Source organism: Ornithorhynchus anatinus, chromosome 4 (assembly GCF_004115215.2).
Source record: "Ornithorhynchus anatinus isolate Pmale09 chromosome 4, mOrnAna1.pri.v4, whole genome shotgun sequence".
Lineage (NCBI taxonomy): Eukaryota > Metazoa > Chordata > Mammalia > Monotremata > Ornithorhynchidae > Ornithorhynchus > Ornithorhynchus anatinus.
This window is the reverse complement of record NC_041731.1, coordinates 134243390-134314041: the sequence shown is the minus strand read 5'-3', so window position 1 is coordinate 134314041 and position 70652 is coordinate 134243390. Positions and strand designations below refer to the sequence as shown.

The 70652-nt window shown below is 55.7% G+C and overlaps 1 protein-coding gene across 2 annotated transcripts; it reads right to left on the bottom strand.

Annotated features, from left to right (window-relative positions):
* Nucleotides 1-14350: 14350 nt before the first annotated feature.
* On the bottom strand, nt 14351-42493 carry TNIP2 (TNFAIP3 interacting protein 2). Of its 2 annotated transcripts, none has more exons than XM_029062018.2 (6): nt 42392-42493; nt 33678-33980; nt 20753-20845; nt 19672-19938; nt 18061-18180; nt 14351-15225 (listed from the first exon to the last, which is right to left on the bottom strand). In XM_029062018.2, the coding sequence occupies exons 1-6, from the start codon at nt 42485-42487 to the stop codon at nt 14947-14949; spliced, it is 1158 nt and encodes a 385-aa protein (XP_028917851.1). In that variant the 5' UTR covers nt 42488-42493; the 3' UTR covers nt 14351-14946. The 2 variants fall into 2 exon arrangements, with proteins under 2 accessions (XP_028917851.1, XP_028917853.1); XM_029062020.2 differs by lacking the exon at nt 42392-42493 and adding an exon at nt 34751-34851.
* Between the last annotated feature and the right edge of the window lie 28159 nt (nt 42494-70652).

The window sequence follows — 70652 nt, the reverse complement described above, 5'->3', positions numbered from 1 at the left end:
GATTCCCTTGTGTCTACCCCAGCGCTTAGAACAGTGCTCTGCACATAGTAAGCGCTTAACAAATACCAACATTATTATTATTATTATTCCTCCGGGCAATATGGCCGAGGAGTAGAGGGTTGCCAGGTGAGAAATTCGTGCATTCCAAGATGCTTACGAATTTCGGGCCCACGCTTGGTGTTGAACTCCAACAGACCCTTCTTACTCTTGGTTCATTTGTGACAATAAAAATAATAATAGTAGTTGTGGTATTTGTTAAATGCTTTCTTATGTGCCAAGCACTGTCTAAGCGCTGGGGTGGATACAAGGTAATCAGGTCGGACACAGTCTTTGTCCCTCACGGGGCTCGGAGTCTCGATCCCCATTTTACAGATGAGGGAACTGAGGCGTAGAAACGTTAAGTGACTTGTCCAAGGTCACACAGCAGTCACGTGGCAGAGTCGGGATTAGAACCCACGACCTCTGACTCCCGGGGCCTGGGCTCTTTCCACCGGGCCGTGGTCCACCTTGACCTTTAGGTGGCCCGGTGGAAAGAGCGCAGCACTGGGAGTCCCCAATCCCAATTTGGTCCGTGGCCTGCTGCGTGATTTTTCTCTTCCTCAGTTTCCTCATCTGCAAAACGATGGGGTTTGTATATCTGTTCTCCCTCATTCATTCAGTCAAATTTATTAAGCGCTTACTGAGTGCAGAGCACTGTACTAAGCACTTGGAAAGTACAATTCGTCAACTAATAGAGACAATCCCTCCAAAGTGGACTGTGAGTCCCATTTGGGATCGGAATTGTGTCCAACCTGACTACCTCGCTTTGCCCCAGCGCTCAGTACAGTGCTTGGCACATGGCAAGCACTTAACAAATATAACAATAATAATAATGAAAATAATAGCAATATGAGCAGCGTGGCCTACTGGAAAGAGCACAGGCCTGGGAATCAGAGGACCTGAGTTCTAATCCCAGGTCCACCGTTTTCCTGCTGTGTGACTTTGGCAGGTCACTTCACTTCTCTGTGCCTTAAATGGGGAATATGGGGATTAAATACTTCTTCTCCCTCCTCCTTAGACTGGGAGCCCCATGCAGGACGGGGACTGTGTCTGACTTAATTAACTGTAATAATAATGTTGGTATTTGTTAAGCGCTTACTATGTGCAGAGCACTGTTCTAAGCGCTGGGGTAGACACAAGGGAATCAGGTTGTCCCACGTGGGGCTCACGGTCTTCATCCCCATTTTACAGATGAGGTAACTGAGGCCCAGAGAAGTGAAGTGACTCGCCCACAGTCACACAGCTGACAAGTGGCGGAGCAGGGATTCGAACCCATGACCTCTGACTCCAAAGCCCGGGCTCTTTCTGTACCTTCTCCAGCCCTTAGAAGACTTTTTGGCACATAATAAGTGCTTAAAAAAATACCATGAAAGAAAAAATAAAGGAAAAGTGAAGCGACTTGCCCAAGATCATGCAGCAGACAAGTGGAGGGGACGGGATTAGAACCCATGACCTTCTGACTTCCCCTGCTCTATCCACTAGGCCATGCTGCTAATAATCAGTCAATTAATCGTATTTATTGAGCACCTACTGTGTGTAGAACCCTGCTCTAAGGGCTTGGAAGAATAAAAAATGAAGGTGGGTAGACACATTCCTGATGTAATTGCGCTTAATAAATTCTTATTAGGTCTAGGGAACAGGCAAAGGGAAGCAGCGTGGCGTAGTGGATAGAGCCCGGGCCCGGGAGTCAGAAGGTCATGGGTTCTAATCCCGGCTCTGCCACTTGTCTGCTGCGTGTCTTTGGGCAAGTCACTTCACGTCTCTGGGCCTCAGTTACCTCAACTGTAAAATGGGGATTGAGACTGTGAGCCCCACGTGGGACAAGGGATTGTGTCCAACCTGATTTGCTTGTATCTACCCTAGCGTTTAATACGGTACCTGGCAAACAGTAAGCACTAAACAGATATCATAATTGATTAATTAAGTGATAAGGATGTTTGAGGGGGTGGGGGCTGGCTTTCCCTCACCTATTCCCCCAAATCCTCAATCTCCAGGAGCGGTTACCATGTCCCTTTTGTATTGATAGGGGATAAGGTATTTTTTAAAATGGTATTTGGTAGGTGGTTACTATGTGCCAGGGACTGTGCTAAGTACTGGGGTAGATACAAGGTCATCAGATTGGACCCAGTCCCTGTCCCACATGGGGCTCACAGTCATAATCCCCGTTTTACAGATGAAGTAACTGAGGTCCAGAGAAGTGAAGTGACTTGTCCAAGGTCACAGAGTAGACAGGTGGTGGAGCCGGGACTAGGACCCAGGCCCTTCTTACTCCCGAGCCCGGGCTCTATTTTAGAGCTTAGAACAGTGCTTGGCACACAGTAAGCACTTAACAAACATAGTAAGCTGCTTAACGGGAGCAGTGTGGCCTAGTGGCAAGAGCACAGGCTTGGGAGTCAGAGGTCGTGGGTTCTAATCCCGCCTCTGCCACTTGTCAGCTGTGTGACTTTGGGCAAGTTACTTCACTTCTCGGTGCCTCAGTTGCCTCATCTATAAAATGGGGATGAAGACCCTGAGCCCCACGTGGGACAACCTGATGACCCTGTATCTCCCCCAGCGCTTAGAACAGTGCTCGGCACGTAGTAAGCGCTTAACAAATACCAAATACCAACATTATTATTATTATTATTCTTGTTATAAACAAACACCATCAGTATTACCTATATAGTCTGTGAGACTGTTTACTTGGGCAAGGGAAATTCATCCTCATCCTTTCAAATGCTCCAAAAACTGAAATGATGTATTTCTATAAGAGTTTACTTTGTGCCAGTTAGTCAGTCGCATTTATTGAGCGCTTACTATGTGCAGAGCACTGTACTAAATGTTTGGGAGAGTACAGTGTACTCCCAGACATACGCCCTGCCCACAACAAGCTTCTAGCCTAGAGGGGGACACAGACATTAATAGAAATTAGTGCAAATTACCGATGTAGCCATAAGTGCCTTGGGGTTGAGGGGGGAGTGGGGCAATTAAAGGGAGCAAATCAGGGCGACGCAGAAGGGAGAGGAAGAAAAGGAAAAGAGGGGATAGTCAGGGAAGGCCTCTCGGAGGAGATGGGCCTTCAATAAGGCTGTGAAACAGGGGAGAGCCGTTGTCTGCCGGATAGGAAGAGGGAGGGCGTTCCAGGCCAGAGGCAGGATGTGAGCAAGAGGTCGGTGGCGAGACAGATGAGATCGAGGTACAGAGTGAAGGTTTGTTTTAAATGGTATCTGTTGAGTGCTTACTACGTGCCAGACACTATTCTATTGTACTGGAGAAGACATAAGGTAATTTAGGTTGGACACAGTCCATGTCCCGTGACACGGTTTTAATCCTCATTTTAATAATATTGATGTTGGTATTTGTTAAGCGCTTACTATGTGCCGAGCACTGTTCTAAGCGCTGGGGTAGACACAGGGGAATCAGGTCGTCCCACGTGGGGCTCACGGTCTTCATCCCCATTTTACAGATGAGGGAACTCAAGCACGGACAAGTGAAGCGACTTGCCCACAGTCACACAGCTGACAAGTGGCGGAGCCGGGATTCGAACCCATGATCTCTGACTCCAAAGCCCGGGCTCTTTCCACTGAGCCACGCCGCTTCTCCGCAGGGAATACCGATGAGGTAACTGAGACCCAGAGAATTTAAGTGACTTGCCCAAGGTCACACAGCTAGACGAGCAGCCCAGCAGACAAGCGGCAGAGCCGGCAGTAGACCCCAGGTCCTTTGGTTTCCCAGGCCTGTGCTCTACCAACTAAGCCACGCGTTAGGTTGGCATTAGAAGAGCAAAGTGGGTCGGATGGGTTGTAGGAGGAGAGTAGCGAGGCGAGGTAGGAGGGGGCGAGGGGATGGACGGCTTTAAAGCCGGTGGTGAGGAGTTTCTGTTTGATGAGGAGGGGGAGAAACAAGGCCTGCACTTTTTTGTAGAAAAATAATCGGTGTAGCAGAGTGAAGTATGGACTGGAGTGGGGAGAGACGGGAGGCAGGGAGGTCAGCGAGGAGGCTGATGCAGCCATCCACGCGGGATAGGGTGAGTGACTGTATTAATGTTATAATAGACGGAGAGGAAAGAGTGGATTTTAGCGATGTCGTGAAGGTGGGACCCACAGGATTTGCTGACGGATTGAGTATGTGGATGGAAGAGAGAGAGAAGTCAAGGATAACGCCAAGGTTACAGGTTACGGACGGGGGTGATGGTGACGCCGGGCCCCGTACTAAGAGCTGGGGTAGATACAGGCTAATCGGGTTGGACGCAGTCTTTGTCCCTCATGGGACTCAAAGTCTTAATCCCCATTTTACAGATGAGGGAACCGAGGCAAGAAACGTGACGTGTGTTGCCCAAGGTCAACACAGCAGACAAGTGGCAGAATCAGGATTGGAACCCAGATCCTTCTGACTCCAGGCCCATGCTCTATCCAATTCATTCATTCATTCATTCAATAGTAGTTCCCCCGATTAGACTGTGAGCCCGTCATTGGGCAGGGATTGTCTCTATCCGTTGCCGAACTGTCCATTCCGAGCGCTTAGTACAGGGCTCTGCTCGTGGTAAGTACTCAATAAATGCTATTAAATGAATGAATAGCATTTATTGAGTTCTTACTATGTGCAGAGCCCTGTACTAAGCGCTTGGAATGGACAATTCAGCAACAGTTACCCAATGACTGTGAGCTCACTGTGGGCAGGGAATATCACCGTTTATTGTCGTATTGTACTTTCCCAATCGCTTAGTACAGTGCTCTGCACACAGTAAGCACTTGATATGCTTGAATGAATGAATGAATGAATGAATGGATGAATGAAAGTTGCTTCTCGGTATCTGTTAAGAGCTCATTACGTGCTAAGCACCGTACTAAGCACTGGGGTAGATACAAGAACACCAGATCGGAAACAGCTCCACAATGCTGTCCCCGTTCTTGGAAAACCTTTTAAGAACTAAACTCGGCAGGCTCAAGTTGGAACGGAAGAAATCCACCCGGTTTTACAAAAAAGGATATCACACTTCCTCCTTTTGCAGAGAACTACTGCTGTATGACTATAACTTGGGAATCTTTTTGGCTTTCTTCAAGTCTCTGTGTCCAAGAAAAGAGAAGCCAAGCAACTGGTAGTATTTCCTGGTGGCAGGGATGATGTTCATTTATTCATTCATTCAATCGTATTTATCAAGCGCTTACTGTGTGCAGAGCACTGAACTAAGTGTTTGGGCGAGTACAACATGACAGTGAAACACACACATTCCCTGCCCACAGTGAGCTCACAGTCTAGAGGGGGGAGAGAGAGACATCAGTACAAGTAAAAAGACGCCAATAAAAATAAATGAAATGACGGATATATATATATAAGTGCCGTGGGGCAGGGAAGGGGGAAGAGCAAAGGGAGCGAGTCAGGGCGACGCAGAAGGGAGTGGGAGATGAGGAAAAGTGGGGCTTAGGTTGGGAAGGCCTCTCGGAGGAGACGGGCCTTCAGGAAAGGCTTTGAAGAGGGGGAGAGTCACTATCTGGTGGATGTGAGGAGGGAGGGCGTTCCAGGCCTGAGGCAGAACGTGGGTGAGAGGTTGGTAGTGAGATAGATCATCTCTACGCCGCCGATGACCCCCAAATCTCCATCTCCTCTCCTGTTCTCTCCCCCTCCCTGCAGGCTCACATCTCCTCCTGCCTCCGGGACGTCTCCACCTGGATGTTCGCCCGCCACCTCAAACTCAACACGACCAAGACCGAGCTCCTCATCTTCCCACCCAAACCCTGCCGTCTCCCTGACTTTCCCGTCACCGTGGACGGCACCACCGTCCTTCCCGTCTCACAGGCCCGCGACCTCGCTGTCATCCTTGACTCCGCCCTCTCGTTCACCCCACACATGGGATCCATCCCCAACGCCTCACCTTCACAACATCACCAAGATCCGCCCTTTCCTCTCCAACCGAACTGCTACCTTGCTGGTACGGGCTCTCATAATATTCCGGCTGGATTATTGTGTCGGCCTTCTCTCAGATCTCCCTTCCTCCTGCCTCTCCCCACTCCAGTCTAATTCTTCATCCCGCTGCCCGGATCATCTTTCTACAGAAAGGCTCTGGGCCTGTCACTCCCCTCCTCAAAAACCTCCAGTGGTTGCCTATCAACTTTCGCACGAAACAAAAACTCCTCACTCTCGGTTTCCGAGCCGTCCATCCCCTCGCCCCCTCCTCCCTCCCCTCCCTCCTCTCCTTCTCCATCGCGGCCCGCCCGCTCCGCTCCTCTGCCGCCGCTCACCTCCTCCCTGGGCCTCGTTCCCTCCTGTCCCGCCATTGACCCCTGGCCCCCGTTTCACCTCTGGCCTGGAACGCCCTCCCTCCTCACCTCCGCCGAACTCCCTCTCTTCCCTTCTTCAAAGCCCTACTGAGAGCTCACCTCCTCCAGGAGGTCTTCCCAGACTGAACCCTCCCTTTCCCTCTGCCCCTCCTCCCCTCCCCATTCCCCCTACTCCCGCCCTCCGCTCTACCCCCTTCCCCTCCTCACAGCACTTGTGCATATTTGTATATATTATGACTCTATTTTATTAATGCTGTGTATATATCTGTGATTGTATTTATCTTGATGGTATCGATGCCTGACTACTTGTTTTGTTGTCCGTCTCCCCCTTTTAGTCCACGAGCCCGTTGTTGGTCTCTATCTGTTGCCCAGTTGTCCATTCCAAGCACTTAGTACAGTGCTCTGCACACAGTAAGCGCTCAATAGATGCGATTGAATGAATGAATGAGATCAAGGTATAGTGAGAAGAGGAGCAAAGTGTGCAGACTGGGTTGTAATGGTAGAGTAGTGAGGTGAGGTAGGATTATACTCTCGCAAGCACCTAGTACAGTGCTCTGCACACTGTAAGTGCTCAATAAATATGAATGAATGAATGAGGCCAAGGAGATTGAGTGCTTTAAAGTCAATGACGAGGAGTTTTTGTTTAACGCGGAGGTGGATGGGCAACTACTGGAGTTTCTTGAAGAGGGGGGAAACACGGCCCAAATGTTTAAGTAGAAAAATGATCCAGGCAGCGGAGTGAAATATGGACTGGAGTGAGGAGAGGCAGGAGGCAGGGAGGTCAGCGAGGAGGCTGATGCGGTCGTCCGGGCGGGAGAGGATGAGGGGCTGCATTGGCCCGGCGGCCGTCTGGACGGAGAGGAAAGGGTGGATTTTAGCGATGTGGTGAAGGTGGGGCCGGCAGACTCTAGCGATGGATTGCATGTGTCGGTTGCATGAGAGGGCGGAGTCGAGGATAACGCCAAGGCTAGGGGCTTGTCAGACAGAAAGGATGTTGGCGCCGTCTACAGTGGTGGGACGGGCAGGGGAAGGACAGGGCTTGGGTGGGAAGATAAGACGTTATGTTTTAGACCTATTAAACTCGAGGTGATGAGGGTGTAAGCCCGTGATTAGACTGTGAGCCCGTCATTGGGCAGGGATCGTCTCTATCTGTTGCCTAATTGTCCACTCCAAGCGCTTAGTCCAGTGCTCTGCACATAGTAAGCGCTCAATAAATACTACTGAATGAATGAGAGGACGTCTTGAAGGCAGGAGGAAATTGGAGACTGCAGAGAGGGAGAATGATCAGGGCTGGAGAGGTAGATTTGGGAATCGGCCGCGTAAAGGTGGTCACTGAGGCCGTGGGAGGGGATGGGTCCTCCAAGGGAGTGGGTGGAGATGGAGAAGAGAAGGGGATCCAGAATTGAACCTTGAGGGGCCCCCACAGTTAATAATAATAATAAGAATAATAATAATGTTGGTATTTGTTAAGCGCTTACTAGGTGCAGAGCACCGTTCTAAGCGCTGGGGGAGATACAGGGTCATCAGGTCGTCCCACGTGAGGCTCACAGTTTTCATCCCCATTTTACAGATGAGGGAACTGAGGCCCAGAGAATAATAATAAGAATGTTGGGATTTGTTAAGCGCCTACTAGGTGCCGAGCACCATTCTAAGCGCTGGGGGAGATACAGGGTCATCAGGTCGTCCCACGTGAGGCTCACAGTTAATCCCCATTTTACAGATGAGGGAACCGAGGCCCAGAGAAGTGAAGTGACTCGTCCACAGTCACCCAGCTGACAAGCGGCAGAGCCGGGAGTCGAACCCATGACTTCTGACTCCGAAGCCCGGGCTCTTTCCACTGAGCCGCGCTGGTGACTTGCCCACAGTCCCCCAGCTGACAAGTGGCAGAGATGGGATTCGAACCCATGACCTCTGGCTCCCAAGCCCGGCTTCTTGCCACTAAGCCACGCAGCTTCTCTAGTTAGGGGGTGGGAGGCGGTGGGGGAGCCCACTAAGGCAGAGCACTGTACTAAGCACTTGGGAGAGTACAGTACAAGAAAATTGGCAGACATATTCCCTGCCCTTAACGAGATTATCTGCCCCAGTGTTTTTAATAAAGTCTCTGAACTGTAAGCTCGTTGTGAGCAGGGAATGTGCCTATTATATCGTTATACTGTCCTCTCCCAAGTGCTTAGTACAGTGCTCTGCACATAGTAAGTGCTCAATAAATACAATTGACTGATTTGATATAGAAGCAGCGTGGCTCAGTGGAAAGAGCCCAGGCTTGGGAGTCAGAGGTCATGGGTTCGAATCCCAGCTCTGCCACTTGTCAGCTGTGTGACTGTGGGCAAGTCACTTCACTCTCTGGGCCTCAGTTCCCTCGTCTGTAAAATGGGGATGAAGACCGTGAGCCTCATGTGGGACAACCTGATTACCCTATATCTACCCTAGCGCTTAGAACAGCGTTCTGCACATAGTAAGGGCATAATAAATGCCAACATTATTATTATTATATAGTGCTTGGCATGTAATAAGAATTTAGCCAAACCCACAATAATTATTCTTACTAGTGAACAATTTCAGTCTGGTCCTCTAGCCCAGCCTGATCCCAGAGCTAAGACCTGAGATGGCAACGCCGTTCGATTCGACTAGCACCGATGAAGAATAATTATTGGGCTATTCGTTAAGTGCTTGCTACATTCATTCATTCGATCGTATTTATTGAGCGCTTACTATGTGCAGAGCACTGTGCTAAGCGCTTGGAATGGACAACTGGGCAACAGATAGAGGCAATCCCTGCCCAATGACGGGCTCACGGTCTCAACGGGGGAGACAGACGGCAAAGCGAAACAGAACAAAACCAAACAAGTAGATGTCATCGAGATGAATGGAATCAGAGAATAATGCCAGGCACTGTATTAATCGCTGGGGGAGATAAGAGATAATTGGGTTGGACCCAATCCATGCCCCACATGGGGCTCACAGACTGGATCCCCATTTTACAGATGAGGCGACTGAGGCCCAGAGAAGTGAAGTGACTTGCCCAAGGTCACACAGCAGACAAGTGGCAGAGCCAGGATAGAGATGAACCGGCACCTTGAAATCCAATTGTTGCTTTTTGTTTTGGTCTGAGATGTAAGTCTTGAATCCGCTGTGCGTTTTAGTATTTCCAGATGTCCTAAGTATGTCTCTCACTTGCCTTTCATTCAGCTTTCCAAAAGCGCTAGCTTAGCCAGGAGTTTTTTTGTTTTTGTTCTTTCTGATTTTAGCTATGATTTAAAATGAAGTCCAAGAAAACTAATAATTTTGGAATTGAGGTACAGCGTGTTTATAATCTTTTTGAAGAGAGGAGAAGCATTTTCCTAAAGTTGATCTCTATTGCTGGCACCCTACCAGTGGCCCTAGGACAGCATGGCTCAGTGGAAAGAGCCCGGGCTTGGGAGTCGGAGGTTAGGAGTTCGAATCCCGGCTCTGCCACTTGTCAGCTGTGTGACTCGGGGCAAGTCACGACTTCTCTGTGCCTCAGTGCCTCAGTTACCTCATCTGTAAAATGGGGATTGACTGTGAGCCTCACATGGGACAACCCGATTACCCTGTATCTACCCCAGCGCGTAGAACAGTGCTCTGCACATAGTAAGCGCTTAACAAATACCAACATTATTATTATTATTATTATTGTTATATTGTCCTCTCCCAGGCGCTTAGTGCTCTGCCCACTGTGAGCGCTCAATAAATGCGATGGAAGGAATGAGCGCTACTTTACTATTCATAAATATCTTCACAAGAAATGAATTAAGCTGCCGTCTTTGGGATTTAATCTCAGAATTGGAGGCTCACACTGATGTTTCAGGGGACTTGCCAAAGAGGAAATTCTATTGGTGTCTTAGCCAGGTTATAGGTTTCTCCTTTTAATTTCGATCTCATTTTAGTATCTGTAATGGACTGAATTTAGTGGAAAGATAAAAGATTAGATTTGGAGGCAATGGGGAAATGGGATGCCAAGTTTACTCAAGATTGTGTGCGATGGGGCAATTTTCTATTTACTTTTTAACCTCTGAGGAATAGAGCAAATGAAACGGCGATTAATTCCTTAATGAGTAACCCGCCAGTGAAACGATAACCGCAGTCTCTTTTTGGATGGCAAAAAGAACACCTTCTCAGGTCCAGGAACTAACTTTTCAACTTTGACGGCTAGTAACTTGGTCATCTTCCGCCCCAATCCCCTCGACGATGGACCGGATCTACCTTGGTTTTATTTTTAAGGTACTTTAACCCCTAGACCCCATCGAATACACGAATATGAAATATTTAGTGTAAACGTAACGATAGCGTGGAAATGAGGAAAGAGAGAAATTGTTTGGGCCTTAATTAACTACTCCAAAATTGATTTCTCTCGCCAGTGTAGACGGCCTGAAAATGTTCATGGAACTTCCTACCGGGTAGGACCGATGAAGAGTTAGTGAATGATGATTGCGGTGATCAATCAAGACTATTTATTGAGTGCTTCCGGGGTGCAGAACACTGTACTGCGCGCTTGGGAGAGTACAATATAACGGAATGGATAGACGGCTCCCTGCCTACAATGAGCTTACAGTCCAGAGAAGCGGCGTGGCTCAGTGGAAAGAGCCCGCCTTGGGAGTCAGAGGTCATGGGTTCGAATCCCCGCTCTGCCGCTTGGCAGCTGTGTGACTGTGGGCAAGTCACTTCACTTCTCTGGGCCTCAGTTACCTCATCTGTAAAACGGGGATTAACTGTGAGCGTCACGTGGGACGACCTGATGACCCTCTACCTGCCCCAGCGCTTAGAACAGTGCGCTACACGTAGTGAGCGCTTAACAAATACCAACCTCATCAGAGGGGGAGACGGACATTAATAGGAGGTCCCGCAGACCGTTCCACTATTATCCGGTGAGCGGCGTGATGCAGAAAGAGGAGATCTGAATTGCAATCAATCACTTTAAAGCACTCAATCAGCTCTCCCCCTCCGATCTGACCTCCCCGATTTCCTACTTCAACCCACACCGCCCGCTTCGCTCCTCTAACCCCGACCTACTCGCCGCACCTCAGTCTCATCTACGTCGCCGCCGACCCCTGGCCCACATCCTGCCTCGGGCCTGGAACGCCCTCCCTCCTCAAATCCCACAGACAACCGCTCTCCCCCGGCTTCAAGGCCTTCCTGAAGGCCCGTCTCCTCCGCGAGGCTTTCCCTGACTAAACCCTCATTTCCTCTGTGCCTTCTCCCTCCCGCCTCACCCTTGCACTTAAGATTTGCTCCCCTTATTCACCCCTCCCTCAGCCCCACGGCACTTAGGTCCACATCCATAATTTCTTTCTATTCATGTCGGCCTCCCCCTTTAGACGGGAAGCTCGTTTTGGGCAGGGAACGGATCTACCAACTTTCTTAGATTGTACTCTGCCAACTTGTCAGCTGGGTGACTGTGGGCAAGTCACTTCACTGTTACCTCATCTGTCAAATGGGGATCAACTGTGAGCCTCACGAGGGACAACCCGATGACCCCGTATCTCCCCCGGCGCTTAGAACAGTGCTCGGCCCATAGTAAGCGCTTAACAGATAGCAACATTATTATTACTCTCCCAAGAGCATAGTAAGCGCTCCATTGATTGATCGATAAATCAGGCTGGGTTGGCTGTGCCCCCTGGGGCCAAACAATTAATACTGATAAAATGATAATGCTACTAAAAATTGTGGTATTAAGCACCTGCTCTGGGCCAGGCACTGTATTAAGCGCCGGGGTGGATACAAGCAAATCAGGTTGGACACGGTCCCTGTCCCACGTGGGGCTCACAGTCTCAATCCCCCTTTTATTCATTCATTCAATAGTATTTATTGAGCGCTTACTATGTGCGGAGCACTGGACTGAGCGCTTGGAATGGACAAATCGGTAACAGATAGAGACAGTCCCTGCCCTTTGACGGGCTTACGGTCTAATCGGGGGAGACGGGCGGACAAGACAGTGACAGTAAATAGAATCGAGATAGCAATAAATAGACGGGCCCAGAGAAGTGAAGTGACTTCCCCAAAGTCAAACGGCAGACAAGTGGCGGAGCCGGGATTCGAGCCGGTGACCTTCTTGCCTCCCTGGGCCGTGCTTCTGCGTCCCACCGCTTCCACGGGAGGAAGGTTTTTCAACTCTTAGCCTCCCCTCCCCTTTCTTACTTAGGCTCCCGGAGAAGAGAGGCTGATTTTCGCTTTTCTAAATCCGGGTGCGGCCGGGGGACAGTGGGGAGCTCGACGGGTTCCGGGCCTTCCCGGGCAGGGAGGGGACGGGTTCAGGTGAAGTCAGGGTCCCCTGGTCCCCTTCTTCCCGATCAGCCACCCCCAGACCCGAGCAGAGTCTCCTAGGATCCCGAAGCGCCGTTCGGGATGTTGGAATCCTCAGGAATCCCCGTTCCCCGTTGGGGGCCGGGGTGGAGCCGGTGCAGGTGGAGGAACGAGAGTCCCGGGCCTCGCGTCGATGGCATCCTGGGCCCCGGGCGCTGGTGTGAGACCATCTCCTTCCCGCGCTCCCGCTGAGATTGGGAGGGGAAGCAGCAGGTCCTAGTGATTTGAGGAGCCGCCGTGGCTCAGTGGGAAGAGCCTGGGCTTAGGGGTCAGAGGTCATGGGTTCGAATCCCGGCTCGTCAGCTGCGTGACTTTGGGTAAGTCGCTTCACTTCTCGGTGCCTCCGTTCCCTCATCTGGAAAATGGGGATGAAGACCGGGAGCCCCACGTGGGACACCCCGATCACCTTGTATCCCCCCCAGAACAGTGCTTGGCACACAGTAAGCGCTTAACAAATACCACCATCATTATTATTATTGCTGAGCCCGGGCCCGGGTGGCCGAAGGAGCAGAGTTCTAATCCCGGCTCCGCCACCTGGCTGCTGTGTGACTCCGGGCAAGTCACTTCGCGTCTCTGGGCCTCAGTCACCGCACCTCTAAAAGGGGGATTCAGACCGCGAACCCCACGTGGGGCAGGGATTGTGTCCGACCTGAATACTCCTACTATTTTAGTCCAACCCAGCCCGCGCGCCTCGCTCCTCTGATGCTGACCCTCTCACTCCACCTTGATCTCGTCTAGCTCTCCGCCGACCTCTCGTCCCCGTCCTGCCTCTGGCCCGGAACACCCTCCCACCTCATGTCCGACGGGTGATTTCTCTCCCCCCCGGATCCTTCAAAGCCTTGTTGAAGGCCCGTCTCCTCCAAGAGGCCTTCCCCGACTACGCCTTCCTCTCCTCTTCTCCCACACCTTTCTACACTGCCCCGACTCCCTCCCTTTTTTCATTCCCCTCTCCCAGCCCCACGGCATCTACGTCCCTCCGTATGTGTCCTTTATTTATTTACATTACCGCCCGCCTCCCCCTCTAGCTCACTGTGGGTAGGGAATGGGTCTTTCTATTGTTCTTTCGTACTCTCCCAAACGCTCTGCCCCAGGTAAGCGCTCGGTAAATACAGTCGACCGACTGCCTCACGGAGTAGCCCGTACCTTCCCCGGCGCTCAGTAACGATCATAATATTGTTGCTATTTGTTAAGCGCTTACTGTGTGCCAAGCACTGTTCTGAGTGCTGGGGTAACACAAGGTAATCAGATTGTCCCACACAGGGCTCGCAGTCCTACACCCCGTTTTACAGATGAGGTAACTGAGGCCCAGAGAGGTGAGGTGACTTGCCCAAAGTCACACAGCTGACAAGCGGCGGAGCCGGGACTAGAACTCATGACCTCTGACTCCCCAGCCCGGGCTCTTCCCACTGAGCCAAGCACAGGGCTTCGCACGCAGTAAGAGCTCAATAAATACGACTGAATGAACAGGGTGAGCATTTAACAAACGCCATTTGAAAAGAGTAAAAAAAAAAAAGAAAAGAGAGAAAAAGAAAATCCCTGCCCCCCCCCCCCCCCCCCGACCCGCCCTAAGACAATGACGGCCGTGCTAAGCACTGTACCGAATGCCGGGACCCATACGAGACGATCCGGTCGGACGGTCCCCGCCCCCCTAAGGGACCGGGTCGCGCCCGGCCGAGACGGACTGCCGCTCTATACCCCCTAATTGAAGGAGAGAGTATTATCGGGCCGCGTACGACTTGGTATTAATCCATTTTATTATAAAAATAATATAATATAAAATAAGTTTATAGGACTCGACTTTCCACAATTATCTGGACACCTGGGGAAAGACGGCATCGCACTTCCCGGTGCGATATATTTCAGCGCGGAGACGGAGGGGCTCTTCGGCCAGCCAGCCCCTCTCTCCACCGGGGACTCTCAAGTGTCGACGGGCGTCTGACACGAGCGTTCCTCCCGTCACCGCGCCTTCCTTCGTACAGTCAGACCGCCTCCGTCCGTCCGACTCGGTCCTAAAGAGTCTCTGAGGATGGAGCGGCCCCCTCCTCCCCGACTCTGGGGGTCCCGGGGAAGACAGACCCCGCCGGCGGACGCTCGCCGTCGACGTGGGTTAAAATTCCTCCTCCGGGTCCCCCCGGGGTCACCGTCTCCAGGCGGATCCCGGGACGCGGGAGCCTCGGCTCGCGGACGAACCTTCCCGCGGGGCGGCCGGGGGAGATCTCCGGCCCCTCGCCGCGCGGGACCGGAGAGGCCCCGGCCCCCGGGGGGCGCGGGCGAGGGACCCGAGGGCGGGGGGGCCGTCCCGGCCGACCGTCCGTCTATCCGGGTGGGGTCACTGACAGCACTCCATCATGTGTCTCATCACCTCTTCGCCCTGCTCGTCGTCGAAGAGCCTCATACAGTAGGGACACTGGAGGTCCCCCTGGTCCCGGCGGGCCGAGCCGGGGGCGTCCGCCTGCGAGGCCGACTGTTCGGGCCGGGGCTGGGCCCGACGGGAGCCCCCCTGCTCCGCGCCGGCCCCCAGCAGGGGCTCCGCCACGCTGGCCCCTACGTACATGTGGCTCTTGTTACTGACGTGAATCCGACAGTGACCGCTGCCTTCTCTTCCTTCCTACACCCGGACAGAAAATACAACAAGGCTCCCGTTATTCGCTGGAGCGATAATCGAAAAGCGAGCATTCGATAACCATCGCCGCGGTATTTGTTAAGCGCTTCCTCCGTGTTAGGCGGATCGGGGCGGACACGGTCCCTGTCCCACATGGGGCCGACGGGCTCGATCGCCATTCTAGAGACGAGGTAGGTGAGGCCCGGAGAAGTGAAGGGGCTTCCCCGAGGTCACGCAGCAGATAAGCGGCGGAGCCGGGATCAGAGCCCGTGGCCTTCCGACTCCCAGGCCCGGGCTCTATCCGCTGACCCCGTTAAATAAAAATAATGGCACTTGTTAAGCGCTTACTACGAGCCAAGCGCTGTTCTAATGTTGGTATTTGTTAAGCGCTTACTGTGTGCAGAGCACTGTTAATAATGTTAATGTTGGTATCTGTTAAGCGCTTACTCTGTGCCGAGCACTGTTCTGAGCGCTGGGGTAGACACAGGGGAATCAGGTTGTCCCCCGTGGGGCTCCCGGTCTTCATCCCCATTTTCCAGATGAGGTCACTGAGGCCCAGAGAAGTGAAGTGACTCGCCCACGGTCCCACAGCTGACAAGTGGCGGAGCCGGGATTCGAACCCATGACCTCTGACTCCACTGAGCCACGCTGCTTCTCTAGCTCCAGAGGAGTTACCCAACTCCTGGGGAAGTTTTTCATTCGTTCAATCGTATTTAGCGAGCGCTTACTATGTGCAGAGCACTGTACTGAGCGCTTGGGATGAACAAGTCGGCCTCAGATAGAGACGGACCCCCGCCGTTTGACGGGCTTACGGTCTAATCACGGGCTTACAGTCTACGAAGTTATCAGTCGTCTTCAGCGGGCGTGTGCGGAGCACTGTCCTAAGCACTTGGGAGAGCAGCGGACCGCGCAGTTTTCAGACACGTTCCCCGCCCGTGACAAGTTTACAGTCTGGAGAGGTGTCCGTGGGGCTGACGGAGGGGTGAATCAAACTACAGTCGATCAGACTGTGAGCCCGTCGTCGGGCAGGGATTGTCTCTATCTGTCGCCGAATTGTCCATTCCAAGCGCTCAGCACAGTGCTCTGCACAGACCAGGCGCTCAATAAACAGGATTGAATGAATGAATGAATAAAAGGGACAGATCCACATGTAAGGGTGAGGCAGAAGGGCGTGAGAAAAGAGGAAATGAGACTTCGTCAGGGAAGGCTCCGAAGTGGGGGGAGTCACCGTCCATCGGCTAGTAGACGACCGGGCCACGCCCGGCCGACCCGATCATCTTCTATTCACGCCAGCGCTCAGTACGGTGCCTGACGCTTGGGAAGCGCTTGGCAAGTGCCAGAAAAACAGAGCCAAACGGAAAAATCCACGTGGGGGAAGCGTCGGCAGCCCAGGGAGGGCAGCCGGTCCGCGCGGCGAGTAGTGAAGCGGCGTGGCTCGGCGGAGAGAGCCCGGGCTTGGGACTCTGAGGTCGTGGGTCCTCGTCCCGCCTCCGCCACGCGTCTGCTGTGTGACCTTGGGCAAGTCACTTCACTTCTCGGTGCCTCAGTGACCTCATCTGGAAAATGGGGATGAAGACCGTGAGCCTCAGGGGGGGGGACAACCTGATGACCCTGGATCCACCCCAGCGCTTAGAACGGTGCTCCGCACACGGTGAGCGCTCGACCAGACGACGACTGATGGAGCGAATGAGTGTCGTCCATCTGGGCTGTGGGTCCCGTGCTGGCCTTTCCGGCCCAGCCGACCCCCATCCCCAACAGGTCAAGGCCGGGGGAGGGAGGCTCCCGAAAACGCCTCCACAGCGGCCGAGATGAAGTAACGTCTCGGGTCCCGAGGGTGGGGATGTCCCCGGAGAGATGATGACGACGGGATTTGTTAAGCGCTTACTATGTGCCGAGCGCTGTTCTAAGTGCTGGGGGGGATACAAGGTCATCGGGTCGTCCCCCGTGAGGCTCACAGTCTTCATCCCCATTTTCCAGAGGAGGGAAGTGAGGCACCGAGAAGTGAAGCGACTCGCCCACGGTCACCCAGCTGACGAATGGCGGAGCCGGGATTCGAACCCATGACTTCTGACTCCCAGGCCCGGGCTCTTGCCACTGAGCCACGCTGCGAGAGACGGGGAAGGACGCCTGCGGCTTCCTCCTCCTCCTCCTCTCCACAATCAGGGCGGCCGGGACTGCCCAGTCAATAATCTCCTCAGTTCCCCCCCCCCCCCCCCCCCCCCGAGGAGAAGGGAGGGCAGGGAGAGGCAGTCGGGGGGGAGTCTCATTTTGGGCCGGGTTGAAACTTTAACACCTGCACTGCGAGACTCCCCGTGGCGGACCGGAATTGCAAACGGATTGGGGTTGGACGATGGAACCACCCTCGGTCTAATCCGAGCGGCACGGCGGCCTAGTGGACCGAGCCCGGCCCCGGGAGACAGAGGGACCTGGGTTCGGATCCCTGCTCCGCCTCAGTTCCCTCCTCTGTGAAATGGGGATTAAGACCGTGGGCCCCGTGTGGTACGCGAAGCAGCGTGGCTCAGTGGAAAGAGCCCGGGCGCGGGAGTCAGAGGTCACGGGTTCGAATCCCGCCTCTGCCGCTTGTCAGCTGGGTGACTGTGGGCGAGTCGCTTCACTTCTCTGGGCCTCGGTTTCCTCGTCTGTCAAATGGGGATTACCTGTGAGCCTCCCGTGGGACAACCCGATGCCCCTGTATCTCCCCCAGCGCTTAGAACGGCGCTCTGCACGTAGTAAGCGCTTAACAAATACCAACGTTATTATTACTGTTAATCAGACTCCGGGCCTCTTCTGGTCCACGACGCGGTTTCGAGGGACGCGTGTGGCCGCCGGGCCAGCTCTTACCTGCCTGCCGGACAGCTGCTGCTGCAGAGCAGCGACCTGTTCCTGAAGTTCTTGGATCTTACTCTGGGCCCGCTCCCTGTCTGCCCTTTCCGACGTGAAATCATCTCTGTACACCAGAACCTGCGAAGAGAAGAACCCGTCAGTTTTCCAAACGAGGCCGTGAAAAACGTTTCAAGTCTCCTCAAGGAAAATACTAATTCTGGTGCTCGGTAAGCGCCGACAGAGGAGGGAAAGACGAGATAATGGGGGTAGAGAAGCAGCGGGGCTCAGTGGAAAGAGCCCGGGTTTGGGTGTCGGAGGTCATGGGTTCAAATCCCGGATCCGCCACTTGTCAGCGGGCAATCATTACCCTATTTATTTTGTTAATGAGATGTAAATCGCCTTGGTTCTATTTATCTGCTTTTGTTTTAACGAGAGGTTCATCCCCTTGATTCTATTTATCGCCATTGTTCTCGTCTGTCCATCTCCCCCGATTAGACCGTGAGCCCGTCAAAGGACTGTCTCTATCTGTTACCGATTTGTCCATTCCAAGCGCTCAATAAATGCTATTGAATGAAAGTCACTTCACTTCTCTGGGCCTCAGGTCCCCTCATCTGTAAAAGGGGGATGAAGACTGTGAGCCTCACGGGGGACCACCCGATGACCCTGGATCTCCCCCAGCGCTTAGAACAGTGCTCTGCACATAGTAAGCGCTGAACAAATAGCAACATTATTATTACACTATGGTGTACGCGATAGATACACCTGAATGAATGCAAAGGGGCGCTGACCCTGACAGCGAGGGGTCTCCATAGCATCAGATAATAATAATAATCATAATAATTATGGTAATCTGTGAAGGGTTTAATACGTGCAAGCCACTGTCCCAAGTGGTGGGGTGAATACAAGCAGGTCGGGTTGGTCACGGTCCCTGTCCCGCATGGGGCCCTCAAACCCGATCCCCATTTTACTGACGAGGTAACCGAGGCCCCCAGCAGCGAGGCGACTGGCCCAAGGTCACCCAGCAGCCAGGTGGCGGAGCCGGGATTAGAACCCAGGACCTTCTAACTGCCAGGCCCAGTCTCGATCCACTAGGCAGATGTGCGTTGCCTACAGTGCTCTGCACATAGTAAGCGCTTAACAAATACCAACATTATTATTATTATTATTAGAGGAAAGAGCTCGGGCCTGGGAGTCAGACGGCCTGGATTCTCCGACTGATTCTCAGCACCGAGAACTTTATAGCTACCCCAGCGCTTAGAACGGTGCTCGACCTACGGTACGCGCTTGGCAAATACGTAAAGATAATAATAATGATACTAATAATAATGTTGGTATTTGTTAAGCGCTCACGAGGTGCCCAGCACTGTTCTAAGCGCTGGGGTAGACACAGGGGAATCAGGTTGTCCCACGTGGGGCTCACGGTTAATCCCCCTTTTCCAGATGAGGTCACTGAGGCCCAGAGAAGTGACTTGCCCACAGTCGCACAGCTGACAAGCGGCAGAGCCGGGGAAGCGGCAAGCGCTCCGCAAACACCGCGGTCATTATTCAAAGCCCGCAGCCGTTCCCGGAGGAGGCCAACGTGTCCCCCGAGGCTCCCGGCCCTTCCCCGGCCGCGACGGAACCGCTGACCTGTTCCTCCAGGATCTGCATGCGTTCCTTGTCTCCGTCTCGGGCCTTCCTCAGATCTTCCAGTTCTCGCTCGACTTGGCCGCAGTCGTTGAGTTTCTCTTCCAGCAGCTTGTTGAGGCGGAAGATCTCCTTGCGCATCAGCTGGCCGCTGGCGGCCGCCCCTTGGCCGGCCTGCTCCCGGGCCGCCTTCAGCTGCGAGTGCAGCCCCTTGACGTATTCGTCCCGGCTGGCGTCGTACTTCTGCCATTTGGCGTTCAGATCCTCCACCTGACAGGCGCGGAGAGAAAGGCCCGGGTCACCTCGGCTCTCGTCCGCGCACGGGGGCCTCACCCCGCTCGGCGGCCCCGGCGGCGGACGGGCAGCGGGGCGGGGGGGGTTAACAGTGCTGGTGTTTGTTGAGCGCTTACTATGGGCGGGGCACCGTTCTAAGCGCTGGAGCAGATACAGGGGAATCAGGTCGTCCCACGTCAGGCTCACCGTCTTTATCACCATTTTCCAGGTGAGGTCACTGAGGCACAGAGAAGCGAAGCGACTCGCCCACGGTCACCCAGCCGACGAGTGGCAGAGCCGGGAGTCGAACTCACGACCTCTGACTCCAAAGCCCGGGCTCTTTCCACTGAGCCACGTTGACCGGCCGGGCTACCTCGACGCCCTTCGCTCCTCCCGCCACAGAATTATAATATACGGAGAGCGGAACGGTTCTTAAAACGGTGCTCTGCACATAGTAAGTGCTTAATAATAATAATGACGTTGGCATTCGTTAAGCGCTCACTATGTGCCGAGCACCGTTCTAAGCGCCGGGGGAGATGCGGGGTCGTCGGGTCGTCCCACGTGAGGCTCACGGGCTTAATCCCCATTTTCCAGATGAGGGAACCGAGGCCCAGAGAAGTGAAGCGACTCGCCCACGGTCACCCAGCTGCCAAGCGGCAGAGCTGGGATTCGAACCCATGACCTCTGACTCCCAAGCCCGGGCTCTTTCCGCTGAGCCACGCTGCTTCTCATCAACCCGCACACCGGACTAGGAGGTGATCGAGGCCAGGTATTAGACGAGATAAAGCGGCGCAGACGGCAGAACACTCACATAAATCACTTTCTGTTTTAATAACGTATTTTCTTCCTGCAGCTTGCAAATGACGGCTTCCTGTAGGGGCATTTCGCTGTCAGAAAACTGCAGCTATGGAAAAAAAAAAAAAAGGTTTCAGTTATAAAATGTCGTTCTGCAACAATCTTAGCTCGTCCCTTTCAGAGAAGCGTAAGCAGCCCGTCGCCGCTATCGATCGGGCACTTATCGTGCGCCGAATTTTGTCCGAGTGCCAGACGACAGAGGCGGTAGACAGGTTCCCTGCCCCCAGCGAGTTCATTCATTCATTGAATAGCATTTATTGAGCGCTTCCTATGTGCAGAGCACTGGACTGAGCGCTTGGAACGGACAATCCGGCAACAGGCAGAGACCGTCCCTGCCCCACGACGGGCTCACGGTCTAATCGGCGGAGACGGACGGACAAAAACAAGACCACTTAATCGCGATAAATAGAATCGAGGGGATGGACACCTCATTAACAAAATAATAACGATTATGGGATTTGTTAAGCGCTTACTATGTGCAGAGCACTGTTCTAAGCGCTGGGGGAGATACAGGATCATCAGGTTGTCCCACGTGTGGCTCTCAGTTTATTTTTTTCAATCCCCATTTTTGCAGATGAGGTAACTGCGGCCCAGAGAAGTGAAGTGGCTTGCCCAAGGTCACACAGCAGACAAGTGGCGGAGTCGGGATTTGAACCCACGACCTCTGACTCCCAAGCCCGGGCTCTTGCCACTCAGCCACGCTGCTCAAGTGCTTCAAGGGGAGAGAGATGAGCGCACGGGTGACGGGGAAGGGAGAGGGAGTTGGGGAAAGAGGGTTTGAACTGGGGAAGGGATATGTTGGTGTTGGAGGAATAATCATAATGTTGGTATTTGTTAAGCGCTTACTGTGTGCACAGCACCGTTCTAAACGCTGGGGGAGATCCGGGGTCATCAGGTTGTCCCACGTGAGGCTCCCGGTCTTCATCCCCATTTGACAGATGGGGTCACTGAGGCCCAGAGAAGTGAAGCGACCTGCCCACGGTCACACGGCTGACAGGTGGCAGAGCTGGGATTCGAACCCACGACCTCGGACTCCCAAGCTCTTTCCACTGAGGGAACGAAGCGCGTGGGCCGGGCTCTAGCAGGAAGTCAAGGAAATCTGGGAGGAGGGGGCGAGCCGATTCAGGGCTTTAAAGCCCGGGGCGAGGAGTTTCTGTTTGACGCGGAGGCGGAAGGGCAACCACTGCAGGTTCTCGAGGAGGGGGGAGAAACACGGCCTCAACGTTTCCGTAGAAAGACGACCCTCTGCTCTCCCCCCTTCCCCTCCCCTCAGCACTCTGCTCATTTTTATATATTGTTTATTACCCGATTTATTTTGCTAATGCGGTGTCCATCCCCTTGATTCTATCCATCTTGATGGGGTTGCCTGGTTTTTGTTTCGTTCTCTTTCTCTCTGCCATCCGTCTCCCCCCTTTAAACCGTGAGCCCGTCACTGGGCGGGGGCGGTGTCTCTCTGTTGTCCAACTGTCCATTCCAAGCGCTCGGTACAGTGCTCTGCACATAGTAGGCGCTCAATCGATACAGCTGTGTGACTGTGGGCAGGTCACTTCACCTCTCTGGGCCTCAGTGACCTCATCTGGAAAATGGGGATGAAGACCGGGAGCCCCACGGGGGACCACCTGATTCCCCCGTGTCTCCCCCAGCGCTCAGAACAGTGCTCGGCACATAGTAAGCGCTTAACAAACACCAACATTATTATTATTATTATTATTGCATGAAGACGATCCCGGCGGCAGAGCGCAGTAGGGACCGGAGCGGGGGGAGACGGGAGGCTGGGAGGTCAGCGTGGAGGTTGATGCACCCGATTTATAGGATCTCGACCACGTCTACCTCGCCCCCAGTCCCTTGCCCCTGTCCCTCCCTCAGAGCTCTATTAAAATCACATATAATAATAATAATGTTGGTATCTGCTAAGCGCTTCCTATGTGCAGAGCGCCGTTCTAAGCGCTGGGGGAGATACGGGGCAGTCAGGTTGACCCACGTGAGGCTCACGGTCTTCACCCCTATTTTACAGATGAGGGAACTGAGGCCCAGAGAAGGGACGTGACTCGCCCACGGTCACCCAGCTGACAGGCGGCAGAGCCGGGATTCGAACCCATGACCTCTGACCCCCAAGCCCGGGCTCTTTCCACTGAGTCACGCTGCCTCTCATTTCCTCCAAGAGGCCCTCCAGAAACTCCGTGGCTCAGTGGGGAGGGCCCGGGCTTGGGGGCCAGAGGACCTAGGTTCTAATCCCGCCTCCGCCCCACTTGTCTGCCGGGTGTGACCCTGGGCAAGTCACTTGACTTCTCTGGGCCTCGGTCGCCTCATCTGTAAAATGGGGATTAAAAGTGTGAGCCCCATGCCGAATTGTCCATTCATTCAATAGTATTTATTGAGCGCTTACTATGTGCAGAGCACTGTACTAAGCGCTCGGAACGGGCAAATCGGTAACAGATAGAGACGGTCCCCGCCCTCTGACGGGCTCACGGTCTGATCGGGGGAGACGGGCGGACGAGAACGATGGCGATGAATAGAGTCGAGGGGAAGAACGTCTCGTAACAACAATGGCAAATAAATAGAATCAAGGTGATGTACATTTCATTAACATTCCAAGCGCTTAGTCCAGCGCTCTGTACGTAGTAAGCGCTCAGTAAATACTATTGAACGAATGAGTCAACGTGGGGCAATCTGATTACCCTGTACCTACCCCAGTGCTCAGAGAAGTGCTGGGCACACAGTAAGTGCTTAACAAATACCACCGTTATTATCATCAGCTAAGCCCTCTTTTCCCCTACTCCCCGTCCCTTCTGCATTACCCTGACACTTGGATTGGTACCCTTTAATAATGATGTTGGTATTTGTTGAGCGCTTACTTACTTACTGTGTGCCGAGCACCGTTCTAAGCGCTGGGGGTAGACACAGGGGAATCAGGTCGTCCCACGTGGGGCTCACGGTCTTAATCCCCATTTTGCAGATGAGGTCACTGAGGCCCAGAGAAGCGAAGTGACTCGCCCCCAGTCCCACAGCTGACGAGTGGCGGAGCCGGGATTCGAACCCATGACCTCTGACTCCAAAGCCCGGGCTCTTTCCACTGAGCCACGCTGCTTTAGGCACCCCACGGCACGGCATCTGTTCCACTGTTTTAATGTCCGTCTCCCCCTCCAGACTGTCAGCTCGTTGTGGGCAGGGAACGTGTCTATCGTTATACCGTCCTCTCCCGAGCGCTTAGCACAGTGCTCCGCACATATTAAGTGCTCAGTAAATACCACTGACTGATTGCGGTAGTCGAGGTGGGATAAAAATAATAATAATAACGTTGGTATCTGTTAAGCGTTTACGACGCGCAGAGCACCGTCCTAAGCGCCGGGGGAGATCCGGGGTCATCGGGTCGTCCCACGTGGGGCTCACAGTCTTCATCCCCATTTTCCGGATGAGGTCACTGAGGCCCCAGAGAAGCGAAGTGACTCGCCCACAGTCCCACAGCTGACGAGTGGCGGAGCTGGGATTCGAACCCAGGAACCCTGACTCCCAAGCCCGGGCTCTTTCCACGCCTGCCCGGATCCGTGGCAGTTTGGAGGGAGAGGAAAGGGCAGATTCTGGCGATGGAGGTCGGACAGGATTCGGTGACAGATTAAAGGGGAGAGATGATAATGTTGGTATTTGTTTAAGCGCTTACTATGTGCAGAGCACCGTTCTAAGCGCTGGGGTAGACACAGGGGAATCGGGTCGTCCCACGTGGGGCTCACGGTCTTCGTCCCCATTTTACCGATGAGGTCAGTGAGGCCCAGAGAAGCGAAGTGACTCGCCCCCAGTCCCACAGCTGACGAGTGGCGGAGCTGGGATTCGAACCCATGACCTCTGACTCCCAAGCCCGGGCTCTTTCCACTGAGCCACGCTGAGCTGAGGACGCTAAAGTTACAGGCTTGGAACCCCAGGAGGGTAGTCATGCCTTCATTCAAGAGTATTTATTGAGCGCTTACTCTGGGCAGAGCACTGGGCTAAGCGGTACAGGGTAGTGGTGTGGTCTACAGTGATGGGGAAAGGCAGGGACAGGACAGGGGTTGGGCGGGAAGATGAGGGAGTCGGTCTGGGACACGGTAAGTTCGAGAGGTTGGCGGGACGTCCGAGGGGAGACGTCCCGAAGGCTGGAGGAAATGTGGGACCGCGGAGCGAGATCAGGACTGGAGAGGGAGATCTGGGTATTTATTGAGCGCTTCCGATGTGCAGAGCACTGGACTGAGCGCTTGGAATGGACAACTCGGCAACGGATAGAGACGGTCCCCGCCCACTGACGGGCTCACGGTCACGTGGATAGCGATGGTCGTTGAAGCCGTGGTAGCGAACGAGTTCTCCGAGGGAGTTGGGAAACGTTTCCAGGAAAAAGGGCCGGTCCAAAATGTGGAGTCTGGAGAGAGGACTGGTAGGAGGGAGATGGGGTGATGATGATAATAATAATGTTGGCATCCGTTAAGCGCTCACTACGTGCCGAGCGCCGTTCTAAGCGCCGGGGGAGATACGGGGTCGTCGGGTCGTCCCCCGCGAGGCTCCCGGTCTTCATCCCCATTTTCCAGATGAGGGAACCGAGGCCCCGAGAAGCGAAGCGACTCGCCCACGGTCACCCAGCTGCCAAGTGGCAGGGCCGGGAGTCGAACCCGTGACCTCCGACTCCCAAGCCCGGCTCTCGCCACTGAGCCACGCTGCTTCTCGATAACCGGAGAGAGCCGCGGGGTCAAGGGAAGGGGGTTTTTCCCCCCCAGGATAGCGGAGACACGCGCGGGTCTGAAGGCAGTGGGAAAGGCGGCGAACCGGCGACCGTGGCAGTTCGGGAGGGCCGGAGGCAAATGTTTGAATAAGGTATGAGGGCATGGGGGTGGATTTTGAGGAGGCGGGCGGGACATCTCCCGAGACACTGCTGGGAAAGAGGGGGGGGGGGGGTCCAAGAAGGGGCCGGAGGCCGGAGGGGCTGGAGGGAGCAGGAGAGATAATAATGTTGGTATCCGTTAAGCGCTCACTATGTGCCGAGCACCGTTCTAGGCACTGGGGTAGACACAGGGGAATCGGGTCGTCCCACGTGGGGCTCGCGGTCTTCATCCCCATTTTCCAGACGAGGGAACTGAGGCCCGGAGAAGTGAAGCGACTCGCCCACGGTCGCGCAGCTGACGCGTGGCGGAGCCGGGATTCGAACTCATGACCTCTGACCCCCAAGCCCGGGCTCTTTCCACTGAGCCACGCTGCATCTCATCTGTAAAACGGGGACGAAGACCGCGAGCCCCACGTGGGACGACCCGATTCCCCTGTGTCTCCCCCCAGCGCTTGGAACGGTGCTCGGCGCACAGTGAGCGCTCAACAGATACCGACGTTATCTTAACTCCATGCGGGACAGGGGCCGAGGCTAACCTGATTTGCTTGCATCCACCCCAGCGTTTAGTAGAGTGCCCGGCACGTAGTAAGCGCCACACGTGGGCCAACCCGATGACCCCCGTCTCTCCCCCAGCGCTTCGAACGGCGCTCTGCACATAGTAAGCGCTTAACCGACACCAACGTTATTAACAAACGCTAAACTCGTTACCATGATTATTCATGAGAAGAACGATCAACTGAACAGAACTGAGCACCGGCCTGTAGGGTGAGGCCGGTCGCTCGTTTTCGGTCGTATTTATTGAGCGTTTACCGTGTGCGGGGCCCTGTACTAAGCGTTTGGGGGAGTATAACGCAACATTAGACAGACGCCTTCCCTGCCCACATCGGGGTCACTGGGGGAAAAGGGGTGGAGGGAGGGAAGGGAGGGCGCTGGACAGTCGATGCTCCCCTGCCCCTCCTCACCCTCCTGTCAATAGGAGGAAATAACCGTGCTATGGGTTAAGCGCTCACTCTGTGTCAGGCGCTGTACTGAGCGCTGGGGTGGATGCAACCAACTCGGGTGGGACCGTCCCCCACGGGGCTCGCAGCTCAATGCCCGTCTTCCAGATGAAGGAGCCGAGGCCCGGGGAAGTGACAGAACGTACCCAAGGGCACAGAGCGGCGGACGGGTGGTGGAACCGGCATTAGAACCCAGATCCTTCAGGCCCGGGGCCCTATCCCGCTGAGAAGCAGCGTGGCTCAGCGGAAAGAGCCCGGGCTTGGGCGTCAGGGGTCATGGGTTCTAATCCCGGCTCCGCCGCTCGCCCGCTGTGTGACTTTGGGCAAGTCACTTCTCTGGGCCTCAGTGACCTCATCCGGAAAACGGGGAGGAAGACTGGGAGCCCCACGTGGGACATCCTGATCAGCTTAGCACAGTGCTCTGCACATAGTAAGCACTTAAATACCATCAGCACTATTATTATTACTCGGGGGGACCCGGGGCTGGGCCAGGGGCCCCTCCCCAGTTGGCGGGAGCTGAATTCAAGGATCAGCTCTTGGCCCCACCGGTTTTGTTTTGAAATATCCCCAAGGCAGTCAGGTTTCTATGTGTACGTTATTTCATTCACCCCCAAATAATAATAATAATAATAATATTAGTACTTGTTAAGTGCTCGGTATGTGCCAAGCACCGTTCTAAGCGCTGGGGTAGATACACATTAATGTTAATGTTGGTATTTGTTAAGCACTTACTATGTGCCCAGCGCCGTTCTAAGCGCTGGGGTAGACACAGGGGAATCAGGTGGTCCCACGTGGGGCTCACGGTCTTCATCCCCATTTGACAGATGAGGTCACTGAGGCCCCGAGAAGCGAAGCGACTCGCCCAAAGTCACACAGCTGACGGGTGGCCGAGCCGGGATTCGAACCCCTGTTCTCTGACTCCGAAGCCCGGGCTCCCTCCGCTGAGCCACGCCGCTTCTCTACACATTAATCAGGTTGGACGCAGTCCCTGTCCCACGTGGGGCTCGCGGTCCTCACCCCCATTTTCCAGATGAGGCCCAGGGAGGTGAAATGACTTGTCCGAGGTCACGCAGCAGACACGTGGCGGAGTGGGATTAGAACCCGGGTCCTTCTGGCTCCCAGGCCCGGGCTCCAGCCACTAAGTCACACCACCGCAGCGAGGAACGGCCGAAATCCGGGTCGCCTATCATAACAGCAGCCATCATGGTATTTGTTAAGCGCCTACTCTGTGCCAGACACCGTTTTAAGTGCCGACGTAGCCCCGGCTTAATCAGGTTGGCACAGGTTAAGGAGAAGGAAGAACAGGCATTTCATCCCCAGTCTACAGACGAAGAAACTGAGCCCCCGAGAAGTTGGGGTAGACAGAGGCTAATAATAATAATGTCATAATAATAATAACGTGGGTATTTGTTAAGCGCTTACTATGTGCGGAGCGCTGTTCTAAGCGCCGGGGGAGATACGGGGTCATCGGGTTCCATGTGAGGCTCACAATAATAACGATGATGATGTGGGTATCTGTTAAGCGCTTACTATGTGCAGAGCCCTGTTCTAAGCGCTGGGGTAGACACAGGGGGAATCAGCTTGTCCCCCGTGGGGCTCCCAGTCTTCATCCCCATTTTACAGACCAGGTCACTGAGGCACCGAGAAGCGAAGCGACTCGCCCGCAGTCACCCGGCTGCCGAGTGGCAGAGCCGGGATCCGAACCCATGTCCTCCGACTCCCGAGCCCGGGCTCTTGCCACCGAGCCGCGCTGCTTCACAATCTTCATCCCCATTTTACAGATGGGGTAACCGAGGCCCAGAGAAGCGAAGTGACTCGCCCCTCCCTCCCCCCCCCCCCCCCCCAGGTCGCGCCCGGTCCACGTCCCACCCGGGGCTCAGGATCTTCATCCCCGCTTTCCGGATGAGGTCGCCGGGGCCCGGGGAAGCGAAGCGACCTGCCCGAGGTCACACGGCAAAGGTGAGGAGGAGGCTGGGTTCGAAACCGGGCCCTCCGAGTCCCGGGCCCGGGCTCTTTCCACCCGGCCGGGCGGCTTCTGGCTCGGGTAAAACCCAGTCCGTCACACACCGGCCCGGGCGGCAGAAGCGAAATGATTCACCGCCCCAACGTTTGTTTCAAGTGTAGAGTCTGAAGAGGTGAAACGCTACAAGCTAAAAGGACAGGAAGGTATGACTGTGAAAGTTTAAAAAATTCCCAAGGATCTACATACCTACATTCAAAAAAACAACACACACACACACACACGCACGCACACGCACAATACAGAGGTAATTCAAAACGAAGGCAAAATTCCCCCCCGAGCGAGCTGGGAATCACATCTGACAAAACCGGCGGGGCCAGGGAAGTCCCCGCTGTAAAGTCAGCTCGTTACCCGGCCGGAAACTTGACACCGATCGAGTTGGGTGATGTGACGGCTCGGTATCACGTGGGCCAGAGACACCGACCCGTCTCTCACTCCGCCAGGGAGAAACGGGCCTTTTCTCATCGTGATGATGATCATCTACATCATCGTTGTTATGATCTATATTATCATACGCGGAGCGCCGTTCTGAGCGCTGGGGTCGACACAGGGGAAGCGGGCTGTCCCCCGTGGGGCTCGCGGTCTTCACCCCCATTTTCCGGACGAGAGAACCGAGGCCCAGAGAAGCCAAGGGACTCGCCCACAGTCACCCGGCTGCCGAAGGGGCAGAGCCGGGATTCGGACCCGTGACCTCGGACTCTTTCCACCGAGCTGACGGGCTGACGCGGTCGGTCGTTTGGTCCCCCGCCCCGCCGGGCGTCCCAAGGACCATCTCCGCGAGCGAGCGAGACGGAGCTTTCCTTTCCCTCCGCTCCTCCCCTCCCCCTCGGCACCGTCTCTATTTTGTCAGCCGGGTGACCGCGGGCAAGTCACTTGGCTTCTCTGCGCCTCGGTTCCCTCATCCGTAAAATGGGGATTTACTGTGAGCCTCCGGCGGGACAACCTGATTACCCCAGCGCTTAGAACGGTGCTCTGCGCATAGTAAGCGCTTACCAAATACCAACACGATTACATTTTATGACCCTACTTATTTTGGTAACGAGGTGTCCCTCCCCTTCATTCTATTTATCGTCATGAAGTCGCCTTGTTTGTGTCCGTCCGTCTCCCCCGTTCAGACCGTGAGCCCGTCACTGGGCGGGGATGGTCTCTCTCTGTCCGTTCCAAGCGCTCTGCACGTAGTACTAGGTGCTCAGTAAGTACTGTTGAATGAATGGATAAAGGCCTAAGGGAGGTGGACCGCTCGCGCTCTCTCTCTCACGGATCGGGGATCAGACACGACCCCCCCCACCCACAAGGCCCGCCCTGGCCCTTCGCTCGGTGGCGCTCGGTACCCTCATTATTCTATTCATTAAGCGCTCGCGACGCGCGGGACCCGGGGACGGATAGAAGCCAGTCGGGTCGGACGGAGTCCCCGCCCCACTCGGGGCTCGCCGGCTCAACCCCCATTTCAGGATGAAGTGAGGCACAGGGAACAAAGATAACAACGATAACGATAATATTGCTATCGTTGGGCAAGTCACTTCACTTCTCGGGGCCTCAGTGACCTCATCTGGAAAATGGGGATGAAGACCGGGAGCCCCACGTGGGACGACCTCGATTCCCCCCGTGTCTACCCCGGCGCTTAGAACGGTGCTCGGCACCTAGTGGGCGCTTAACCGATACCAACGTTGTTATTTATTATTATCAATAATGATGACGATGTTGGTATCGGTTAAGCGCCTACTAGGTGCCGAGCACCGTTCTAGGCGCCGGGGCAGATACACGGTCGTCAGGCGGTCCCACGTGAGGCTCCCGGTCCTCATCCCCATTTTACAGATGAGGCGACCGAGGCGCAGAGAAGCGAAGTGACTCGCCCGCCGTCACACAGCCGACGCGTGGCGGAGCCGGCATTCGAACCCGTGACCTCTGACTCCCCGACCCGTCCTCCTTCCACTGAGCCACGCTGCTGTTGTTAAGCGCTTATTATGTGCCACGCACTGTTCTAGGCGCTGGAAGTGAAGTGACTTGTTAATTATTTTGTTAACGTTATTTTGTTAATGAACCGTACACCGCCTCGATTCTATTTAGTCGCCACTGTTCTTACGAGACGTTCTTCCCCTCGACTCTACGTATCGCCACCGTCCTCGTCCGCCCGTCTCCCCCGATCAGGCCGTGAGCCCGTCGGAGGGCGGGGACCGTCTCTGTCTGTCGCCGACTTGTTCTATCCAAGCGCTTAGTACAGCGCTCTGCACCTAGTAAGCGCTCAATAAATGGTATTGGAAAAAAAAAAGAAAGGTCACACAGCGGACAGGTGGCGGAGCCGGGATTAGGAACCCAACGATCTGATTCCCAGGCCCGGGCTCTAGCCACCACGCCGTGCTGCTTCTCGTTGCGCTTCGCTGAGCGCTTACTGTGCGCAGGGCGCTGTACTAAGCGCCTGGGGGAGTACAGTCAGACAGCGTTGGCCGACACGCTCCCTGCCCGCGACGAGCTCACATCCCCATCCCTCCTCGGCCCGGTGACGGAAGCCCAGCACAGGGAAGCGGTACGGCGTAGTGGCTGGAGCCCGGGCCTGGGAGTCAGAAGGTCATGGGTTCGAATCCCGGCTCTGCCACGTGACTGTCGTGTGACCCTGGCCGAGTCACTTCGCTCCTCTGTGCCTCGGTCACCTCCTCCATAAAATGGGGATGAAGACTGTGAGCCCCAGGTGGGACAGGTACCCGTGTCCAACCCGATCTGCCCGTATCCACCCCGGGGCTCGGTACGGGGCCCGGCACGTAGTGAACGCTCAAGGGAAACCATCCTCAGTAATATTTCCGGAGCACTTATCGGGTGCAGAGCGCCGAATTAAGTGTCAAATAACAAAAATAACAATACCGCTGCTAAAAATAATAACGCTTTTTGTTCGGCGCTGTGTGCCAAGCGGTATCGAGGGTTAGGGTGCCGCTACTAATAATGATAGTGTCGGTATCCGTTCAGCGCTCACTCTGTGCAGAGCACCGTTCTAAGCGCTGGGGGTAGACACAGGGGAATCGGGTCGTCCCGCGTGGGGCTCACGGTCTTCATCCCCATTTTACAGATGAGGGAACTGAGGCCCAGCGAAGTGCAGTGACTCGCCCACGGTCACACAGCCGACGGGTGGCGGAGCCGGGAGGGTAGATACGTGAGAAGCGGCGTGGCTCAGCGGAAAGAGCCCGGGCCTGGGACTCAGAGGTCATGGATTCGAATCCCGGCTCCGCCCCTCGGCAGCTGTGTGACCGCGGGCGAGTCACTTCACTTCTCTGGGCCTCAGTTCCCTCATCTGTAAAACGGGGGATGAAGACCGGGAGCCTCCCGTGGGACGACCCGATGACCCCGGATCTCCCCCGGCGCTTAGAACGGCGCTCGGCACCCGGTAGGCGCTTGGCAAATACCAACATTATCGTTCCAAGACCACTGAGTCCCGCACGGGGCTCAGAGTCTCAGCAGGAAGGAGCCCGGGTATCGAATCCCCATTTTGCAGATAAAGGAACTGAACCGAAGCCACCGGCCCGAGGTCACACACAGCAGGCGGGAGGCGGAGCCGGGATCGGAACCCAGATCCTCTGACTCCCTAGGCTGGTTGCTTTTCCCAGCAGGCCAAGCCCCCTGCCCACGGTGAATTCGGAGAAAGCCGATCGGCAGGTCTGGTCTTTCGCCCCTCGCTTTGGGATCGTCGGTCATTCCCGGAGGATTCCGGTCCCTCCCCCCGCCCCCCCCCCCCCGGGCCCGGCGAAGCCGCGGGCCCAGAGGGAAAGTTCATCCTTCCGGCATTTAGGCGCTCACCCCGCGCCGCGCGCCGTCCCGAGACTCGGACTAAATCCGAGCTGATCGGGTTGGGGACCGCCCCCGTCCCGCGTGGGGCTCTCCCAGTCCTAAATTCCCCATTCTCCCGGTGAGGGAAGTGAGAAGTGACTCCTAGCGGGAGCTCACCTCCTCCGGGAGGCCCTCCCACGCTGAGCTTCCCCTTTTCCCTCTGCTCCCTCTCCCTTCCCCCCTTCAGCTCCCCTCAGCTAAGCCCCCCTTCCCTCTGCTCCTCCCCCTTCCCCTCCCCTCCGCACTCTGCTCGTTCGGATAGATTATTTACGACCCTATTTATTCGGGGAAGGAGGTGCCCATCCCCTTCATTCGATTTAACGCGATGAAGTCGTCTCGTTCTCGTCCGCCCGTCTCCCCCGCTCAGACCGTGAGCCCGTCGTCGGGCAGGGACGGTCTCCATCTGTTGCCCAACCGTCCGTGCCACGCGCTCAGTCCGGTGCTCCGCCCAGGAGCGGCGTGGCTCAGCGGCAAGAGCCCGGGCCGGGGAGTCCGAGGTCGTGGGTTCGAATCCCAGCTCGGCCCCTTGCCGGCCGTGTGACCGTGGGCAAGTCACTTCTCCGGGCCTCAGCGGCCTCATCTGTAAAAGGGGGGGGCGGGGCGGAGACCGGGAGCCCCACGGGGGACGACCCGATGACCCCGTCTCTCCCCCGGCGCCCAGAACGGCGCCCCGCACATAGTGAGCGCTCAATAAATACTACCGAATGAACGGACTCGCCCGGCAGACGAGCGGCGGAGCTGGCACCCGAACCCAGGTCCTCCTGCCTCCCGCGCTCGGGCCCCACCCCCTAAAAGCCAGGCTGCCGCGACCGCTCCGCAGCCGGGGCGAGGTGAGGGACGTCCCTTCCCCGCTGAGAAGCAGCGTGGCTCGGTGGAAAGGGCCCGGGCTTGGGAGTCAGGACTCATGAGTTCGAGTCCCGGCTCCGCCACTCGTCGGCTGGGTGACCGTGGGCGGGTCCCTTCACTTCTCTGGGCCTCAGTTCCCTCATCTGGAAAATGGGGATGAGGACCGCGAGCCCCACGTGGGACGACCCCGATTCCCCCGTGTCTACCCCAGCGCTTAGAACGGTGCTCGGCACACAGTGAGCGCTTAACAGATGCCAACCTTGTCTTCTCCTCCCGCCCCGCCGACCGAGAGAGGAGACGGGCCGTAGGGAAGGAGACCCACCTCCCGGATCCGGAGCGCTCGCCGCCCCTCGTCCCCTACCTTATCGGGTCTCTCCAGGGGGATCCCGTCCTCCGATTTCCCTCGCGCCGACTGTTTCTCTTCCAGACACCTGGCCAGATGCTGGCACATCTCGGCGGTGGCCGCCAGCGTCCTCCGCAGCTGATGGGTCTCGTCGGTCAGCGAGCGGCACAGGACCTCGCTGGTGGCCTGGACCTTCTCCTTCTCCGCCAGGCTCCTCTGCAGCAGCAGGATCTCCCGCTCGCGTTCATGCTGGGGCCGCGTGATGATCTTCTGCATCTCTCGGTCCTTCTCCTCCAGCTGCCGGTTCGGCTTCTGAACCTCCTGGAGGGGAAACCGAAACGGGCATTCGATTAAAGGAAACCGGCGTCGCCTCCTCCTCTTTCTCCTCCTCCTCCTCCGCCGAGCCGGAGATCCAAACCACGAGCGACGTCCCGCTGCAGAAATAACCCCCGAGTTCCCCCTTGGGGCCAGGCCTCTCAGAGATGGCGCGTCGGAGGTCTGCCTCTCATTACCAGACCTACACACTCATAGCGAGGTCCGCCGGTTCCTCTCCTCATTATCTGCGGAGTTTTTCGGCCTCCGTGGCTTGCTCCGAAACCCCACTTCTACATTTGATTTTCGTGAGTAAGAGTGAAAATCGGGGGGTTTTTTTCTCCCCCCTCTTCTAACCTTCTGCATCATCGGACGTCGGAACCTCGAGCGGCGGGCCGGCCGGCGATTTCGCCCGGCCGCGGGGAGGTCCTCGTCTGACTCCGAGGGGGCCCGCCTCGCCGGAGGCCTCGTGGGTTGGCACGGTCCTCCGGCCGCCTGCGTCCCCTCCTCCTCCGGCTGAGCGGCCTGAGCCCCCCGCCCCGGGCCTAGGCGCCTCCCCTGCCCGTTTCTACGGCTCGCCGGGATGAGGCGAGGGAGACGGAGAGTCGCCGAGGTGGAACGAATCGGTCCTCGCTCCGCGGACGGGTCCGGAAGAGGCCGAAGCGCCCGGAGGAAATGAGATTTCTGAATGCCCCCTGGATTTCCCGTCCCCGTTCGACCTCGGCCTCCGCGTACCCTGGGAAAACCCGAGGACGGGGTTGGGATCGTATTTTCCGTACCGCTTCTTCGAAACCGCACAGCCCGGAGTTACTGCCGCCTCGTACGAGAACTCACTCGTCGGTCGGTGCTTTCGACGACCTCAGAAATCGCCCCGTTCCTCGGACTCAGACGTGCCCGACCTACCCCCTGAAAACCGGTCTTCGGGGCCCGTCCCTCTCCGATCCGCAAAGCTCCCGGAACCGTCTCACCCCCCCCCCCCCCCCCGGCTCCTGGCCAGTCCATCGGCCGATTCCCCGGGGTCGGGGTCGAGACGTTCAGTCGTGTTTATTGAGCGCTCACTGTGTGCAGAGCACCGGACCGAGCGCTCGGAACGGACGGATCGGTAACGGACAGAGACGGTCCCCGCCCTCCGACGGGCTCACGGTCCGATCGGGGGAGACGGACGGGACCGATGGCGATAAACAGGATCGAGGGGATGGACGTCTCATTGAAACGACAGCCAATAAATAATGATAATGATGTTGGTATTTGTTAAGCGCTTACTCGGTGCGGAGCACCGTCCTAAGCGCCGGGGGAGATCCAGGGTCATCGGGTCGTCCCCCGGGAGGCTCCCGGTCTTCATCCCCATTTGCCAGATGAGGTCACCGAGGCCCAGAGAAGTGAAGTGACTCGCCCACCGTCCCACAGCTGACGAGTGGCAGGGCTGGGATTCGAACTCATGACCTCTGACCCCCAAGGCCCGGGCTCTTGCCCCCGAGCCACGCTGCTTCTCTAAATAGAATCAAATAAATAGAATCTGGGGGACGTACATCTCACTAAGAAAATAAACAGGGTGATGAAGATACGTACCGTCGAGCGGACGAGGACGGTGCCGAGGGGGAGGGAGAGGGGGACGAGCGGAGGGAAAGGGGGGAAAAGGGGGTTTAGCTGAGGAGAGGTGAAGGGGGAGCAGAGAGGGAGCAGAGGGAAAAGGGGAAGCTCAGTCCGGGAAGGCCTCTCGGAGGAGGTGAGCTCTCAGGAGGGTTTCGAAGAGGGGAAGAGGATGAGTTTGGCAGAGGCGCGGAGGGAGGGCGTGCCGGGACCGCGTCTGCACGTCCCTTCAGGTGCACACGGCAAATCAAAAGGAAAGAGGCTTCGAATGGAGCTTAACGGGCCTCATCGAGAGACTTCATCGGGAGACGTCCGTTGGGATGAGCGGGAGACTGTACGGGGCACCCGAACCCACTAAATTCTCCGAAGAGAAATAAAAAACCGTGCATTTCTAGAGGAGGACGGCCAGTAATCGACGGTGGGAAGGACCGTTTGCGATGAGCTGATGGAAGGCTCCGGCTCCGGGGCTCTAACCCCAATTCAAAACATCCCGCCTCCCGCCTCTCAAGTTGTCACGTGACTGTTTACGGGGTGTCCTGCGACCGAGGGCGAAGTTTTTCTTTTGTTTCTTGGTCTAAGCGAGCCCTCCGATAAAAACGGATTCGGTCGATTTACTAGACAGCGGATCCTTTCCGTCCGGCACCGCTGAACGACACCGGCCTGCTTCCCCATCCCTTCCCCGCCCCCGTCCGCCCCTCCCCTCTCTCGTCGGTAACAGATCATGATTATGGCATTTGGGAAGCGCTCACTACGTGCGAGGCGCTACTGTCCGGAGCGCCGGGGCGGATGCAAGCAGACCGGGTCGGACGCGGCCCCGGTCCCGCGTGGGGCTCACGGTCCTCCTCCCCATTTTGCAGTCACCGAGGCCCAGAGAATAATAATAATAATAATGATGATGATGTCGGTATCCGTTAAGCGCTCACTATGGGCCGAGCACCGTCCTAAGCGCCGGGGGAGATACGGGGTCATCGGGCCGTCCCACGCGGGGCTCACAGCAAATCCCCATTTGACAGATGAGGTGACTGAGGCCCAGAGAAGCGAAGGGACTCGTCCACGGTCCCACAGCTGCCCAGTGGCGGAGCCGGGATTCGAACCCACGACCTCCGACTCCCAAGCCCGGGCTCTTTCCACTGAGCCAGCGGACAGGCGGCGGAGCCGGCATGGAGAAGCAGCGTGGCTCGGTGGAAAGAGCCCGGGCTTTGGAGTCAGGGCTCGTGAGTTCGAATCCCAGCTCTGCCGCTTGTCGGCTGTGTGACCGTGGGCGAGTCACTTAACTTCTCTGGGCCTCAGTTCCCTCATCTGTAAAATGGGGATGAAGACCGGGAGCCCCACGTGGGACGACCCGATTCCCCTGTGTCTACCCCAGCGCTTAGAACGGGGCTCGGCACATAGTGAGCGCTTAACAAATACCAACATTCTTCTTCTTATTATTAGAACCCGTGACCCTCTGACTCTATCCACTAGGCCTTGCTGCTTCTCTACGAAGCCCCGCGGCCAGGGAATCGATCGGTGGCATTTCTTGAGCACCTGCTGTGTGCTGTGCACTGTGGGCTTGGGAGCGTCCAATACAGTGCGTAGACACGATCCCTGCCCTCGAGAAGCTTACAACGCAGTGGGGGCGACGGGCACGCGATGAGACGAATGGATTTAGGTCTCAGTGATCCAGCTAGAAATCTGCGGGGATACATTTTATTTCAGGATTATCTGGAGGCAAATCCCGTCTATTCCGCCACCTTGAATTGGAGCCACTGAAATCATAATACTTTTGGTATTTACTAAGCGCTTACCATGCGCCAAGCACCGTTCTAAGCGCTGGGTAGATACAAGGTCATCAGGCGGGCCCACGTGGGGCTCGCGGTCTTCATCCCCATTTTCCGGATGAGGGAGCCGAGGCCCAGAGAAGAGAAGTGACTTGCTCAAAGTCACACAGCTGATGAGGGGGCGGAGCCGGGATTCGAACCCACGACCTCCGACTCCCAAGCCCGGGCTCTCGCCGCTGAGCCGCGCTGCTTCTGAAACAGAAGCCGAGCCGGTTGCCTCAAGTCACTCAAAACGCGGCGGGGATGGTCACGGGTTCGAATCCCAGATCCGCCGCTTGTCAGCTGTGTGACTGTGGGCAAGTCATTCATTCATTCATTCAATAGTATTTATCGAGCGCTCGCTATGCGCAGAGCGCTGGACCGAGCGCTTGGAACGGACAGATCGGTAACAGATAGAGACGGTCCCTGCCCTTCGACGGGCTCACGGAGCTCTGTGACCGTGGGCAAGTCGCTTCACTTCTCTGGGCCTCAGTGACCTCATCTGTCAAATGGGGATGAAGACTGGGAGCCTCACGTGGGACGACCTCATTCCCCTGCGTCTCCCCCAGCGCTCAGAACGGTGCTCGGCACATAGTAAGCGCTTAACAGATGCCAACATCATCATCACTGTTATTATTAACCGGGGGAGACGGACGGACAAAAACAATAGCAATAAATCGAACTGTCACTTCACTTCTCTGTGCCTCAGTTCCCTCATCTGTAAAATGGGGATGAAGACTGTGAGCCTCCCGTGAGACGACCCGATGACCCCGCATCTCCCCCAGCGCTCGGAACGGTGCTCGGCACGTAGGAAGCGCTTAACAGATACCAACAGGATTATTGTTAGGAGAGGGGAGGGGAGCCACCCGGGGCCGTAAGCCCTCTCTGGCCAATCCTGCCGTCTACACAGTCCGTCGATTGCCTCTGTTGAGCACTTGCTCTGTGCAGAGCGCTTAGGAGGGGTAAGTTTCGAGTCCGTAGACACGATTCATTCAATCGTATTTACTGAGCGCTTACTGGGTGCAGAGCACTGCACTAAGCGCTCGGAACGGACAATTCGGCAACAGATAGGGACGTGAACCCAGCCCTTAAGGGGTTTCCAGTCCGGGAAAGAGAACTGCTACCAAAATGAAAAGACGGGAAGGGGGAGGCAGCTGATTTAAGCTCGTCGGGGGCACGGAACGCATGCATTCATTCGTTCGGGAGTATTTATTGAGCGCTTACTACGTGCGGAGCACCGGACTGAGCGCTCGGAACGGACAAGTCGGCAACCGACAGGGACACGATCCCCGCCCTCGAGACGTTTCCAGTCCGGGAAAGGGGACCGATACCAAAATGAAACGACGGGAAGGGGGAGGCAGCTGATCTAAGCTCGTCGGGGGCAGGGAACGCATTCGTTCATTCCACAGTATTTATTGAGCGCTTACTACGTGCAGGGCACTGGCCGGAGCGCCCGGAATGGACAGTTCGGCGACGGATAGGGACCATCCCCGCCCACTGACGGGTCTAATCGGGGGAGACGGACGGTCAAAAAGATCAGCAAGGAATAGTGTCGAGGAATAGTAACGGCAATAAATAGAACAGACATCTCCTTGACGAAACGAACACGGCCATAAAAATACAGACAAAAGCATCTTTGGCCTGTTCTACTGTACGCTCCCCGGCGCTCAGTACGGTGTTCTGCACACAGTGAGCGTTCAAGACATGTGGCCGATCGAAATCTAGGTTCCGGAGTGGGTTTTCTTTTTTGGCCGGGGGGGGGAAGAGTGGAAAGGAAATGTATCAGTCTGTGCTCTAGGCCTGGAGAATCCCAACAATTCGGCCTCGGAGAGAGACGAAAAACACAAACAATCCATCAGAAATGTGTCTTTTGGGGGGCGGTGGGGGGGGGAAGGGCCCTCCCTGGCACCCACCCACGCTTGGCGATTCGTTCGATCGTATGTACTGAACGCTTACGGTGCGCAAAGCACTGTCCTAAGCGCCTCCACCACGGGCCGCCCCCCCCCCCCCCCCCCCGATAACCGGTCCGGGGACACGACCCCGAGAAGCGCTCGTCCGGGTCCCGCAGGGGGGGAGAACCCGAACCGAAAAGGGAATGGGAAGGCCTCTCGGGAGAGAAAAGGGAAGGACGGAGTCACGGGGGCCTTTCGAAACGGGGACCCGTCTTTCAGAGCGGAGGGAAGGGGGAAAGGAGAAACCGCCCGGTCCGGGGAACGAGAACGGGAAGGGAGAGCTTCACTCGAGCTCTTACTCGCCCCACCCTCTCGGCGGGCCGACTGGAGCCGACCGGAGGGATCGATACGGAAAATCCAATCGATGGATTCCCCGCATCCCAGGGCATTCCCACCCCGCTCCCGAACTCCGAACGTCTCCGACGGAGGCCTACTCTACCGCAGGGAAGCGGCGCGGCGCGGCGGAAAGAGCCCGGGCTTCGGAGTCCGAGGTCATGGGTTCGGCTCCCGGCTCGGCCACCCGTCAGCCGGGTGACCGTGGGCGGGTCACTTCGCTTCCTCCGGGCCTCGGTGACCTCATCTGGAAAATGGGGATGAAAACCGCGAGCCCACGTGGGCCGACCCGATGACCCCGGATCTCCCCCAGCGCTTGGAACGGCGCTCGGCACACAGCGGGCGCTTAACGGATACCAACATTACTACGCAGTCGGAAACTCCGTTATTTACCCAGCCGTCCATCTCATCTTGACCTCCGGTTTCCACTCTTTGTAAATAGTTGAGGTCGGCCTGCCTTCCCCTCAGCGGAAAGAGCCCGGGCTCGGGAGGCAGAGGTCGTGGGTTCGAATCCCAGCTCTGCCACTTGTCGGCTGGGGGCAAGTCACTTCTCTGGGCCTCAGTTCCCTCATCTGGAAAATGGGGATGAAGACCGGGAGCCTCCCGTGGGACAACGTGATCCCCCCCGTATCCCCCCCCCCCGGCGCTTAGAACGGTGCTCGGCACATAGTCAGCGCTTAACAGATACCAACATTATTATGATTATTACTGGGTGTAGACCGTTGGGGAAGACTAGCCAGGCGGGAAGATGACCCGATCCCCGTCCCCGGGGGGGTGGGGGGGGGACTCGAGATTTAAAAAAAGAGTACGGGGTCAGGGGGCGGGGGGGTCCGGGTTCGAATCCCAGCTCCGGCCCGCCGCGGGACTCGGGGTGAGACGCTTAGGCGGGCCGAGGTCCGACGCCCTCGCCCCGCGTCCGCCTCGCTGCGGGGCCCGGAGGAGGAGGGACTGGAGAAATTCCAGAATTACGATTATTCCCCGGGGGGGGCCGCAGAGATGGGCAAGGGGGAAGCTGCGGCCCCGGTGGTTGGAGCCCGGGGAGTCAGGAGGTCACGGGTTCTAATCCCGGCTCCGCCACTTGCCTGCTGGGTGACCCGGGGTGAGTCACTTGGCTTCTCTGGGCCTCAGTTCCCTCCTCTCTAAAACGGGGATCCGAACGGGGAGCCCCACGGGGGGGACGGGGACCGAATCCAATCCCATCTCCTCGCATCCTCCCCCGTGCCCGGCGCCTAGTAAGATGCCGGTGTCCGTAAAGCGCCTCCTGGGTGCCGAGCGCCGCTCTGAGCGCCGGGGGAGCTACGGGGTCAGCGGGTCGTCCCCCGGGAGGCTCCCGGTCTTCATCCCCATTTTCCAGAGGAGGGAACCGAGGCCCGGAGAAGTGAAGCGACTGGCCCACGGTCGCCCGGCTGCCGAGCGCCAGAGCCGGGATTCGAACTCATGACCTCGGACTCCCAAGCCCGGGCTCTATTCCACTGAGCCGCGCCGCTTCTCCAAGCACAGTAAGCGCTTGACAGGTATCACCGTTAGGCTCATTAATGCCTCCGGGGCTCATTCCGGTGCCTGGCACGTTGCTTGGCACAGAGTAAACACTTAATCATTATTATCATTAACAAACACCACCATTATTATTATTACTCCAGTGCCTCACCCACAGCACCGGGAGCATGATAAGTGCTCAACAAACACCCTCATTATTATTGCTAATAACAAATCCCACCCTTTTTCTTATTAGTCCAGCATGCACATAGGGAGCGCTTAATGGCTCAGTGGCAAGAGGCCGGGCTTGGGAGTCCGAGGTCACGGGTTCGAATCCCGCCTCCGCCCCTCGTCGGCCGGGTGACCGTGGGCGAGTCGCTTCACTTCTCCGGGCCTCGGTTCCCTCGTCTGGAAAACGGGGGTGAAGACCGGGAGCCCCACGTGGGACGACCCGATTCCCCCGTGTCTCCCCCGGCGCTCAGAACGGTGCTCGGCACCGAGTAAGCGCTTAACAGATACCAACATTATTATTAACACAGCAGCGTGGCTCAGTGGAAAAGAGCCCGGGCTTCAGAGTCAGAGGTCATGGGTTCGACTCCCGGCTCTGCCACTTGTCAGCTGGGTGACTGTGGGCGAGTCACTTCACTTCTCTGGGCCTCAGTTTCCTCATCTGTAAAATGGGGATTAAAAGTGTGTGAGCCCCACGTGGGACGACCCGATCACCCTGTATCTCCCCCAGCGCTTAGAACAGTGCTCGGCACATAGTAAGCGCTTAACAAATACCAACATTATTATTATTATTATTATTAGTCCAGTGCCCGGTGGACTAAGAAGCGTTTAATAAATACCATCGTCATCATCACCATCGTCACCAAATCTCAGCCTTCTTATTAGTCCAGCGCTTCGCCCGGGGCCCGGCGCAGTGTGTGCCCGCCCCCCCCCCCCCCCCATATCCCTCCGTCATTTTTCTTATGGCGGGGCTCCGTGGGAAGAGCCCGGGCTTGGGAGTCACAGGTGGTGGGTTCGAATCCCGGCTCGGCCACCTGTCAGCTGGGGGACTGTGGGCCAGTCACTTCACGGGGCCTCCGTGACCTCATCCGGAAAAGGGGGAGGAAGACTGGGAGCCTCCCGTGGGACCACCCGATGACCCTGCCTCTCCCCCAGCGCTTAGAACGGCGCTCGGCACATACAACTAGCAGCACGATGATGATTTTTTGGAGGAGGAGGAGGAGGAGGAGGAAGGGGTTCGAAGGGGTTCCGAGGCTCCCACCTGGCTGAGCGTGTGCAGCCGCTGTCCGGCGTCCGGGTCCCGGGACATCTGCGGATCCCCCGGGGCCGCCCGCCCGGCGCCGCTCCCCGACTCCATGGCCCGGCCCGGCCCGGCCCGGCCCGGCCTTTCCCCGCCCCGGACCCCCGCCGCCGGGGGCCGGGGCAGGGGGCGGGGCCTGGGGGACGGCACGGACGGGCCCTATTGGGCGGGGCGGGAAGGGGGCGGGGCCTGGGGAGGCGGTGACGGGTCCTATTGGGCGGGGCGGGAAAGGGGCGGGGCCTGGGAGACGGCACGGACGGGCCCTATTGGACGGGGCGGGAAGGGGGCGGGGCCTGGGGGACGGCACGGACGGGCCCTATTGGGCGGGGCGGGAAGGGGGCGGGGCCTGGGGTGGCGGTGACGGGTCCTATTGGACGGGGAGGGGAAAGGGGCGTGGCCTGGGAGACGGCACGGACGGGCCCTATTGGGCGGGGCGGGAAAGGGGCGGGGCCTGGGAGACGGCACGGACGGGCCCTATGGGAAGGGGCGGGGCCTGGGAGATGGCACGGACGGGCCCTATTGGGCGGGGCGGGAAGGGGGCGGGGCCTGGGAGAGGCACGGACGGGTCCTATTGGACGGGGCGGGAAGGGGGCGGGGCCTGGGAGACAGCACGGACGGGCCCTATTGGGCGGGGCGGGAAAGGGGCGGGGCCTGGGAGCCGCACGGACGGGCCCTATTGGACGGGGCGGGAAAGGGGCGGGGCCTGGGAGAGGGCACGGACGGGTCCTATTGGACGGGGCGGGAAGGGGGCGGGGCCTGGGAGAGGGCACGGACGGGTCCTATTGGACGGGGCGGGAAGGGGGCGGGGCCAGGGGAGGCGGTGACGGGTCCCATTGGACGGGGCGGGAAAGGGGCGGGGCCTGGGAGCCGCACGGACGGGCCCTATTGGACGGGGCGGGAAGGGGGCGGGGCCAGGGGAGGCGGTGACGGGTCCCATTGGACGGGGCGGGAAAGGGGCGGGGCCTGGGAGCCGCACGGACGGGCCCTATTGGACGGGGCGGGAAGGGGGCGGGGCCTGGGAGACGGCAACGACGGGCCCTATTGGGCGGGGCGGGAAGGGGGCGGGGCCTGGGAGACGGCACGGACGGGCCCTATTGGACGGAGCGGGTATGGGGGCGGGGTCTGGGGAGAAGGCGAGGGCGGGCCCCATTGGGAGGGGCGGAATGGGGGCGGGGCCTGGGTGAAAGAGCAGACGGACCCTATTGGACGGAGCGGTATGGGGGCGGGGCCTGGGGGGGGGGACGGCACGGAAGGGTCCTATTGGGCGGGGCGGGAAGGGGGCGGAGCCTGGGGAGACGGCGGTTCCTATTGGGCGGGGCGTCTCCGGTGGGCGGGGAGAGGGCGAGGCCTGGGGAAGAGAGCACGGACGGGCCCTATTGGAAGGGGCGGGGAAGGGGGCGGGGCTTGTGGAGGCGACCGTTCCCATTGGACGAGGGCTGCTCGGGTGGTGGGGAAAGGGGGCGGGGCCTGGGGAGAAGACGCGGGCCGGCTCTATTGGTCAGGGCCTGTTCGGGTGGGGGGAGTCCGATAGGACGGGCGCGGAAGGGGGCGTGGCCTGAGCAGGAGCTGGCGGTCCCTATTGGTCGGCGCCTGCTCGGGTGGGCGGGAGTCGGAGAGGATGAGCGCGGAAGGGGGCGTGGCCTGGGGAGGAGGCGGAGGTTCCTATTGGTCGGGGTCGGATTGGGTGGGCGGGGAAGGGGCGAGGCCGGGGGAGGAGGCGAGGGCGGGCCCTAGAGAAGCAGAGGGGCTCAGTGGAAAGAACCGGGGCTTCGGAGGCAGAGGTCGTGGGTTCTAATCCCGCCTCTGCCAGTAATCGGATGTGTGATTTGGGGCAAGTCACTTGACTTCTCGGTGCCTCGGTGACCTCATCTGGAAAATGGGGATGAAGACTGTGAGCCCCACGTGGGACAACCTGATTACCCTGTGTCTCCCCCAGCGCTTAGAACAGTGCTCGGCACAGAGTAAGCGCTTAACAAATGCCAACATTATTATTTATTGTTAGTATTATCAGTTGGTCGGGCGGGCCTGAGAAGGGGGGCGGGTAAGTGGGGGTGGCCAGGGGAGGAGACGGAGATCCCTATGGGGCGGTCCCGGGCGGGTGGGCGGGGCCTGGGAGGAGGCGAGGATCCCTATTGGGCGGTTCCGGTCGGTGGGCGGGACTTTGGAGGAGGCGGGGGTTCCTATTGGGCGGGCCCGGATGGGTGGGCGGGGCCTGAGATTGAGGCGGGGGTTCCTATTGGGCGGTCTCGGGTGGGTGGGCGGGACTTGGGAGGAGGCAGGGGTTCCTATTGGGCGGTCACGGGTGGGTGGGCGGGATTTGGGAGGAGGAAGGGGTTCCTATTGGGCGGGCCCGGTGGGTGAGCGGGGCCTGGGAGGAGGCGGGGGTTTCTATTGGGCGGTCCAGGATGGTGGGCGGGGCCTGGGTTTGAGGCGGGGGTTCCTATTGGGCGGGCACGGGTGGGCGGGCGGGACTTTGGAGGAGGAGGGGGTTCCTATTGGGCGGTCACGGGTGGGCGGGCGGGACTTTGGAGGAGGAGGGGGTTCCTATTGGGCGGGCCCGGGCGGGTGGGCGGGGCCTGGGAGGAGGCGGGGGTTCCTATTGGACGGGCCCGGTCGGTGGGCGGGGCCTGAGTGACAGACACCACAGCGTGTGGGTGTGGGTTTGTCTCGGAAGCCGCGCGGCCGACTGGAAAGGGCCCGGGCCTGGAAGTGAGAGGTCGTGGGTTCGAATCCCCGCCCCTTGTAGGCTGTGGGGCTTTGGGCAGGTCACTTCCCTTCTGCGGGCCTCAGCGACCTCATCCGGGCAATGGACGTGAAGCCTGGGAGCCCCACGTGGCTCAAGCTGATTCGCTTCCGTCTCCCCCGGCGCTTGGAGCGGCGCTTGGCACATAGTAAGCGCTTAACGAGCCCCGTCATTCATCGATTAATTAACTAACGGTGAGGCGGGGCCGGAGCCGGGGGGGGGGGGGGGCGGCCTCGTGTCCATTCATTCATTCAGTCGTATTTATTAATAACAATAATGTTGGTATTTGTTAAGCGCTTACGATGTGCAGAGCACGTGGGGCTCCCAGTCTTCATCCCCATTTGACGGATGAGGGAACTGAGGCCCAGAGAAGTGAAGCGACTTGCCCAAGGTCACACAGCGGACTTGGGGGACAACCCGATTACCCTGTATTCATTCAATAGTAATAATAATAATAATAATGTTGGTATTTGTTAAGCGCTTACTATGTGCCGAGCACTGTTCTAAGCGCTGGGGTAGACCTAGGGGAATCAGGTCGTCCCACGTGGGGCTCACAGTTAATCCCCATTTTACAGAGGAGGTAACTGAGGCCCAGAGAAGTGAAGTGACTCGCCCACAGTCCCACAGCCGACAAGTGGCAGAGCCGGGATTCGAACTCATGGCCTCTGACTCCAAAGCCCGGGCTCTTTCCACTGAGCCACGTTGAGCGCTTACTCTGTGCAGGGCACTGTACTGAGCGCTTGGAATGAACAAACCGGCAACAGATAGAGACGGTCCCTGCCGTTTGACGGGCTTACGGTCTGATCGGGGGAGACGGACGGACGAGAACAAGGGCAATAAATCTACCCCAGTGCTTAGAACAGTGCTCGGCCCAGAGTAAGCGCTTAATAAAGATCAACATCATTCTTAGAGCCGGGATTCGAACCCACGACCATTCATTCATGCAATAGTGTTTATTGAGCGCTGACTCTATGCAGAGCACTAATAATGTTGGTCTCTGTTAAGCGCTTACTCTGGGCCGAGCACCGTGCTAAGCGCCGGGGGAGATACGGGGCTCATCGGGTCCGTCCCCCGTGGGGCTCACAGTCTTCATCCCCATTTTCCAGACGAGGGAACTGAGGCCCGGAGAAGTTGTGACTTGCCCCAAGTCACCCAGCTGGCAAGGGGCAGAGCGGGGATTCGAACTCATGACCTCTGACTTCCAAGCGCGTGCTCTTTCCACTGAGCCACGCTGCTGGAGGAAGCAGTTGGAAAGTAAAATTCGGCAACGGATCGAGACCATCCCGGCCCAAGGCGAGCGCTTAGTCCGGCGCTCTGCACGGCGTCAGCGCTCGAGAAATACTATCGAATGAATGAATGAATGAATGAATGAATGAATGCATGCGCAGAAGCAATAATAATAATTGTGGGTATTGGTTCAGCGCTGACGCTGGGCAGGGCACTGTTAGGCAGGTAGCAATAGCAATCCTGCCTGATTGCCCTGTGTCTCCCCCAGCGCTCAGAACGGTGCTCGGCACCTAGTGAGCGCCCCGAACGGATCCCGACATTATGATTATTATTATTGACTGCGCGAGTGGGCGGGGTTGACGTGCGCGTGCCCGCGAGCGTGCCGAGGGCGGGCCGCCGTGCGCGGAGGGGCGGGGCCGGCGCCGTTTGCGGCTGCGCGGAGGGGGCGGGGCCGGCGCCGTTTGCGGCTGCGCGGAGGGGGCGGGGCCGGCGCCGTTTGCGGCTGCGCGGAGGGGGCGGGGCCGGCGTGCGTCGGGCTGCGTGGTGGGCGGGGCTTGGCGTGCGTCGGGCTGCGTGGTGGGCGGGGCCTCCGGCGTCGGCGCGCGCCCTCGGGGGTTTCCGGTCCCCACGCGCCCGCAGGCTTTTCCCGGGCTTTTCCCGGCCCCTCCCCCTCCTCCCCCCCCCCCCCCCAGCATCATCATCGTATTTGTAAAGTCCTTACCACGTGCCAAGCGCTGCTCACAAATAAAATAATAACATTGGTATTTGTTCAGCGCTCACTCTGTGCCGAGCACTGTGCTAAGCGCTGGGGGAGAGACAGGGGAATCAGGTGGTCCCCCGTGGGGCTCCCGGTCTTCATCCCCATTTTGCAGATGAGGTCACTGAGGCCCAGGGAAGTGACGTGACTCGCCCAGAGTCACCCAACGGAAAAGCGGCGGAGCCGGGATCCGAACCCATGACCTCGGACTCCCACGGCCGGGCGCTTTCCAGGGAGCCGGGTCATCTGGTTGTCCCCCGTGGGGCTCCCAGTCATGGGTTCGAATCCTGGCCCTGCCACTTGGCTGCGTGACTGTGGCCAAGGCCCTCCTTTGTCTTTCCTCTATTTAACTAGCTGCTCTGCTTCTGTAAAAAGGGCACTCCTTGTTCCGATTCGTCGGAGCCTGGACTGTCCCCGCTTCTTGCAAGAACCGTAATAAAGCTCTTCTGATTGTTACCTTGAGACGACTCCGAGCATTTATTTTGAATAAGGGTCTTGGTAGCCCACACAGGTTCAAATCCTGGCTCTGCCACTTAGCTGTGTGACTGTGGCCAAGACACTCCTCTGGGCCTCAGTTTCCTCATCTGCAAAATGGGGATTCACTGTGAGCCTCACGTGGGACAACCCGATGACCCTGTCTCTCCCCCAGCGCTTAGAACAGTGCTTGGCACCTAGTAAGCGCCTAACAAATGCCATCATCATTATTATTATTAACTCCTCTGGGCCTCAGTTTCCTCATCTGCAAAATGGGGATTGACCGGGAGCCTCACGTGGGGCGACCCGATGACCCTGAATCTCCCCCGGCGCTTAGAACGGTGCTCTGCACATAGGAAGCGCTTAACAAATACCAACATTATTATTATTATTATTATTAAAATGGGGATGAACTGTGAGCCTCACGTGGGACAACCCGCTAACCCTGTATCTCCCCCGGCGCTTAGAACGGTGCTCGGCACATAGTAAGCGCTTACGAATCCCAGCATCATCATCATTATTATTATGATTATCATTATCCCTCCGAGCCACAGACAGTCACTGCAGCCTCTTGATCGATTTCCTCCCCCGCCAACCTCCATCCCATCGTGTTAAAATCACAGGAGTTGCTCTGTTTTTCCTTCCACCACTTTAATCATCCTCCCCCTTCTCTGTGCAATCATGGGAGTTGGGGCGGCCGGGGGAAAAATCCTCAAAATATCCCCCTTTAAAGCCGTATCGAAGGCCCGCCTCCTCCAAGAGGCCTTCCCCGACTGGGCCCTCGTGTCCTCTTCTCCCACTCCCTTCTGCGACGCCCTGACTCGTCCCCTTAATACGTGGTAGTATTTTATGTGCCAAGCACTGTTCTAAGCGCTGGGGGATACAAGGTGATCAGGTTGTCCCACGTGGGGCTCACAGGCTGCAGCCCCATTTGACAGATGAGACCACTGAGGCCCAGAGAAGTGAAGTGACTTGCCCAAGGTCACACGGCTGACCAGCGGCAGAGCCGGCATTAGAACCCGTGACCTCTGATTCCCAAGCCCGGGCTCTTTCCACTGAGCCACGCTGCTTCTCTAACCTTATCATTATTAATCATAATGTTGGTATCCGTTAAGCGCTCACTCTGTGCCGAGCGCCGTTCTAAGCGCTGGGGGAGATCCGGGGTCATCAGGTGGTCCCACGTGAGGCTCCCAGTCTTCATCCCCATTTTCCAGATGAGGTCACTGAGGCCCAGAGAAGTGAGGCAACTGGCCCCGAGTCACAGAATGGACAGGTGGCGGAGCCAGGATTAGAACCCATGACCTTTGACTCCCCAGCCCGGGTTCTTTCCACTGAGCCACGCGAGGTAACTGAGTTAAGCCCTCGCTCCAAGTGTGATCGATCGATCCCAGGAAAACATCTCAACCGATCGATCCCGGCCACAGGTTACTTACTTTGGTGCATTCGTTCATTCGATCGTATTTATTGAGCATTTTCTGAGGGCCCGGCACTGACCTAGGCGCTTACGAGAGCAGAAGACGCATCCCCTGCCGCCTAACCCCAGCTCTGCCACTTGTCAGCTGGGTGACCGTGGGCAAGTCACTTCACTTCTCTGGGCCTCAGTTCCCTCATCTGTAAAATGGGGAGGAAGATGGTGAGCCTCACGTGGGACCACCTGATTCCCCTGTATCTCCCCCGGCGCTTAGAACAGTGCTCTGCACATAGTAAGCGCTTAACAAATACCAACGTCATTATACTTATCATCATCGCCCCGGCGCTTAGAACAGTGCTCTGCACATAGTAAGCGCTTAACAAATACCAACGTCATTATACTTATCATCATCGCCCCGGCGCTTAGAACAGTGCTCTGCACATAGTAAGCGCTTAACAAATACCAACGTCATTATACTTATCATCATCGCCCCGGCGCTTAGAACAGTGCTCTGCACATAGTAAGCGCTTAACAAATACCAACGTCATTATACTTATCATCATCGCCCCGGCGCTTAGAACAGTGCTCTGCACATAGTAAGCGCTTAACAAATACCAACATTATTATTAATCAGAGAGTCAAGGGAGGCCGTTGACTCGGTCAGAGGCTGAGCGGCCTCACCTCTCTGGTTTTTTGAGTGAATTGGAAGTCTTGTCTGGTGCCGTCGATTCGTCCCCGACCCAGAAAAGGAAATCTCGTCTGGTGCCGTCGATTCGTCCCCGACCCAGAAAAGGAAATCTCGTCTGGTGCCGTCGATTCGTCCCCGACCCAGAAAAGGAAATCTCGTCTGGTGCCGTCGATTCGTCCCCGACCCAGAGCGACGCCCCGGACGCGTCTCTCCCAGGCCGCCCCGCTCGCCATCTGCAATCCTTCCGGTGGTGGATGCCGAGAGTTTTCTTGGGAAAATTCTGGAAGCGGTCGACAATCGCCTCCTTCCAAGCAGTCAACCCGAATCTCCGCCCTGGACTCTCTCTCCCGGGCCGCCGCGGCCCGGACCGGGGGAGTTTGGACTCGTCGCCGACGGCCTCCCCTCGCTAGCCACTGCCCAAGCTCGGAATGGCCCGGACGGGCCTCGGCTTCGCTCTCCCTCCCGTAGTCGAGACTGGTAGAGGACGGGAAACTCTCCGAGAGGGGGAAATGGCAATAGGGGAAAGAATTCATTCAATAGTATTTATTGAGCGCTTATTATGTGCAGAGCACCGGACTAAGCGCTTGGAATGGACAGTTCGGCAACAGATGGAGACGGTCCCTGCCCAGCGACGGGCTCACGGTCTGAGCGGGGGAGACGGACGGACGAGAACGACGGCGATAGATAGAATCGAGGGGATGAACGTCTCATTAAAACGATAGCAAATAAATAGAACCGGGGCGATGTACATCGCATTAACAAAGTAAATAGGGTGATGAAGATATAGACAGTCGAGCGGAGGAGCACGGTGCCGAGGGGAGGGGACGGGAGTGGGGGAGGAGCGGAGGGAGAGGGGGGAGAAGAGGGCTTAGCTGAGGGGAGGTGAAAGGGTGGGTAGAGGGGGAGCAGAGGGAAAAGGGGGAGCTCGATCTGGGAAGGCTTCTCGGAGGAGGTGAGTTTTAAGTAGGGTTTTGAAGAGGGGAAGAGAATCAGTCTGGCGGAGGCGAGGAGGGAGGGCGTTCCGGGACCGCGGGGGGGACGCGGCCCGGGGGTCGACGGCGGGACGGGCGAGGACGGGGGACGGCGAGGAGGCGGGCGGCGGAGGAGCGGGGCGTGCGGGGCGGGCGGTGGAAAGAGAGGAGGGAGGAGAGGGAGGAGGGGGCGAGGGGATGGACGGCCTTGAAGCCAAGAGAGAGTAAGGAAAGAATGATGGAACGTGCAACAATTTTCACGCAAGTCCCTTAGTGCTGAAGAAGAGTTTGGGAGGTGGCTCCCATGTGGCCTAGTGGATACACACAGGGGCTGGGGATCAGAAGGTCACGGGTTCTAATCCCGGCTCCACCGCCTGTCAGCTGGGTGACTTTGGGCGAGTCTAGACCGGGAGCCCGTCACTGGGCAGGGACGGTCTCTATCTGTTGCCGATTTGTCCATTCCAAGCGCTTAGTACAGTGCTCTGCACCTAGTACTGCTCGATAAATACTATTGGATGAATGAATGTGCCAGACACCGTTCTAAGCGCTGAGGTAGATACCAGATAATCGGGTTGTCCCCCGTGGGGCTCACATGTCTTCATCCCCATTTTACAGACGAGGAAACTAATCAGGTTGGACAGAGTGCCTGTCTCACCTGGGGCTCACAGTCTAAATACGAGAGAGTAAGGTTTAATCCCCATTTAACGGACGAGGTAACTGAGGCAGAAAGAAGTGAAGTATCTCCACCGAGGTAATAATAATAATAATAATAATAATAATGTTGGTATTTGTTAAGCGCTTACTATGTGCAGAGCACTGTTCTAAGCGCTGGGGGAGACACAGGGGAATCAGGTTGTCCCACGTGGGGCTCACAGTCTTCATTCCCATTTTACAGCTGAGGTCACTGAGGCACAGAGAAGTGAAGTGACTCGCCCACAGTCACACAGTTAACAAGTGGCAGAGCCGGGATTCGAACTCACGAGCCCTGACTCCAGAGCCCGTGCTCTTTCCACTGCGCCACGCTGCTTCTCACAAGGTCACCAAGGTCACCCAGCAGGTCCATGGCAGAGACGGGATTAGAACCCAGGTCCACTGACTCCCAGCATGTGGCCGAGTGGAAGGAGCACGGGCCTGGGAGTCAGAGGACCTGAGTTCTAATCCCGGCTCTGCCACTTGCCCGCTCTGTGACCTTGGGCGAGTCGCTTCACTTCTCTGTGCCTCAGCTCCCTCATCTGTAAAATGGGGATGAACCGCGAGCCTCCCGTGGGACGACCCGATGACCCTGTATCTCCCCCGGCGCTTAGAACGGTGCTCGGCACATGGTAAGCGCTTAACAGATACCAACATTATTATCAGTACAGCCCACCGATGGATGGATTGCTTGAAGAAGGCAGCCGAGCCGGATTCTCTCACCTGAGTGAAGTAACGGGGCTTAAAGGCTCAAATGCGAAATTGTCGTTTGTCATTTTGTGTCCACAACAACACAAAGAGGTCCGCTCCCCGGGCTGGAACCGCTTGGGGAGGCCTGGGACCCGGTTTTAAATACTCCGGGGGTTTAAAAGCGAGTTTCTGGAGGGCGGCGGAGCCGTCGTGCTTCACCGAGCACGAGTACACGTGGGGTAAGAGGGGAGGATGTGGGAAAACTTTCTATGATGTGAGAAGATTTTAGGGGAGGTTTCACTGGGTGAAGGAGTGTGTGTACGTGAGAGAGAGAGAGTGGGTATGTGTGTGTTTTTGCATGTGTGAGGGAATGGCATTAGTGGAAAGAGCCCGGGCTTGGGAGTCAGAGGTCATAGGTTCGAATCCCGGCTCTGCCACTTGTCAGCTGGGTGACTGTGGGTAAGTCACTTCACTTCTCTGGGCCTCTGTTGCCTCATCTGGAAAATGGGGATCAACCGTGAGCCTGACGTGGGACAACCTGTTGACCCTGTATCTCCCCCAGCGCTTAGAACAGCGCTCTGCACGTAGTAAGCGCTTAACAAATACCAACGTCATCATTATTATTAGAGTACAGGCCTGGGAGCCAGAAAGTCGTAATAATAATAATAGGTTGTCCCACGTGAGGCTCACGGTTAATCTATATATAATAATAATAATGTTGGTATTTGTTAAGCGCTTACTCTGTGCAGAGCACTGTTCTAAGTGCTGGGGTAGACACTGGGGAATCAGATTGTCCCACGCGAGGCTCACAGTCTTGATCTCCATTTTCCATTTATTATATATATGTATGTGTGTGCATATATGTGTATATATATATATATATATATATGTGTGTGTGTGTATATATGTTTGTGCGTATATGTGTGTGTGAAGCAGCCTGGCTCAGTGGCAAGAGCCCGGGCTTGGGAGTCAGAGGTCATGGGTTCGAATTCCAGCTCTGCCCCTTGGCAGCTGTGTGACTGTGGGCAAGTCACTTGACTTCTCTGGGCCTCAGTTACCTCATCTGTAAAATGGGGATGAAGACCGTGAGCCCCACGTGGGACAACCTGATTCCCCTGTGTCTACCCCAGCGCTTAGCACAGTGCTCTCCACATAGTAAGCGCTTAACAAATACCAGCATTATTATAGGTATGTATATAGTGCGGTACTTGACACAGAGCAAATATATATATATAAATGGGGATTATATCTATGTCTATATCCCGGTGCTTAGGGCAGGGTTAGGCACATAAGTACCACACTGGTTATTGACCGGTGCCTCAACAGACTGGAAACAGAGCCCACCGATCGTCTCCAGATGATATTAAACAAAGCATTGAGTCCTCTAGCGTCAGGCTAGTTTTCGAGGCAGCTCTCCCCGAGCCAACTCTCCGTTTATTCTCTGGAGGAAGAACAGTTTCCTCCCGATGTTGTAAGATGATCAGTCGGTTGCTTTCAAACTGAGTAAACCATCCAATTCTTTTAGGCTGGAAATTTCTCCAGGTCCAGCTGTGGCCTCTGTGAAAGAAATCTGCAGGGCCTGGGCGGATCCACTCTCTCTTTGGGTGAGAAGCGGCGTGGCCTGATAGGAAGAACCCGGGCCCGGGAGTCAGGGGACCTGAGTTCTAATCCCACCTTGGCTACTCACCTGTTGTGTGACCTTGGGCAAGTCACTAAACCCTTTCCGTGCCTCGGTTTCCTCGTCTTTTTTTACGGTCTCCGTTAAGCGCTTATTGTGGGTCAAGCTCTGGGGTAGGTACCAGTTAATTAGGTCAGTCACGGTCCTCATCCTACATGGGGCTCACAGTCTAAGGAGGAGGAAGAACAGGTATATAATATAATCCAAATATGATTCCCACTTTATATTTGAGGAAACTGAGGCACAGATAAATTAACTGACTCGCCCAAAGTCATACAGCGAGTATTTGGGAGAGCCAGGTTTAGACCTCAGGCCTTCGACTCCCGGACCCGTGCTCTCTAGGTCACGCTGCTCATCTGTAAAATGAGGATAAAATGACTGTTCTTCTTCCTACTGAACGTGGGACACGGACTGTGTCTGATCCAATCATCACGTATCTGCCCCGGTGCTTAGTACAGTGCCTGGTACAGAGTAAGTACTTAACAAATACCCTCACCTCCGCCAAACTAACTCTCTTCCCCCCTTCAGAGCCCTACAGAGAGCTCACCTCCTCCAGGAGGCCTTCCCACACTGAGCTCCCCTTTTCCTCTGCTCCTCCCCTCCCCATCGCCCCGACTCCCTCCCTCTGCTGTACCCCCTTCCCCTCCCTACAGCACTTGTGCATATCTGTAGATATTTATTATTCTATTTTATTAATGATGATTTTATTAATGATGATATTAATTTTAGTAATGAATCATAACTAGGATTCTATTTGTCTCTGTCGATGCCCCTCTACTTGTTTTGTTGTCTGTCTCCCCTTCTGGACTATGAGCCCTTCGTTGGGCAGGGATCGTCTCTCTCTCTCTCTCTGTTGCCCAATTGTCCTTCCCAAGCGCTCAGTCCAGTGCTCTGCACACAGTAAGCGCTCAATAAGTACAACTGAATGAATGAAATGCCGCAATTAGTATCCTCTCCCGGCTGGATGACTAGACCAGCCTCTGTTCTGACCTCCCAACCTCCTGCCTCTCCCCACTGCAGTCCATACTTCGCTCTGTTGCCCGGATTATCTTTCTACAGAAACGTTCAGGACCCGTCACCCCCTCCTCAAAACCCTCCAGTGGTTGCCCATCCATCTCCATATCCAACAAAAACTCCTCCCTCTCGGCTTCCAAGCCGTCCATCCCCTGGCCCCCTCTTACCTCCCCTCCTTTCTCTCCTTCTCCATCGCGGCCCGCACGCTCCGCTCCTCTGCCGTCGCTCACCTCCTCACCGGGCCTCCTTCTCGCCCGTCCCGCCGTCGGCCCCCGGCCCCCGTCCTCCCGCCGTCCCGGCACGCCCTCCCTCCTCACCTCAGAGAAGCAGCGTGGCTCAGTGAAAAGAGCCCGGGCTTTGGGGTCAGAGGTCGTGAGTTCAAATCCCAGCTCTGCCACTTGTCGGCTGTGTGACCGTGGGCGAGTCACTTCACTTCTCTGTGCCTCAGTTACCTCATCTGTAAAATGGGGATTAAGACTGTGAGCCCCACGTGGGACATCCTGATTCCCCTGTGTCTACCCTAGCCCTTAGAACAGTGCTCGGCACATAGTAAGCGCTTAACAAATACCAACATTATTATTCGTACCCCAGGGCTTAGAACAGTGCTCTGCACATAGTAAGCGCTCAACAGATACCAACATTATTATATATCCGTCATTTTACTTATTTATATTAATGTCTGTTTATTTATATTAATTTCTGTCTCCCTCGCCCGGGACCCCCGCCCGCCACTAGATTGTGAGCTCGCTGTGGGCAGGGATCGTCTCTCTTTATTGCCGTATTCTACTTTCTCAAGCGCTTAGTACGGGGCTCTGCACATAGTAAGCGCTCAATAAATGTGAATGAATGAATGAATAAAAGCAAATTCATTCAATAGTATTTATTGAGCACTTACTATGTGCAGAGCCCCGTACTAAGCGCTTGGAATCAGGTAGGACCCAGTTCAGTCGCGATCCCCATTTTATAGATGAGGTAACAGAGGCACAGAGAAGTTAAGTGACTTGCCCAAGGCCCCACAGCTGACAAGCAGAATTCATTCATCCAATCGTATTTATCGAGCGCTTACTGCGTGCAGAGCACTGTACTAAGCGCTTGGAATGGACAATTCGACAACAATTAGAACCCAGGTCCTTCTGAGTCCCAGGCCCCTGCTCCGCCCACTATTCCATGTGACCGACCCAAGGTCATACGGCAAGCAAATGGCAGAGCCGGGATTAGAACCCAGGTCCTCTGACTCGCAGGCCCCCTAGAGAAGCAGCGTGGCTCAGTGGAAAGAGCCCGGGCTTGGGAGTCAGAGGTCGTGGGTTCTAATCCCCACTCCGCCACTCGTCTGCTGTGTGACCTTGGGCAAGTCACTTCACTTCTCTGGGCCTCAGCGACCTCATCTGTAAAAATGAGGATTTAAAAAATGTGAGCCTCAAGTGGGACAATCTGATGACTTGTTCATTCCAAGCGCTTAGTCCAGTGCTCTGCACATAGTAAGCGCTCAATAAATACTATTGAATGAATTGCCCTGGATCTACCCCAGCACTTAGAACAGTGCCCTGCACATAATAAGGGCTTAACAAATGCCATTATTATTATTATTATTATTATTCTTTCCAGGAGTTCACACCGCTTCCCCCAAAGCAGGCAATTACATTCTCCTAAGAGTCGTCCCCGTTCGGAGAAGCGAGCCGGAATCGCAGTGTTCAGCCGGGAGCAGGGCCTGGTATTTAACGGGGAAGACTTGTTATGAAGAGCCTGGAAAAAGTCATGAAGTGTGCCACAGAAATACAAATTGTCAACTCTGTGGTGTTTCCAAGGACGGCGCGTGGATCCGAAAGCTGGACGGTGGAAAAGCAGGACGGAAAGAACATCGATTCCTTGGAAATGTGGTGTTGGAAAGGCTTTTAAGAATACCGTGGCCCGCCTGAAAGACAAACAAGTGGATTTTAGAGCAGATTCTATCCAAGTGGTCTTTGGAAGGTCAAGTGACTCCACTTGGCGTATTTTTACACAGCATCAGGAGGACTCATTCCCCGGAGAAGACACCGGTGCTAGGAAAAGTCCAGGGAAAAGAGGCAGCCCGGCAGCGAGATGGACAGAGACCGTAACGACGGTAACGGAAGAACCGTTAGAAAGGTTGCGGATGGTGGCGGAGGACGTTTCGGAGAAAGCCTATCCTTGGAGTGGCTATGACTCGGGACCGACTCGACGGCACTTAATTATAACAATCTGGGAATGAGCTCCTAGTTTCTTCCCAAGGAGGAAACTTCCACGTGACCAAAAGGTGAGGCCCAGGGAGAGGATGGAAGGGGGAATCGGGATAATAATGTTGGTATTTGTTAAGCGCTTACTATGTGCCAAACACCGTTCTAAGCGCTGGGGGAGCTACAAAGTAATCAGGTTTGTCCCACATAATAATGTTGGTATTTGTTAAGCGCTCACTCTGTGCCGAGCACCGTTCTAAGCGCTAGGGGAGATCCGGGGTCATCAGGTTGTCCCACGTGTGGCTCCCAGGCTTCATCCCCATTTTCCAGATGAGGTCACTGAGGCCCAGAGAAGTGAAGCGACTCGCCCACCGTCACCCAGCTGCCAAGTGGCGGAGCCGGGATTCGAACCCATGACCTCTGACTCCCAAGCCCGGGCTCTTGCCACTGAGCCACGCTGAGTCTCTAGAACAGAGTCTAGAACTAGACTGAGTTTACAATCTAGTTGAGGAGACGGAACTAAGTAGAAATGAATAAATGACGGATCTGGATGGCTCAGGGGAAAGAGGCCGGGCTTGGGAGTCAGAGGTCAGGGGTTCGAATCCCGGCTCTACGTCAGGCGGCCGACGGGCCTTTCTGGGCCCCGAGGGTCGAGGGGGTTGGCGAGGGGGAACCATTTCCACTTAGTCATCCGAACCCGGAGGCTCAGGCCCGCCCGAAAAATCAAAACCGGAGGAGAGAAGGGCCGAGTCCTTCCCTCCGGCCTAGCGGGGTGAGCGTCCGGGGATCCCCTCCCGCCGCCGGGGGAAACCCCCACGACCTCCTCGAAAGGGCGGGGAGTCCCCGGCCTCCCTCACCGCGCCCCCGGCAGGGGCAGGACCGGAGCCAGGAGTCCCCGAGGACTCCCCGTTCCGCTCCGGCCTCAGTCGCGGGAGGAAAAAACCAGCCGACCTCCGGCCTTCCTGCCTCCTTTGGGTGCGAACCGGCCCAACGCGTGCCCGAGGGCCCACGTCCTACCTCCACAGCGCCCTTCCAAGCGTTCAGTACGGTGCCGGGCCCCCAGTCATTCACAGCACGAATTTACTGAGCGCTAACTGTGCGCAGAGCACTGTACTACTACTACTAATAATGTTGGCATTTGTTAAGCGCTTACTATGCAGAGCACCGTTCTAAGCGCTGGGATAGATACAGGGTCATCAGGTTGTCCCACGTGAGGCTCCCGGTCTTCATCCCCATTTGACAGATGAGGGAACGGAGGCCCAGAGAATAATAACAATAAGAATAATAATGTTGGTATCTGTTAAGCGCTTACCATGTGCCGAGCACCGTTCTAAGCGCTGGGGGAGATACAGGGTCATCAGGTTGTCCCGTGTGAGGCTCACGTTCTTAATCCCCATTTTACAGATGAGGTTACTGAGCCACAGAGAATAAGAATAATAATGTTGGTATTTGTTAAGCGCTGACTATGTGCCGAGCACCGTTCTAAGCGCTGGGGGAGATCCGGGGTCATCAGGTCGTCCCACGTGAGGCTCACAGTTAATCCCCATTTTCCAGATGAGGTAACTGAGGCACAGAGAAGTGAAATGACTCGCCCACAGTCACCCAGCTGCCGAGTGGCGGAGCCGGGATTCGAACCCATGACCTCTGACTCCCGAGCCCGGGCTCTTGCCACTGAGCCACGCTGAAAACGTAAGCGACTTGAGGCCAGGGGTCATGGGTCACGGGCAACGGGCTTAGCACAGTACTCTATGCCCAGCAGGGACTTAGTCAATACTATCGATTGATTCATCGATTAGGTCTTTGGGAAATGAGAATTTCCAGCTCCGTTTGCTTTCAGAGGCGCTTTCCAGGAGCTTCTCTCAAGTTGGCGGCCATCAGAATGCTACTACTAATAATAATAACATTTGTTAGGCGCTTACTATATGCCCAGCACTGTTCTAAGCGTTAGGGTGGATACAGGATAATCAGGTTGTCCCACGTGGGGTCCACGCTCTTAATTGCCATTTTACAGATGAGGTAACCGAGGCCCAGAGAAGTGAAGTGACTTAGCCAAAGTCACCCAGCTGACAAGCGACGGAGCCGGGATTAGAACACACGACCTCTGACTCCCAAGCCCGGGCTCTTTCCGCTATGCCAAGCTGCTTCTAAGCACGGTCGTATTTTTTTCATGGCTCTCTTAAGCGCTCAAAACCCAGAAGGACCTGGGTGCTAATCCCGGCTCCGCCCTTTGTCTGCTGTGTGACCTGGGGCAAGCCACTTCACTTCTCTGGGCCTCGGTTACCTCATCTGTAAAATGGGGATTCAAACTGTGCTTGGCACATAGTAAGCGCTTAACAAATACTATTATTATTATTATTATTACTATTGTTATAAACTGCGAGCCCCAAGTGTGACAGGGACCACGTCCTGATAAGCTTGTGCATCTATACCAGTGATTAATAAAGTGTTGGCTCCAGGACAGGGGAATAATAATTATTAAGCCCGTCAATGGGCAGGGATCGTCTCTATCTGTTGCCGAATTGTCCATTCCAAGCGCTTAGTACGGTGCTCTGCACAGAGTAAGCGCTCAATAAATGCTATTGAATGAATGAATGGTATTTATTAAGCGCTTACTATATGCCAAGCACTCTTCTAATAATAATAATAATGTTGGTGCAGAGCACTGTTCTAAGCGCTGGGGTAGACACAGGGTCATCAGGTTGTCCCATGTGAGGCTCACAGTTAATCCCCATTTTACAGATGAGGTCACCGAGGCCCAGAGAAGCGAAGTGTCTTGCCCGCAGTCCCCCAGCTGACAAGTGGCAGAGCTGGGAGTCGAACTCATGACCTCTGACTCCGAAGCCCGGGCTCTTTCCACTGAGCCGCGCTGCTTCCAAGCGCGGGGGTAGTTACAGGAGAATGAGGTGGTCCCACTTGGGGCTCCCAGTTTCCAGATGAGGTAACCGAGTCATGGAGAAGTTAAGCGGCTTCCCCAAGTTCACATAGCAGACAAGTGGCGGAGGCGGGATTGGAACCCACGCCCTCTGACTCCCAAGCCTGGGCTCTTTCCACTGAGCCACGCTGCTTCCCTAAGAATCTCCCCCAGCGCTTAGAACAGTGCTCTGCACATAGTAAGCGCCTAACAAATACCAACATTATTATTATTATTTTTATAATGATAATGACGATTAGACTGTAAGCCCGTCAGTGGGGCAGGGATTGTCTCTATCTGTTGCCGAGTTGTCCGCTCCAAGCGCTTAGTACAGTGCTCTGCACAGAGTAAGCGCTCAATAAATACTGTTGAATGAATGAATGTTGAATAATGTAAGAGGGAGGATGGAGGCGGGAAGAGATGAGAGCAAAGCCTAAGTAGAAGGTGAGATTGGGAGCGACGAAGAGCGCGAGATGAGGAGGAGCCCGGGAAAGAAATGTATAATTCAATCCGGGAAATGTTTTTATACTTTCGGCTCTCCTCTTCTTTCCTAAAACAGACTCCAAGTTCAACAGGAAGCAAAGGCAGATTCCCTTGACCGTAGGATTTTGGGGGCCTTCAACTCCCTTCCCCTCCCTCCCGTTTTCCCCCTTCCCAGGGTTTTCTGCCCCGTTCTCTGGGACCGGTAGAACTAGTGGAAAGAGCACCGGCCTCGGAGTCGGAGGACCCGGGTTCGAGAAGCAGCGTGCCTCAGCGGAAAGAGCCCGTTGGGAGTCAGAGGTCATGGGTTCAGATCCCGGCTCTGCCACTTGTCAGCTGGGTGACTGCGGGCAAGTCGCTTCACTTCTCTGGGCCTCAGTGACCTCATCTGTCAAATGGGGTTGAAGACCGGGAGCCCCACGTGGGACAACCTGATGCCCCTGTATCTCCCCCAGCGCTTAGAGCAGTGCTCGGCACATAGTAAGCGCTTAACAAATGCCAACATTATTATTATTAATCCTGACCCCGTCACTTGACTGCTGTGCGACCTCGGGAAAGCCATTTAACTTCGTCCGTGCCTCAGCTTTCCTGTTGGTAAAAATGGGAGTAAAATGCCTCTTCTCCCTCCCACTGAGATTGTGAGCCCTATGTAGGTGACTATTTACTTATTTTGCTGTCTGACCCCCCCCTTCATTCATTCATTCAATAGTATTTATCGAGCGCTTACTGTGTGCAGAGCACTGGACTAAGCGCTTGGAATGGACAAATCGGTAACAGTTAGAGACGGTCCCCGCCCTCTGATGGGCTCACGGTCTAACCGGGGGAGACGGACAGACGAGGACGATGGCGATAGATAGAATCGAGGGGATGAACGTCTCATTAAAACGATAGCAAATAAATAGAATCGAGGCGATGTCCATCTCATTAACAAAATAAATAGGGTGATGAAGATATAGACAGTCGGGCGGACGAGTACGGTGCCGAGGGGGTGGGACGGGAGAGGGGGAGGAGGAGAGGGAGAGGGGAGAGAAGAGGGTTTAGCTGAGGGGAGGTGAAGGGGGAGGGTAGAGAGAGCAGAGGGAAAGGGGGAGCTCGGTGTGGGAAGGCCTCTCGGAGGAGGTGAGCTCTAAGTAGGGTTTCGAAGAGGGGAAGCGAATTAGTTTGGCGGAGGCGAGGAGGGAGGAGAGGTAGGAGGGGGCAAGGACTAGACTGGAAGCCCCGTGTAGGCAGGGATCGTCTCCCTTTATCGCTGAATTCTACTTTCTCAGCGCTTAGTACAGCGCTCTGCACACAGTAAGCGCTCGATAAATCCGATCGACTGAATGAAGTGACGGGGTCTGTGCTCAATCTCCTTGTAGTGGATCAGTTCCAGTGCTCGGAATAGTGCTTGCCATCTAGTAAGCACGCAACGAATGCCATTATTATTATTATTATTATCCTGCACATCATTAGAAGTTTTAATAATAATGATAGTTGTTAAGCGCTTTACTCTCTGTCAGACACTGTTCTATGTCCTGGGCTAGATATAAGTTAATCAGGTTGGGCACAGTCCCTGTCCCACCTGGGGCTCACAGTCTTCATCCCCATTTTCCAGATGGGGTAACTGAGGCCCGGAGAAGTGAAATGACTTACCCAAGGTCACACAACAGACAAGTGGCAGAACCAGGATCAGAACCCAGGTCCTTCCGACTCCCAGGCCTGCATTCAATCCACTAGAACGTGCCGCTTTGCGTTGGCTGGCTGATCCGCACGGCTGAGCCGTGCCGTTTTTGATTTTTAGTCAACGAGAAGGAAGTGCCAACCGAGGGTTCTGCAGCATCCGGTGGAGTTAATTAATAATAATAATAATGTTGGTATTTGTTAAGCGCTTACTATGTGCCGAGCACTGTTCTAAGCGCTGGGGTAGACATAGGGGAATCAGGTTGTCCCATATGGGGCTCACAGTCTTAATCCCCATTTTACAGATGAGGGAACTGAGGCACAGAGAAGTTAAGTGACTCGCCCACAGTCACACAGCCGACAAGTGGCAGAGCTGGGATTCGAACTCATGAGCCCTGACTCCAAAGCCCGGGCTCTTTCCACTGAGCCACGCTACTTCTGCTTAGATTCCAGCTTTAGGAGGACTAAAGTCACCGAATTTTCTGTAGTCAGTCAGATGTAAGCCCGTCAAAGGGCAGGGACTGTCTCTGTTACCTGATTTGTACATTCCAAGCGCTTAGTAGAGTGCTCTGCACATAGTAAGCGCTCAATAAATACTATTGAATGAATTTATTGAACTCTTACCGTGTGTAGAGCACACTGTACCTCCTTAAAAACTTCCAGTGGTTGCCTATCGACCTCCGCATGAAACAAAAACTTCTCACTCTGGGCTTCGAGGCTCTCCGTCACCTCGCCCCTTCCTACCTCTCCTCCCTCCTCTCTTTCCACCGCCCACCCCGCACGCCCCGTTCCTCCGCCGCCCGCCTCCTCGCCGTCCCCCGTTCACGCCCGTCCCGCCGTCGACCCCCGGCCCGCGTCCCCCCGCCGTCCCGGAAGGCCCTCCCTCCTCGCCTCCGCCAGACTCGCTCTCTTCCCCCCTTCGAAGCCCTACCGAGAGCTCACCTCCTCCGGGAGGCCTTCCCACGCTGAGCTTCGCCTCCTCCCTCCGCTGCCTCTCTGCCCCGGCTTCGCCTCCCCTCAGCTAAGCCCCCTTTCCCCCCTTTCCCTCTGCTCCTCCCCCTCCCCTCAGAACTCTGCTCATTTGGATACATTATTTATTACCCTATTTATTTTGTTCATGAGGTGTCCATCCCCTTCATTCTATTTATTGCTATCGTTTTTGTCCGTCCGTCTCCCCCGATTAGACTGTAAGTCCTTCAGTGGGCAGGGATTGTCTCATCTGTTGCCGAACTGTCCATTCCAAGCGCTTAGTACAGTGCTCTGCACATAGTAAGTGCTCAATAAATACGATCGAATGAATAAATCCTGTCAGTTCTACCTGCACGACATCACTAAAATCCTCCCCTTCCTCTCCTTCTGAAGTTCTGCCACGTTCATGCAGGCACTTATAATAATTATAACGATGATGGTATTAATAATGATGATAGTATTTATTAAGCGCTTACTATGTGCCAAGCACTTTTCTAAGCCCTGGGATAGATTTAAGGTAATCTGGTTGTCCCACTTGGGAACGCACCCTCTTGAGAAGCAGCGTGGCTCAGCGGAAAGAGCCCGGGCTTGGGAGTCAGAGGTCGTGGGTTCTAATTCCGGCTCTGTCACTTGTCTGCCGTGTGACTTTGGGCAAGTCACTGAACTTCTCGGTGCCTCAGTTACCTCATCTGTAAAATGGGGATTAAACTGTGAGCCTCACATGGCACAACCTGATGACCTTGTTACCCACCCCAGAGCTTAGCACAGTGGTTGGCACATAGTAAGCACTTAACAAATACCATTATTGTTATTAATCTCCATTTGACCGGTGAGGTAACTGAGGCACAGAGAAGTTACATGACTTGCCCAAGGTCACACAGCAGACAAGTGGCGGAGCCGGGATGAGAACCCACGTCCTCTGACTCCCAAGCCCGGGCTCTTTCCACAGAGCCCCAGTTTTCCTAGCCCGCCTTCTTTATCGTATCAACCCCCTCGCTGACCTCCCTGCCCCTTGCCTCTCCCCACTCCAGTCATTCATTCAATTCATTCAGTAGTATTTATCGAGCGCTTACTGTGTGCAGAACACTGTACTAAGCGCTTGGAATGGACAAATCAGTAACAGAGAGGGACGGTCCCTGCCCTTCGACGGGCTTACGGTCTAATCGGGGGAGACGGACGGACGAGAACAGTGGCAATAGCAGTCCGTACTGCATTCTGTTGCCTGGTTGGTTTTCCTTCAGAAACAGTCAGACTCTGTTACCCCCTCCTCAAGAGCCTCCGGCGGTCGCCCACCCACCTCCGCATCAAACAAAAACTCCTCCCCGTGGGCTTTAAAGCCGTCCGTCCCCTCGCCCCCTCCTACCTCACCTCTCTTCTCTCCTCCTCCAGCCCGGCCCGCACACCGTGCTCCTCTAATGCCAACCTTCTCACTGTCCCTCCATCTCATCTATCTTGCCTCCGATCTCTCGGCCGCATCCTCCCTCGGGCCCGGACCACCCTCCCTCCTCAAATCCGACAGACGATGACTCTCCCCGCTTCAAAGCCTTATCGAAGGCCCGTCTCCTCCGAGGAGCCTTCCCTGACCGAGCCCTCCTCTCCTCTTCTCCCACTCCCTTCTGCGCCGCTCTTACCTGCTCCTTCCTTCCTCCTCCCTCCCATCCCCCACGGCACATATGGGTAGATCTGTAACGTGGCTCGGTGGAAAGAGCCCGGGCTTGGGAGTCAGAGGTCGGGGGTTCGAATCCCGCCTCTGCCCCTTGTCAGCTGTGTGACTGTGGGCAAGACGCTTCACTTCTCTGGGCCTCAGTTCCCTCATCTGTAAAATGGGGATGAAGACTGTGCGCCTCAGGTGGGACGACCTGATGACCCCGTATCTACCCCAGCGCTTAGAACAGTGCTCTGCACATAGTAAGCGCTTAACAAATACCGACATTATTATTATTATTAAGTGACTCGCCCACAGTCACCCAGCTGCCCAGTGGCAGAGCTGGGATTCGAACCCATGACCTCCGACTCCCAAGCCTGAGCTCTTTCCGCTGAGCCACGCTGCTTCTCGTCTATTTATTGCTATCGTTCTCGCCCGTCCGTCTCCCCCGATTAGACCGTGAGCCCGTCGAAGGGCAGGGACCGTCTCTATCTGTTACCGATTCGTCCATTCCGAGCGCTTAGTACAGTGCTCTGCACATAGTAAGCGCTCAATAAATACTACTGAATGAATGAATGAATACTGTGCCTACTGTGCGTGGAGCACTGTACTAAGACTGGAGAGAGTACGGCCCAACAATAAACCCGAAACGTTCCCTGCCCCCGGCGAGCTTACGGCCTAGAGGGGAGCGATATAGGATTTTCAGATCCGGCTATTTTTCCTCTTTATGAAGCGCTACGATTCCCCTCTCACTCGTAAAGACTCTGGACCGTGTACCCTAATAATGTTGGTATTTGTTAAGCGCTTACTCTGTGCAAAGCACTGTTCTAAGCGCTGGGGGAGACACAGGGTAATCAGGTTGTCCCACGTGAGGCTCACACTTAATCCCACTTAATCCCACTTAATCCCACTTAATCACACTTAGAGAAGCAGCGTGGCTCAGTGGAAAGAGCACGGGCTTTGGAGTCAGAGGTCATGGGTTCAAATCCCAGCTCGGCCGTTTGTCAGCTGTGTGACTTTGGGCAAGTCACTTAACTTCTCGGTGCCTCAGTTACCTCATCTGTAAAATGGGGATTAAGACTGTGAGCCCCATGTGGGACAACCTGATTCCCTTGTGTCTACCCCAGCGCTTAGAACAGTGCTCGGCACATAGTAAGCGCTTAACAAACAAATACCAATCCCCATTTTACAGATGAGGGAACTGAGGCACAGAGAAGTTAAGTGACTCGCCCACGGTCACCCGGCTGACAAGTGGCCGAGCCGGGAGTCGAACCCATGACCTCTGACTCCCAAGCCCGGGCTCTTTCCGCTGAGCCACGCTGCTTCCCATCTCTTGACGTCCTCCACGCTGCGCTCTAGGCTACGTCTCATATTCTTCCTCCCGGGGCCTCCTGAGTGGCCTGGATGACTGCGCCGAAGGAGGAAACGTAAAAAATGAAGTCCCCGAAGAGCAATCTTTTTTTTTTCCTTCCTCCGAGGCGTTCGGAAATCTCTCAGTACGCAGGGGAGAGGATTGCTTCGGCCGGTCCTTTCTCGGGCCTTTTCACTTTTCACAATTGTTCACCATTCACTTGTCAATTTTTATTGTTGCATTCTACTTTCCCAAGCACTTAGTACAGTGCCCTGCACACCGTAAGCGCTTAGAGAAGCAGCGTGGCTCAGTGGAAAGAGCCCTGGCTTGGGAGTCAGAGGTCATGGATTCGAATCCCAACTCTGCCCCTTGTCAGCTGGGTGACTGTGGGCAAGTCACTTCACTTCTCTGGGCCTCAGTTCCCTCATCTGTAAAATGAGGGTGAAGACCGTGAGCCTCACGTGGGACAACCTCAATCCTCTGTATCTCCCCCAGCGCTTAGAACAGTGCTCGGCACGTCGTAAGCGCTTAACTAATACTTCATCCGACCGGGGTGGGAGCCCCCCGTTCAGCTACACGTGTTCGGTTTCAGTTGCAGCTGTTCTGGAAATCTCCCGCTCACCAGTTCCGAAGAAGTTCGTCTCGCTGTTACTCAGCTTTCTGTTTCTGGTTCGAGGCTGACTTTTCGTTTTCAATCCTCCATTACCCTTATTACTACCCGGGAAAGGATCCTCTCCGCTGCAGGCCCAAGCGGGAATGGTCCGAGCTGTCTTCCGGGAATAACAATAATAATAACCTTGGTATCCCTTAAGCGCTTACTATGTGCAGAGCACCGTTCTAAGCACCGGGGGAGATACAGGGTCATCGGGTTGTCCCACGTGAGGCTCACGGTCTTAATCCCCATTTGACGGATGAGGTAACTGAGGCACAGAGAGGTGAAGTGACTCGCCCCCAGTCCCACAGCTGACAAGTGGCAGAGCTGGGATTCGAACTCATGACCTCTGACTCCCAAGCCCGGCCTCTTTCCACGGAGCCACGCTGCTTCTCTGCTTCTCTGAACCGGAGAGTCGAAGGCCGACGCCATCTCGGAAGAAGATCCGGCTCCGACGGGAGGGCCAGGCGTCAGGGAGGAGGGAGAGGAGGGAGGAGGAGGAGAAGGCGGAGCCCGGGCTTGGGAGTCAGAGGTCATGGGTTCGAATCCCAGCTCTGCCACTTGGCAGCTGGGTGACTGTGGGCAAGTCACTTCACTTCTCTGGGCCTCAGTTCCCTTGTCTGTAGAAAGGGATTGAAAGGGATTGAAACTGTGAGACAACCTGATGACCCCGTATCTCCCCTAGCACTTAGAACAGTGTTCTGCACATAGTAAGCGCTTAACAAATAATAATAATGTTGGTATTTGTTAAGCGCTTACTATGTGCCGAGCACTGTTCTAAGCGCTGGGGTAGACATAGGGGAATGAGGTTGTCCCACGTGGGGCTCACAGTCTTAATCCCCATTTTACAGATGAGGGAACTGAGGCACAGAGAGGTTAAGTGACTCGCCCACAGTCACACAGCCGACAAGTGGCAGAGCTGGGATTCGAACTCATGAGCCCTGACTCCAAAGCCCGTGCTCTTTCCACTGAGCCACGCTGCTCCTCTACCAGCATTATTATTATTAAGAGGGAGGACTCTCTTTGAAGTCGGTGTCGGCTCAGAAGGTTTAGCGGTCCATCTGTCGACGGTATTTCTTGAGCCCTTGATGGGGGTGAAAGGCTGTACTAAGCACCTGGGAGAGTAATAATAATAATGTTGGTATTTGTTAAGCGCTTACTATGTGCCGCACACTGTTCTAAGCGCTGGGGGAGATACAGCGTCATCAGGTTGTCCCATGTGGGGCTCCCAGTCTTCATCCCCATTTTACAGATGAGGGAACTGAGGCCCAGAGAAGTGAAGTGACTTGCCCACGGTCACCCAGCTGACAAGTGGCCGAGCTGGGATTCGAACCCATGACCTCTGACTCCCAAGCCCGGGCTCTTACCACTGAGCCACACCGCTTCTAATCACAGCAGTTCTGGGCACAGCTAGTAGTGGGCACCGGAAATTCTCAATTGTCCCTCAGAATTTGGAGGGAAGGTGGGAAGCAGAGTGGCTCAGTGGAAAGAGCCCGGGCTGGGGAGTCAGGGGTCATGTGTTCGAATCCTGGCTCGGCCACTTGTCAGCTGTGTGACTTTGGGCAAGTCACATCAATAATAATAATAATAATAATAATGTTGGTATTTGTTAAGGGCTTACTATGTGCCGAGCACTGTTCTAAGCGCTGGGGTAGACATAGGGGAATCAGCTTGTCCCACGTGGGGCTCACGGTCTTAATCCCCATTTTACAGATGAGGCAACTGAGGCACAAAGTAGTTAAGTGACTCGCCCACAGTCACACAGCTGACAAGTGGCAGAGCCGGGATTCGAACTCATGAGCCCTGACTCCAAAGCCCATGCTCTTTCCACTGAGCCACGCTGCTACTCATCACTTCTCTGGGCCTCAGTGACCTCGTCTGTAAAATGGGGATGAAGACGGGGAGCCCCACGTGGAGCCACCTGATGACCCTGTATCTCCCCCAGTGCTTAGAACAGTGCTCGGCGTAGAATAAGTGCTTAACAAATACTATAATCGTTATTATTAATAGTAAGCACTTAACAAATACCACAATAACAATTATTAGTAGTAAATGCTTAACAAATGCCATCGTTATTATTCTCTTTCATCTAGGGCCAGCAGGGGTGTTGCGGGGTAGAGAATACGGAAAGGACTCAGAGAGCAAGGGGCCTGAAAGATGACCGTGGAATCGTCTGGCGAGGTTACGTGCGTGGCTTCCCCGGGTTTTCTTTGCACCCGCTATGCCCGACTGATGAGGCGAATCTGTTTACAATCATTTGTCGAAAAATAAATAAATAAATGGTGGTATTTGTTAAGCACTTACTATGTGCCGAGCACTATTCTAAGCGCTGGGGATAGAAGGTGATCAGGTTGTCCCACGTGGGACTCACGGTTTTAATCCCCATGTGGGAGATGAGGTCACTGAGGCCCAGAGAAGTGAAGTGACTTGCCCAAAGTCAGCTGACTAGCAGCGGAGCGGGGATTAGAACCCGTGACCTCTGACTCCCGAGCCCGCGCTCTTTCCACTGAGCCGCGCTGCTTCTCAGCGTCTACAGGCGTCTCCCCTGCCGCCGGCCCCTGGGGCTCGGTCATGGGTACCAAGTCGTTCTCGAATGACTGTTTCTAGGACCCCAAATGATGCTCGAAGACTGTTGAGGTGGAAGGGTTTCCGGGGGGAGGGGGAGGAAAGCAGAGTCCCACACCTGCGACTTGTATCTACCGCGCCGCTTACTACGGTGCTCGGCGTGTAGTAAGCGCTTAATTCCTATCAGTCGTATTTATGGAGCACTTACTGGGTGCAGAGCTTAGGAGAGTAATAATAATAATAATGTTGGTATTTGTTAAGCACTTACTACGTGCAGAGCACTGTCCTAAGCGCTGGGGGAGATACAGGGTCATCAGTTTGGCCCACCTGAGGCTCTCAGTCTTCATCCCCGTTGTACAGATGAGGTCACTGAGGCACAGAGAAGTGAAGTGACTTGACCCCAGTCACACAGCTAAGTGGCGGAGCGGGGATTCGAACCCACGACCTCCGACTCCCAAGCCCGGGCTCTTTGCACTGAGCCGCGCTGCTTCTCTATACAATAAGTACAATTGTAAATGAGTACGATAAGCAGACACGTCCTCTGCCCACCACCCGCCGGAGGCTTGACAGATACTGTGATTCTTATTATTATTTAATACCTAATGTAGTTGATGATTACTAAATATTTAGTTTGTGAGCCCCACGTGGGACAGGGGGTGCTTCCAACTCGATGAACTTGTATCTCCCCCCGTGCTTAAAAAGGCGCTTGTCACATAGTGAGCACTTACCAGGTACCAGAATTATCCGTATTATTAGGCCACACTCCCTCCTTACAGTGAAACTGGACTTTTACAAATTTCCCAGTGATTGGGAGTCAGGAGGTCTTGGGTTCTAATCCCGGCTCCCCCGCTTGCCTGCTGCGTGACCTTGGGGAAGTCACTTCACTTCTCCGGGCCTCAGGGAGCTCATCGGTAAAATGGGGATAAAGACTGTGAGCTGCACGTGCAGCGTGTCCAGTCGACTAATCGATCGGTCGCTCGGTCCTATTTATTGAGCGCTCACTTTCTGCAGAACACCGGGCAAAACAGTTGGGAAGGTACACTATAGTCGGTAGACATGTTCCCTATACCTCAGCGCTCAGAACAGTGCTCTGCACATAGTAAGCGCTTAACAGATACCAACATTATTATGACGAGCTCCATCCTGAATATCCTGTATCCATCCTAGCGCTTCATAAAAATAATAATAATAATAATGTTGGTATTTGTTAAGCGCTTACTATGTGCCGAGCACTGTTCTAAGCGCTGGGGTAGACATAGGGGAATGAGGTCGTCCCATGTGGGGCTCACAGTCTTAATCCCCATTTTACAGATGAGGGAACTGAGGCACAGAGAAGTGAAGTGACTCGCCCACAGTCACACAGCCGACGAGTGGCAGAGCTGGGATTCGAACTCACGAGCCCTGACTCCAAAGCCCGTGCTCTTTCCACTGAGCCACGCTGCTTCTCATAATAAT

Coding starts and splice junctions, on each gene's coding strand:
- TNIP2 (XM_029062018.2), bottom strand. CDS start 42,487: ATGGAGTCGGGGAGCGGCGCCGGGCGGGCGGCCCCGGGGGATCCGCAG. Junction 19,939..20,752: donor TAAAACAGAAAGTGATTTAT/GTGAGTGTTCTG, acceptor CGCGCCTGTCAG/GTGGAGGATCTGAACGCCAA. Junction 18,181..19,671: donor TGCAGATCCTGGAGGAACAG/GTCAGCGGTTCC, acceptor TTCTCTTCGCAG/GTTCTGGTGTACAGAGATGA.